Source organism: Ursus maritimus, unplaced genomic scaffold (assembly GCF_017311325.1).
Source record: "Ursus maritimus isolate PB19 unplaced genomic scaffold, ASM1731132v1 scaffold_19, whole genome shotgun sequence".
Lineage (NCBI taxonomy): Eukaryota > Metazoa > Chordata > Mammalia > Carnivora > Ursidae > Ursus > Ursus maritimus.
This window is the reverse complement of record NW_024424341.1, coordinates 29,894,150-29,966,238: the sequence shown is the minus strand read 5'-3', so window position 1 is coordinate 29,966,238 and position 72,089 is coordinate 29,894,150. Positions and strand designations below refer to the sequence as shown.

The 72,089-nt window shown below is 39.5% G+C and overlaps 1 long non-coding RNA gene across 1 annotated transcript; it reads left to right on the top strand.

Moving 5' to 3' along the window:
• The first annotated feature begins 21,825 nt into the window (after nt 1-21,825).
• On the top strand, nt 21,826-50,036 carry LOC103662072. The gene is made up of 6 exons (XR_568346.2): nt 21,826-23,305; nt 24,005-24,158; nt 25,281-25,369; nt 27,509-27,621; nt 28,033-28,127; nt 48,481-50,036. It is a non-coding gene; the product is annotated as an uncharacterized LOC103662072 (long non-coding RNA).
• Nucleotides 50,037-72,089: the final 22,053 nt, after the last annotated feature.

Below are 72,089 nucleotides of genomic sequence, written 5' to 3'. Positions count from 1 at the left end.
TGTTAAAGGAAAATAGAGGCAAACTACCATGCTAGACATCACACACCCACCACCGCCTGCCCATCCCTACCCTGTACAAGATGTTACATGCCATTTTTTGTTTCACTTACAATAAGGTAACGTTATTAAATTTTATGGTTTCTAGGAATGATCAGGGTTGGGGGTTTTTTGTTCATTTTTCTAATGGGATTCATTCTTTTTGCTTTCCAGCATGGTGCTATTACACTGAGCTTCTTTTATATCTGGGGGTGTACTGTTTCAAAAACTGAATTGACACAGATTTTACTAAATCTAATGAGTGTGTGTCAGTGTCATTCATTGAATGGTAAAGTTAACCTGATGCATCTCTCAATACAGAACAAGAATCTATACCAAAATTTGTTAATGCTAAATATTAAAACAGAACCATTAATACATTGCAGCATTGACCATAAAATGGTATGGAGTTCTATTTGGTTCTGATTTTTTCCTGTTTGGATCCATCTTATCTTTAAAGGTTCTTTGAATTTTAAGGTACATCCATATAATGAAATGCACACATCGTTTTCCATGCACCACTGAACATAGCAGTTGGAATTTTTAAAATGCATTTGTAAGGAGAAACTTAAAGAAGTATGTGTTCTGGTTTATTTTTATTAAAACTCTGCATGCACACCTAAATTACTCTCCTGAGCAGCACATGGCAACTATATAACAATTTAGGCTTTAAAGAAGTTTTGCAAGTGCAAATTAAATATCATCTCACGCAGGCTAATGGAGTTTTTATCAACATTCTCCAGTGCTGGTGGGAGGGGCAATAAAGTTTGTCTAAACTGGGCGAGAATAACTGATCGGAACTCGAAAGTCAGAACTGGCCCATTACTGGAAAACACTGAGTGATTTTTGTCAAATTTTATTAATTAAACCTGCACCATGTCCTGACCTCACCCAGCATGTCTTCCCTATAGCGGCTCCCCCCTAAAGACTCTGTCGGATTCCCCCAACATCTAGTCTCTGCATATATCCTGAGGGGAAAAAAGATGTCTAAAAAGGAAACTTTTCTCCAGAGGTCATTTCAGTAGGGCCATGACTTTCTTATATGTTCTCATCTGCTGATCTCATGAAAAATTAGAGCCATCCCTTAACTCTCTATGACCACGCACATTCTCCAGTCCAAATAATTACTCTTACAGTTGTGGTTCTCCTTAATACAACGGAATTCAAGTGATCCTTCAGGAGACTGTAGGTTCAACATCTCCTGTGCTCCAACCCATGCTTCCCAAGTTAGTGGTTCCTCCACAGTCCTCTCAGTTAGGCTGCCTGACGCACGACTAGCTGGGTAGTGAGCTGACCTGGGTTTAGATTCCAAATCTGTCACAATGACTTGTATGATGTGGGGCAAATGACTGTGTTTCTATGAACTTCAATACTCATAGCAAAGTATGTTTAATTAAGGAGGATGATTGTGAGGACTAAAATGGATATTGTGAATGAAGTTTATTTGTTGACGCGTTATAATAGAACCACGTGTAATTAGGGAGGATATAAAATAAACCCAAATTGGAAAGGACAGAAATGCGAAGTTGTGGTGTATAGGAGAAACGTTATATTGAGATAAAAATAAAATGACAAGGTAAAAGTGAAAAACAGGCCCACCCTGAGGCTGTCATAAACCATCATATTTTTAAAAACAGTATGTTAGAGTTTGCTTTCATTGCAGAATGACAGTTCAGGATGAGGACACGATGCTCTCTGAGCTTTGGCAACCTGGAATTGATATGTCTTTCACGTTCAAGTCAGTGATAATTTATTCTTAAGAGCAGTCTATAATTAACAGAAGTAAAATTATAGTCATACCTCCGGTGAAAACAGTAAAAAATGTAATAGCTGTAATGCTCATGAATAATGAAGCCTTACATGTATGGGCGGGAAGTACTGTTTGAGAAATTACTGTCTGTCAGACGTTCTGTTTTTACGTGCATCAGCTCATTTAATTATTATATCAACTTTATAATGTTAGTCGTGTCAATAGCTCCACCTTACAGATCACAAAACTGGAGCTCATTGAGTGTACAGAACTTGTCCGTAGTGACAAGACAAATAAGCAGCAAAACCAGGATTGAAACGTCCCTCCCTAACTGCAAAGTGTGTGTCAGCAGTCCCTAGAAGGACTCCCTCCCTCTGCCACTCCCGGCCGGTGGTGTGCTGGATGGAGCTGGCTCTAGTCGCTTGCACATCGGTTGTCAAATTGTGAGCAATTTTGTGAGAGCGTTGTTCAACACCGTTCCTTTTTTCTTTGTTATTGTGAAGTAGAGTTGACATACAATGTTATATTAGTTTCAGGTGTACAACAGAAGGATTCGACAATTCTGTATGTTACTCAGTGCTCACCGTAAGTGTAGTCACCATACAACATGTTGTCACAATATTACTGACTATATTCCCTACGCGGTACTTTCCATTTTTGTGACTTACTTATTTTATGACTGGAAGCTCTACTACTTAGTGCCCTTCACCTGTTTTATCCATGCCCCCACCCCCCGCCCCTCTGGCAACCACCAGTTGTCTGTATTTATGAGTCTTTCTCTGGTTTGTTTGCTCATCTGTATTGTGTTTTAGATTCTACATTTAAGTGAAATCATACAATATGTGTCTTTCTCTATCTGATTTATTTCACTTAGCAGGATACCCTCTAGGTCCATCCGTGTTGTTGCACATGGCAAGATCTCTTTGTTTAAGTCACAGGAATAAAAGGTACAGCATGGGGAATAAACTGACCCTTGTGGGAATATTTATGCCACAGATACTGGCCAGTATTACAAATCAGAGACACCCGTCCCTGCCATGAGAGCTGGATGTTAAACATTTCCCATCGTAGCACTAAATTAAAGTTGTAGATGTCCTTCTAGCTTCTCTCTGTGGCTAATTGTAAATGCCTTTTAAATTCCCTCAAAAGCAAGAGAGAAAACTAACCCAAGTGAACCATAAAAGACTTCCATCAGGAAAGTCAGATTTCCATTAGGCGGTTTGTGTGACACTGTGCTAATGTGTGATAACCTTCATAGAAATAGGACAGTTTTTAATGTCGAAAGTTTTAATATAGGCTTTCATCTTTGGGAATTTTTCTCTCAAGAGAGCTGATTACTTCCGATGAGTGGAACTATCCCTACTTTGCGCATAGAAAGAGACGTAGTGCTTTACCTTTATGACATTATAAAGAAAAATTTTCTCATGGGAGTTATCGTCATGCTATACGAGTGGGAAATACACTGATTGACTTCTCTCTCGTGCACAGTGAATATCTCATCCCTAGGTAATCCGCCCCAGGTAAATGCCAGCGTGTCCAAAACCAATTCAAAATGCCATCTGTTTTTCCTCTAAGTTTAATAAGTATTTAGAACTGCAAGTAGAGGGGCGCCTGGGTGGCGCAGCAGTTAAGCGTCTGCCTTCGGCTCAGGGCGTGATCCCGGCGTTATGGGGTCAAGCCCCACATCAGGCTCCTCCGCTATGAGCCTGCTCCTTCCTCTCCCACTCCCCCTGCTTGTGTTCCCTCTCTCGCTGGCTGTCTCTATCTCTGTCGAATAAATAAATAAAATCTTAAAAAAAATAAAAAAAAAATAAAAAAAAAAAAGAACTGCAAGTAGAATAATGATTCCACTTTCAGCTAAAATTATTCTATTTAGGGATTAGATTTGTCACAAATATAAGATGATTTATAACATTTAAATACATCTCAAATACAAATGCTATGTGTTTATTAATCTACATTCGTGATTTTAACCTTATTGATTTAATAAATTTTATGCAAATGGAATTATTCTGGAAGTATTTTGACTCAGGAGTATCAAAATATTCAGTCTAAAAAATTGCCTCTGCAATTATGGCATTTTAATCAAAATATCAATTTGGTTCCGAAACATTTGCCAAGAAAATTACGATTATACTTACGAATTAGTTTTTTGTTTTGTTGTTGTTGTTGTTGTTACCTCACTTAAGAACCATGCCTTAACACTGCATTGTTCATGGCTTTCGAACACCTCGAGGAACGTGGCCTGGTCATTGCTGACAAAGTGTATCACAAATGGACCATTTCTTCTCTGAGCATGTGCTTTTTTTCATTTCTCATCAGTATATGAAGAGGCTTATCATTTTTGTACCTTTCCCTAATGTCTAAACCCTTGCCTGAAAGAATCGTAATTATCATTTTACAAATCTCATCCATCCTGGAAATGTTAAATTAACAAATATCACCATTAATTTAAAGGTTGGTCCGAAGTGGTAAGAATTCTCTTGGGACTACGTCCATGTCTTTGTGGGAACTTCATATTATCATTCCTATTTCACTTGGGTGAGCCTTTCCATCTCTTGTTGGAGTGTAAGCCCCTGCATTATATAATGTATGATGTCTGTGACTGTTGAAGTGCTTAGGATGAACTGGTGACTGTTTACAGCATGATAGCATTTATTTATTTATTTATTTATTTATTTTTTAAGGTTTTATTTATTTATTCGACAGAGATAGAGAAAGCCAGCGAGAGAGGGAACACAAGCAGGGGGAGTGGGAGAGGAAGAAGCAGGCTCATAGCAGAGGAGCCTGATGTGGGGCTCGACCCCATAACGCCAGGATCACGCCCTGAGCCGAAGGCAGACGCTTAACCGCTGTGCCACCCAGGTGCCCCGATAGCATTTATTATCAAAGAGCAAGACTGGGGCATCTGAGTGGCTCACTCAGTTAAGTGGCTGACTTTTGGTTTCAGCTCTGGTCATGATCTCGGAGTCAGGAGGTCAAGCCCCACATTGGGCTCTGTGCTTAGTGCAGAATCTGCTTGGGACTCTCTCCCTCTGCCCCTCCTCCCTACTCTCTCTCTTTCTCTCAAATAAATAAATAAATAAATCTTGGGGGGGGAAGAGCAAGACTGATAATATATGTTTATTTGCTATTTTAAGATATTAGATGTTGATAAATATTATGTGAATAATGAGAACAGTAAATCGGAGTCAGTCATTTAGGGACTATGGGATGGGAGACTTGGAGTTGTATTAACCTATATAGTTTGGATATAGTAGGACTTAATGCAAAGGTGATAACTTTCTGGGACAGGGCCTTCCACACACTAGCTGGTAAAATCACTCTATTTTTAGAATCACTAAAATTATTTTTCTAAATAATTAGACATCTCGATTCCAATTTTCCCTTTTAAATGCCTTAAATATTTTAAAGCAGTTTCTAGGAAAAGCCAGTGCCTATCTTTGCACCTCTAGGTAAAGCCATTTTTATGTGAAGTCTTTTTATAGATCATAAATCCAGTATTTTCAAACCTATAGTTGTCTCTCAGTTGAATCTGCTGGACCATTCTCAACCCTGATTTACAAGCAGATTGACATATATTTTTACATTCTTCCTTATGTAGTAGAGATTATGGACACTTTGACATCGCATGGTATCACAGCGTTTCATCGGTAACATGACCCCACTCAAATGAGAGAATCTATGTTATTACATCTTTTCATTATAATATTAGTCATTAGTCATTAGTATTTATTTTTCTATGCTTGATATATAATCTATAAATAACTTATATATAAACATTGTAACTATATATGTTGTGTAAGTAATATATGAGGTAAATATAAATAAATTACATATAAATATATAAATGTCTATATTATGCATTGCACATACATGCATTGTACATATCTACATTTCTATATAATACATATACATATAAATTTATTTGCCTTATTGCTTTGTTTAAGCTCTTTGCAAGTCAAGGAAATAAATCTTTCTCATATGGGTTGCAAACTTTTCCCAGCTTATTATTTATGGTTTAAATTTTTGTAGTTTTTCATTTGACTGTTAATATATGTGTGTACAGATGGATTTGAAAGTATACATGGATTTGAATTTTCAAAATATTTTACATAAGCTTGATTTTCTTCTTAGTGCAGCTTTTAACAGATTCCCTAACATTTTAGAATTTTGAACAAGTCTGAATTTGTGAAGTAATTATGTAACAGCTTTTTTTTTTTCCCATGAAATTTCCTTTCTCTGAAATGATTCTAGACAGATATCCAAGAGGAGACAGAACAACCCTAGCTCCGTGAAGAGACTAATTTTTAAAATCATAAATGTTCATTTTTGGTGTTACATCACAAAGTCTCTTCCATAAAAATTAAATCCAAATCTAAAAAAGTAGGATAAACATCCCGAAAATAAAGGGAAATAGAAATAGCGAAATGCTGCCAGAATAGATATTAAGACGTGCTTTCTTCAGTGGCGAAGGAGGCCCGTGATGGTGACCTCAGAAGCTCATCTATTCACTACGCAGTGGTAAGTGAATCAAAGTGCCCTGGTCTTTGGTTTTCCCCCTAATAAAACAAGAGAGTAGGACCGTCTTACTGGTCTCCAAGCAATGTGTGGAGGACTCCTTGGAGCATGCAAAAACACGGAGGCAAAGAATATATTTTGTTTTCCACTGTATCTATCACTAGCACCTCGGGTTAGCTCTTTGACAACTGAGAAATAAAAAGAAACCTCAACGTATTACATCTCCTTGTTCCACCGAGTGTAAGCCAACTGTGCGTAAATATGCTGTGCAATGGGCTTCTGTGTATGCACGTGTAACTGGAGAGCGGTTTTCCGTGAACATCTAATGACTGTATTAAAAATGTCTGAAATCGCACACCTGTGAGAGAGTCGGAAAAGGCCTTTGATACTGATGTCATTATTTATATAAAGGAACAGATCGGTTTTGCTGAATTCACTGACTTCTAAACTCTGTCTCCACGTTTCTAGCACTTCAAGGCTGTCTTGATTAAGATGTAGGAAGGAATTAAATCGATTCAATTTGGATTAATAAAGCGCTGACTTGAATAGAGTGTTATCCCACAATATTTAGGCTTTCCTTGCTTTTCCTGCACTTTTTAAAAATTCTTCTTCCTTACTCCTTGAGTTTAATATATGATTATTTTACAGAAAGTGCCCATATAGAGTGTTTCAGCACCACACATGTGGCCATTTTATATCAGCTGCAGGATTCTGAAATTATAGTTTCATTATCTCCTGGCCTGTTTTTCAGAGAGAAAAATATATGTGTCCCCACCATTATAAGCTTTGGAGGCTTTGGAACACTATTGAGATTGAAGTGCTGTGCTTGCAAAAAAAAAAAAAAAAAAAAAAAATTTGATTCTAACAAATGGCGTACTTTGAATTTTCCTTTCTACTGCATTTTTATTCATTTTTTAATTCTCACATGGTGTTCTGAAGCAGTTACAATGAATCACGGGGCTGAATTCAGCTTTGCAAATATGTTAAAAGAAATTATCAGGCTCTTCACTTCATCTAGAAATATCACCCAAGGAAAAAATAATAAACCTTTGCCAGCTAGTGTTGTACAACAAGCAAAAAGAATGGAATCAGTATTACTGCTTTCCGTTTGACAAGCGCAACGTTGTGCTGTGAGAGAGGCACGACTTGTGAACTTCTCTGAACAGAGTTATGTTCGTATGCATTGCTTACTGAGATCCGTAGTTTGCTCGGTAATAGTACGTAAATACCCCTGTGCTTGAACAGCCGTGTGCGCCGTGTTTAAACTCTGCCACGTGACATGTGGATGGTGTTTCCGCACTTGCTCTGGGAAGTGGAGTGGCCTGCGAGTACCTGCACCAGATCCAAAGGCGGTAGAAATTGCTCCATACATTGAGGACCCACTGTCACTGTTGCAGGGAATGAAGTGTGTGGACCTTGTGAAATTTCTCCAGGGCAACTTCACGGATCGTGTGAACAGCATCCCAAATGGTGATTCATAACGCCTTCATCTATAGGTAGCAGTTGACAAATCACTGCCCACGTGTTGCTTCAAATTCTCAGTGTTACTAATCAACTCGTAACCAGCCTTCAGTAGCTGGTCTCTTCCTGACGACATGTTCTGCAGTAATTATGAAACCTATCGAGCTGGCTTTTAGCTATCCAGAGACTGGTTTTTCTCTGGTTTTTTTCATGCAGGATATTTGCTTACCCACAATTTCCCTATAAACTGTCACGCTGAACTTTGGTTTTCGAATCAAAGAACGATAAAGGGAAAATAAGGTAGAAGGTAGCTACGATCATTTGGAGTCTTGGGTTCATGTACGTACAAGTTTGTGAGATGGTAGGTCAGTCATTGGGTTTGTGCATTTCAGGACTTGTCCATTAGCCTAGCTGTATTTTCATTGCCATGGATAATGCAAAACCATATTGTATGCTACTCTGAAACAGTGGAAAACCTTTTTATTTATTTATTTTAGAGAGAGAGAGAGCACATGAGTTGGGGAGGGGAGTGGCAGAGGGAGAGAGAGACTCTTAAGCAGGCTCCACAGCCAGCACAGAGCTTGATCCTCAACCCTGAGATCATGACCGGAGTTGAAATCAAGTCAGATGTTTAACCAACTGAGCCACTCAGGCACCCCTGGAAAACCTTCTTTATCTGAGTTACCATAGAATCTGCCTACATCCTACATATTTACTCAGGTCCCTGCTGTTAAGACTTTTCAGTGTCTTCCTTTTACATAAATTATTAATAAATCCTGCATATTCAGAGGCAATAACGACGTAAGTAAATTTAAAGTTTTCTTCACCTCTTAATATCTTAACTATTCTGAAGGACACTTTTTGTATTCTATTTCCATTAAGAGGCCCACATTTCAAGTACAAAAAAAAATAATGCAGGAATTAGTTTCCTTTTATATCACAAAAAACCAATTTCTTAGAGATGGGCACAGACACAGCTATAGACGCAGATGGGCATCGTGTGTACCTTCAGGATAGTATGCTTAACAGTTTGAGTCCTATTTTAAAGCTGCAACTGTTGAGGCTTTCGTGGCCGGTAGGTCAGCTTTGAAAGCTACCTTCTTTGTGGTAGTCGTTGCTCTGACTCCTCTGTAGGGCTGCAAATGTCAAGACTTGAGAAGGACTCAGAATGTGCTCCTCTGTTCCCTTCAGGATGTTTTAATGATGACAGTGTGATTACAGATACTCTGTTTTCCTTTTCCTTTTTGAAAGAAGTGGGGGAGATTAAAGCAAACAGACAACCGACATGAAATTGCCAAGTGAAAGGTAAAATTTGGCTCTTCTTAAATAGTATTTTTTTAACATTAAATTCGAATCCTTTAAGAAAAAGCTGCTTTTAAAACAATGTGTCCTTAAATTGTGTGCTTTTGTGCCATTAAACATTTATTTGTTTCAAATACATCAAGCATGTCATTCATACAAAGCCTTATATTATCTTTAATCATAAAATACAGCTAGGCTTACTGAATATGAATACATTTTGTAGTTTGATACATTATAAAATGCTGTGCTTGGCTTTTTCAGGAAAAAAAAATCTCCCTTTCAGTATAAGTTTGGCTTATGAATATTGTAACTGTTCTCTTCTGTTCACATTCAGTGAACTGAGAAAACCTTCCTTCTAGTATTTGGAGTCTCTTTCCGTGATTTTGTCTTATGAGGATGCGTAGTCACCGGTTGAGAATCTCTGAAGAAAAACTATGGAAAGCTCGTAACCTTTATGGGTACTCTAGGTTTTGTTTTTATTTTTCAGGCTATATCAGGCAAAAATGTTCATTGGTTTACTTTCCAAAGAAAGAGTGAACAGATGTCACAGTCAGAGTAGGTAATGCTACCGTTTTTCTGGCCAGGACAGTTTTATTTTAGCGTATAACATACATAGTAATTATCTCCCTCAATTAACAGCCCATTCAGAATATCATCGCCACTGAGGTCATACACCAGTTTGCCTTCTGCATGCTTCATATACTTTTTTCTAGAACATACTCGAAGGCTGTCTTTCAAATCTCTGAATAAAAAATGTTATTTCGCTCAATTACACATCTGCATTTAGAGATTGTAAATCAGAATTCTCAAATGGTGGGCAGTACGGTTAAGTCTAGGGTCAGTGAAGGTAAGAACTTTTATTATACTTGAAGAAATCTTTTCCTACCTCTTTTTGTCACTTGATAGTAATGGTTTATATCTGCTGAGTATGTAGGCAGCAAAAAAGGAGCATATAGCCAATTAACAAGCTTTTACTGGGCCAAAATATTTCTGGTTTAGAAAAAACATGTAAAAAGTTAAAATGGCATCTGGGCTTAAGCCGGGAGAGATGGTCTCCCTCTCAAGGAATGCGCCGTGAGCTGCTGGCAGCCAGTATTCCCATCGGCTGGGCCCAGAAGTGGGTATCTGCTGGAGTCCCACCTTACCCACTGTAGGCTCCATGAAAGCTTCACCTCTGTGACTGGAGCCCTTGTAGCAAGACCAAATCAACAGGCTTCAGGAGCATTCAGCAATCCTCCCATGACCATCCACCATGACATGTGGATTCCTGCTCAGTGAGAACAGGAGTACATGGTAGCTTGTCTTCAATTCTGTGTGTCTCTTACAGGAAGAAGCTCCCATAAACCTTGGGCTGGAGGCCTTCCAGAAGTGTATCCACCTTGCTGAGCCATGACTCCACACTCCTCCACTCCCCTGGCCGGGCCCGTCATTCTGGGTATGATAACCTTAACATTTTTAGCTAAAGCCTCTTCTTTCAGCATCACAGGTGATTTATGGGGGTAGACTTTTTTTATACGGACGTATTGAAGAACTGTCAGATTGTGTTGATTAAGTACTCATACTCAAGAGGCAAATTGCCAAGGTTAAAAAGAAGGTGGTAAAGCATCCTACCGTGGAGTCTCTCGGCAGCTTCTCTAGGCTTCGGTTTAGTTTCCTAGTAAATCAATCAGGAATGATGGGGATAGTGATAGTAGTAATAACAGTTGTACCTACCCTATAGGGTTGTTTCCGATATTATATGAAATTAATCTGTGTAGCATATTCAGGAACATGGCAAACAGAACATTAGCTACTGGAATACTCTAAGTACATTGTAGTCAAATTATATCCTAAAAGTAACTTTTATTCACACACAGTAACCAATAGTCACACTCAGTGTATTTTTATAGCATCTCTGAACTAGAAGTACAGTCATCAGAGATGGAGGCCCCCAGACCAGCCTGGTAAGCGAGGGGTTATAGGGGAAGCAACTGGTAGCCTTGCTTTCTACGTTGGTATATTCACTTTCACTGTCAAATCATCACAAACTCAGTGGCTTAAAATGATATAAATGTCTTGTCCTAGATTTGTGGAGGTGAGAAATCTAAAACGGGTCTCCGTGAACAAAAATCACCATGCTGCCCGGGTTGTCTCCTTTTGGAGGCTCCAGGGGAGAATGCATTTCCTTGTCTTTTCCCAGTGAGACACCACCCACATTCCCGGGCTCATGGCCTCTTGCTTCATCCTCAATGCCAGCAACTGTAGGTAGACCCCTCTCGCATCCCAGTATATTTACTCTTACCTACTGTCAGCCTCCACCTTCCAACTGAAGGACCCTATTCTTACATTGTGCCCACCTGTGTATTCCAGAATAATCTCCACATTATAAAGTCAGCTGGCTAACAACCCAAATTCCCTCTGCAACTTAAATTTCCCTTTGACGCTAAAGGTAACATAGCACAGGATCTGGGAATGAGGACATGGTCGTCCATGGGAGGTCTTCATTCTGCTTACCACTGAAGGTTATCTATCACGCTAAGGAATAAAATGGCGGAGAAGAAATGCAACACTGAGGATTGAAAATGTTCAATATACGAGGATCCAGAAGGAACACATACCACACACACACTCAAACACACACAAAGGAACTCTACAGAGCAAGGCCTTCCAAGATCAGTTGCTTAAATTTTCTCCAGAAAGTCAATATTATCAAAATGCTGCCCTGTTTCTTTCTGTGGGAGAAACACACAGGGTATAATGAAAGCATCGATCATCAGATTGTTTGCAGAATGAATAGAAATTGAGGGATGATTTCATCTTTGCTCTGCACAGATTTGGTTCACATTTTATTAGCATTAATCTGCAAGCCTGTGTCCTCCTTTTACTGTCCGTCATTCTTATCAGGAAGAAAAAAAAATCCCTCAGCTTCCAGGTCATCAGTGAAGTCAATCTACACAGGAAAAAAAAAACAAGGGGAAAGAAAGGTATTATTTGGTTGTATTTGAGCTTATGCTACTTCTGGGTTTGCTTTAATATAAAATTGTAAGGTAAAAACAGTATACAATTATAGTTTTTAGATAAACCAAGCAGGACACGAAGCATGTTAAATCCTAGTTCACAGAATTCCTGGTTCTTGTCCCAATTCTTAAATTGTCATTGATATTCGGCACGCATCTTCTACGGACGCTTTTCATGCACGCACATGAACGCGCTTAACAGTGAGGAGGAAGATATATATCGTTCCGGGCATGGTGTGTGGGTGTGGACCCTGTGGCTGGCCTGAGGTGACATCGTTTGGGAAACACTTATGTCTTTATATTTAATGTGCCTTTCCAGGAGGAAGAGCTGTCTTTGTGTTTTACTTCAGAATCTCTGCTATGGACCTTATCTTAGTAGAGTTTTAAAGCTTTCTAGACAAGAACCAGACCTTCTTTTGAGACTCATTCTTAGCGTATTGTATTTTTCTTCTTCTCCCTCTTTTTTTTTTTTTTTTCCCTTACGGGCTCTTCTCAAAGAAGGTGAATTTTTGAACTACAGGCATTACCTGCCATCTTCCTTCCTTTTGGAAAGATCACATCCTTGAATACATTGTTTCCTCGATCTGCTCTCTGTTTCAAGGATGCCGGTCATCTACCCTGGTTTCTTAACCATCTTCTGTGGCTTCTCCAGTCCCGAGAGTGATGCTCTCAGCCCTGTTACTCCTGTGACCGCACAGGCAAGTCTGCTGCTGTTAGCTTTCGTGATCTGTGGGGGCGTCTGTTTTCTTACTGGTGTACCACAGAGCTAGCCCCAGTGGGGACACTGTATGAATTCTAACCCTGGCCCAGTGGCCACAGCCTCGTTTTATAACCTCAGATAGACCATTAACCTCTTCGGGCCACTATCGGTCAAGGGGGCCAGTAGAAGGGAGAGGTGGTTTTCGAACTATGTTATGAGCCCCGAGTGAAAGGAAGCTAGGGGCAGCCTTAGGATGGAGCTCGGGGTGGGGGAAGAGCAAAGAGGAAGCTTGCCTCCTTCAGCTCGTTCAGCTATCACAGACAAAAGTAGTACACTGTTTTGTCTTGAACATAATAGAGGATTGCATCCTTAAAAAAAATACTGAACGCTGAAACTCACTAGACTCCTCTCTACATCAGCATCTCTGAGAAGATACTGCAGAATCCTGTTTTGTGGACTAGATATAAAATATCTGTGGAATTGGCCTTAAATTAAGCCAAATCCTCATTAACTGTTTACTTCCATTACAAAAACATGGAAAAATGTAGATGATTCTCTGCATTTCGGTTGATTCAACTGCTTTTCATCTGATATGTGTATTATCAAAAAGCCAACACATTTGAAAACATTTTATAACTGAGCACATTTTCATCACCATAAAAATTTTTCTCTCTTTAGGAAACTCTGTGTTCTTTTTTTCTATCAACTATCTTCCAGCCCACTCTACTTTTCCAAACATGATTAATTTCTCCCAGTCATGGAAATCTGGCTCAAAACTCCCACATTTCTATATTTATTTTATAATTACTTTCAGTTGTACTAGACTAGGGATGGTAGAGAAAAAAACATAGGTTAATTACCAAGAGTACGAGTAGCTGTATCTTTTGGCTCTGTGTGTGTGTGTGTGCCTTGTCTTGCTGCTGTGGCTGTAGTTTGGGGAGTTAATTAATCTCCATGTATCTCTTTTTTTCAGAATCTCTAAAATGCTTCTATGAGAGTTAAATGTTACAGTTTATATGTTAATCACTTGTCACAGTGCCTAGCACGTAGTAAACTGCAATTGGCTGATAACATTGAATTATATGCTTTCTCTGTGTCTGCCCAAGAATGTCCCATCGAGTGCCAAATTAAAAAAAAAAAAATATATATATATACACACACACACATATATATATACACATATATATATATATGTATATATGTGTGTATGTTTTATTATTAAAAGAGAATAACTTGGAATTGCGGTATTTCTACTTCCTCTATTTTAAATGAATTTTTAAAAAATTCATTAAAGTGTATGATCTCATTGTTTAATCATAGAATGTATAACCTCCATATAAAGAATACCATGGAGCAGATAATGCACTGTTTTCCAGATACCAAAGCAGAGAAAACAAATACAGAGTAATATGAGCCAAAACACCTGTCTAGCACCCAGAGCAGATGTTGCTAAATTGATCTAGTCCTTCTTTTCGGGTAGGCGGAGTTATCTTATGATGGGGGCTGCCTGGAGTGTGCGCTGAGAGTAAGCTCTACCAGAAATGCCTAAGGGATGAGTCCTATTTATCAGCCCATTCTAATGTTATGAAGAGGGGCTCAAAAATACATAAAGAATGTCAATGAATTTTTTTCCTCTAAATAATAAAGCATAAAAGCAACAAGTAGGAAACTAAAAGATGTTCATACAATGAAAACATCTTTAGGAAAATATTCCTAAAATGAATAGTCAATCTGATGAAGGAAGAGAACTGGAAAATAAATGAGATATTGAGCTTATTTTTTAAATCTATGATTTAAAAGAATAATTTTTGCCACAATTATAAAGCAATGAAGACTCCGTAAGATACATATTAATCAAATACAGAATTTGAATGTGCATATAAATTTATAACCAGTGTGGAGTGAACTTATTTAATATTCAAAGATACAAAGTAAATTCCTAAATGGTGCAGTTTTATCTAATTTTCCTCAAGTCCTGAAAACAATTCTTGTAAAATATATTCTGATTTAAATAAATTCAGAATATAATTTCCTTTAAAGATGCATTTTTACAGCACATTTATCAAGTCACTGGATGTTGTACTGGAAAAGCATGAAAACAGAGGGCCGGCAGAACTCAAGTAAAATAAATCATACACTCATTTTCAAATATAGCATCCCAGAATATTAGAACTAAAAACATTTTTAACTGATCCAATCTTCCTCAGCCTTGCTTTTATTTTTTTTATTTTCATACTAACATTTTCCCTTTAACCATTTTTATCTTCTATGTGAGATACGTATTCTTACATACAAAAATATTTATTTCCAGTAATCCCCGGAGATTCGTTTTAAAACAGGTGAGATATAAATTACATTGATGTCTTCTGTCCCTCTTTTGCATATAAAAATTAGATCAACTCACTCAGCCAAGCAGTTAGACCATCAGAAATTAGGAGAAGTCCCAAAGGCCCCGGGATTTTTTTTTTTTTTTTTTTTTTTTTTAAAGATTTTATTTATTCATTTGACAGAGAGAGAGAGAGACAGCCAGCGAGAGAGGGAACACAAGCAGGGGGAATGGGAGAGGAAGAAGCAGGCTCCTAGCAGAGGAGCCTGATGCGGGGCTCGATCCCAGGACCCTGGGATCACGCCCTGAGCCGAAGGCAGACGCTTAACCACTGAGCCACCCAGGCGCCCCCCCGGGATCTTTTTACAGCTCGTCTCCTGTTGGTACATTTCTATCAACAGGAAAGTGCAGCCCATTAAATATATGTGGACTCTGTTCATATATAAAGTCAAAACATAATATTGTATATTATTTGTATTTACTTTGTTTGAAAAGATTTATTTGATAGCACGCATGTGTACATGCACAGGGGGAGGGGCAGAGGGAGAGAATCTTCAAACAGACTCCCTGCTGAGCCTGGGGCCCCACACACCTGGAACCCACAACCCATGAGGTCATGACCTGAGCCGAAACCAAGAGTCCCATGCTCAACCAACTGAACCCCCCAGGAGCCCTGATATTATGTTTTAATACAGGATGTGTTACATTATATGCATAAGCTCATGTGCATGCAAGGTGCAATTTTCAATGAAAAAGTACACGCAAAGATTATTATATTGGTATTCATTTTGACTAGACACAGGTAAGGCTGCCACAAACTAATAAGAATAGGGTAAACACCATAAGTATGGTCATTGCATTTAAATCAGTACTGAAATGAAGACTGTAACTTACATTGAAAAGTGAATGGAGCTTTCTATGATGGTTTTTCCCAAACTGTGTTCCTTGGACCATTAGAGAGGTTAATAGAGAGGTTAATAAGGTTTCAGTGGAAAGGGGTACTTTTGCTGCATATGTTTGTGAACTCTTTGGTGAGACAACAGTATCCACTTTCCACTGTTGTATATGAGTCCAGTTGCCTTAAGGTGCAGATGTGCTCAGTGCATCTCCCAGAGGGAAGGTGGACAACAGTTCCCTGTTCCATTTGACCATGGGACTCTTACGTAACAGGGGGGTGTCACAAGAGCTATGTTCCTTGGAAGATCTGTAGAAGCTGTCTTACATTCTATTGTCCATACCTGTTATTACATGTTTTGTGTGATCTCTGCATTTAATGCCATAAGACTTTAGTGAACATATTTCATATACATATAGAAGTATAAATAGATTGTGTGTGTATATATATATACACACACACACATATAATGAAATGTACATGTATATATAATTAAGTACAGTTTCTAGACAGAACTTTTACTTTCCTCTATAGTAATGAATCCTTTGAGTCCAGACTTACCCGAACAATAACAATTTAATTTCAGTTTGCTCTGTGTCTAGAATAGACATTCCATAAGGATGAATCAGATCCTAAATGACAGTAAAACATTGCAGATTATTCCAGGGACTCCTTTTTTATCTCTGTGTTTTCTACAAGGTGAAGATTTGTAGGTGTTTGAAAGGTAAGCCAATTGATGACTTGTACTTTGAGGTCTTGATTCACACATCACAAGAAAGAGTATTGTTTTTCAGTATTGTTTCTTACGCGAAGGTCTATCGAAAAGTTAGCGATCCCATTTAAGAATACTGGGCACATCTTAAAACACCGTAGAAAAGGAGGCAGATCTGTGGAGACAATATTTTAATGAGCAAACTTCTAGGAATGAGCCAATTCAGGCACACGGTCAGAAATCTGCCACTAAGCTCTCTGGGTGGTGGTCTCCAAATGCAAGTCATTTTATATTTTGCTTCTTTGAAAATAATTTAACACCATTGTTCTTGTTTACCTGCAGTGAGCATCACTGAAGAGGCTCCAGGTAGCGCTGCTTTGTTTCACAGGTTGTACGTGGTGAAATTGATCCAACCAGCAGATGTGTGTGATGACACATACAAGAGTCAGAAATCACACACATACCAATTAAACAGCTTATTTATAGTCAGTGTATTTGCTGTGTCTCCTTGCCGTTGCATTGTGTCTTCTGTAATTCACACTGTATGGCGGACTATTAACTCAAGTGGCATATAATGAAACGTTGAGATAAATAAAACTAAGAGGTGATTTTTTTAATTACTGGTATAGCTGTCGACTCCTAGAATAGTAGATTCAGGTGAAAAGGACTTTATTTGAAGGTAGCCCCTGGCGCATATGGCTGTTAGTTTAAATTAATTAAAATTAGGGGATGCCTGGGTGGCTCAGTCAGTTAAGCGCCCAACTCTTGATTTCAGCTCAGGTCATGATCACAGTGTCGTGAGATTGAGCCCCAAGTCCGGCTTCACACTGGACATGGAACCTGCTTCAGATTTTTCTGCCCCTCCCCCCCTAAAAATTTAATAAAAATAAAATTAAATGCTGCAAACTATTTGGTTTCCCAGCTCAAAAGTTCAGTAGTCCTCTTTCAACATGCAGTAACCACATGGAGCTTTGGACTATTGGACAGGGTAGGTACAGAACATTTACATCATCACAGAAAGTTCTGTCAACAGTTGCATGGATCCTGTTGTTCCTAGATGAGATCCCAAGGTGTGTAAAGATCAAATTCCTTGTCCAGACACATCAGTGATTTGTTCAAGTTCATATCACTTAAATTACTAAATTCAGAAGGAATCTGCCTGTGTTTATAATGGTATGAGTGTGTATATTCTTGAATGTGGTTGTAATATGATTGGGGATTATCACTAGTCTTAAAACTGGATTTAGACATGGGAATTAAAAAAATTTTTCTGAGGGGCTCTTGGCCCTCCCAGTAGAGCATGCAATCTTGATCTCAGTGTTACGAGTTTGAGCCCCATGTTAGGTATAGATACTATTAAAAAATATACTTTAAAAAAATAAGAATTTTCCAAAATGCATTGGGATATAATTCACATAATACACCCATGTTAAGTGTAGATTTCCATGAATTAAAAAAAATATGCATACTAGGGGTGACTGGCTGGCTCAGTCAGTAGAACATGCGACTCTTGATCTCAAGGTCGTGAGTTCAAGCCCCACATTGGGCATGGAACCTAGCTTAAAAAAATACAGTGAGTTTTTAAAAATGTACATACTAATATAAGCACCAACACCTCAAGATATAGAACAGTTCATCACTTCAAGAGGTTCTTTTGTGACCCTGCCCGATTAAAACCTATACCAACGTCCAGTCTCAGGCAGCCACTAACCATATGTATTTAACGTACTCTTTCCTGTTTGGTTTACATTCTGGATCCTTGCTAAACTCACTTTTTTAGTAATTTTTCATATAGATTCTTTAGAAATTTCTGCATAGGTGATCAGGCTATTCGTAAAGACGGTTAGATATCTTCATTTCCAACAGTGTGTCTTATATTTCTTTATCCAGCCATATTTCTTTGGCTAGACGCTCCAGCACAACACTGGAGAGAAGTGATAAGAGTAAACATTTTGTGTCGTTCCTAAAATTAGAGGGAAATATCCAGTCTTTCATCATTAAGCATGAAGTTACCTGTAGGTTGCCTGTTTGCCTATCTTAGGGATTTGACCTTATGCAATTATGGGAACTGGTAAAGCAGTCTCTAAGGCTGTTGTTCCTGATGCTTGAGGTTGTCAACATTACAGGCAGTTGAAGAAAAATGTAAAATGGGGTCATCACGGACAAGGTGGAACCCACAAACAAGAGCTGGAACCTATGAGGATGGACAGGAACCTGTGTAAGTCTGTGATGTCCTCAACCTCGATGATGTGTCTTCCCGGAGATGCTGGTGCCCTTGCGTGATGGAGCTAACCAGGCATCTGGCCTGAAAGTCAAAGAAACTAGGAGGATCCAGTTGGAGGAGGTCTGTCTGCTGCTCTGTGAAGAGGAAGATTCAAATTCTCCGGTAAGCACTGCTTTTCACAGCATCCTACAGATTTGGGTAAGTTGTGTTTTCACTTTCATTTAGTTCAAAATATTTTAAAATTTCGCTCTTGTGATTCTTCTTTGACTCATGTGTTAAAGTGTTTTGTTTTGTTTTTTTTACATCTCCAGGTACATTTGGGGATTTTTCTGCTATTTTTCTGGTAGTAATTTCTAGTTAAATTCTGTTGTGGTCAGAGTGCAGATCTTGTATGGTTTCTCTTCTTTCAAATTTGTTGAGGTGTCTTAGGGCCCAGAATGTTCTCTCTGAGCTGGAGAAGAATATGTAACTTCTATTGTTGGACGAAGTGGTCTATAGACAATATTCCATCCAACGTCTGGTATATTGACTTCAGTATGTCCTTGCTAATTTTTTGCCTGCTGGATCTTTCCATTTCCAATACAGGAATGTTGAAGTATTCAACTCTGACAGCAGATCCTTCTCTTTCTCCTTGCATTTCTATCAGTGTTTGCCTCATGCGGTTTGATGCTCTGTCATAGGCACTTCACATGTCCTGTGAGTACCTTATAATGACAAAAGAATCCCATTTTTTTCTCCTTGTCGCTTGTATAATTGCTGTCATTCGTTCTATTTGTACGTAAGTATCCATAAGTATATAAACATAATCAAATATGTTGTTGCTATTATTTTGGACAAAGAGTGATCAGATTTAGAATAAGAAAATTAAACCTCTTTATTTTGCCTTCTCTTATTCCTTCTCTGATGCTCTTCTGAGTTTCAGACCTAGATCAATTCACTTCTCCCTGAAGAACTTTTAACATTTTCCCCCATGCTGTGCATTACACTCCTGTGATTTATTTCTTTTATACCTGGAAGTCTGTACCTCTTAAGTCTGTAACCGCGTACTTCATCTGCTCCCAGCTCCTCCCCTCTGGCAACTTGCAGCTTCTTTATGTGTCTGTTTCTGTCTTGTTTGTTCATTTGTTTTTTTAGATTCCACATGTAACTGAAATCAAATGGTCTTTGTCTTTTTCTGACTTATTTCACCTAGATAATACCCTCTAGGTTCATCCGTGTTGTCACAAATGGTAAGATTTCATTCTTTTCTAGGGTTGAGTAATAGTCCATCGTGTGTGTGTGTGTACGTACACATCTTCTTTATCCATTTATCTTTGGACGCACACTTAGATTGCTTCCATATCTTCTTGGCTGTTCTAAATAAAGCTGCAATGAACGTAGGAGTGCATCTGTCTCTTTGAATTGGTATTTTCATTTTCTTCAGATAAACACCCAGCAGTGGAATTGTTGGCTCATGTGGTAGTTCTATTTTTAAGTTTTTGAGGAACCTCCATGTTTTCCATGGTGTTTTCCATGGAAACCGCACCAATTTACATTCCCACCAACAGTGTACAAGTGTTCCCTTTTCTCCACATCCTGGTCAACACTTATTTTTGTTCTTTTGATAATAGCTGATCTGACAAATAGGAGGTGATATCTTACTGCGGTTTTGATTTGCGTTTCCCTGATGATGAGTGATGTTGAGCATCTTTTCATGTGTCTCTTGGCCATCTGGATGTCTTTTGCGGAAAAAATGCCTTCAAGTCCTCTGCCCATTTTATAATTGTTTTTTTTTTTTTTCATACAAGTTCTTTATATACTTTGGATATATCCCTTTGTAGGATGTATGATTTGCAAATATCTTCCTCTGTTCAGTAGGTGGCCTTTTTATTTTGTTGATGGTTTCCTTCCCTGTGTAAAAGCTTTTTAGTTTGATCTAATCTCATTTGTTTATTTTAGCCTTTGTTGCCCTTGTTTGAGGGGAGTGGTTGGAAAAAAGAAAAAAAAAAAGCTAAGATTGATGTCAAAGAGCTTACTGCCTATGGTTTCTTCTACGAATTTTATGGTCTTAGGTCTTACATGCAAGTGTTTAATCCATTTTGAATTTATTTTTGTATATGGTATAAGATAGTGCTTCAGTTTTCTCAGCACCATTTATTGAAGAGATGGTCTTTTCCCCTTTGTATATTCTTGCCTCCTTTGTCATAGATTAATTGACCATAGAATTGTGTATTTATCTGTGGGCTCTGTTCTGTTCCACTGATCTGTGTGTCTGTTTTTGTGCCAGTACCGTACTGTTTTGATTACTACAGCTTTGTAGTATAGTTTGAAATCAGAGAGCATGGTACCTCCAGCTTTGTTCTTCTTTCTCAAGATTACTTTGGCTGTTTAGGGTCTTTTGTGACTCCATAAAAACCTTAGGATTCTCTGTTCTAGTCTTTGCTAGTGAAAAATGTCACTGATATTTTGACAGGGATTGATTGCATTGAATCTGTAGATTGTTTTGGGTAGCATGGCCATATTAAGAGCATTCTTCCAGTTCATGAGCATGGTATATCTTACTATTTGTGCCATGTTCAACTTCTTTTGTCAGTGTTTCAGAATTTTCAGAGTACAGGTCTTTTACCTCCTTGATTAAATTTATTCCTAGGTATTTTGTTCTGTTTGATGTAATTGTAAATGGGATTGTTTTCTTAATTTCTCATTCTTATAGCTTGTTTTTAGTAAACAGAAATGTAACCAATTTCTGTACCTTATTGTTGTATCCTGTGACTCTACTGAATTCATTTAATAGTTTTTTGGTGGAGTCTTAAGGGTGTTTTCTGTATGTAGTATCACGTCATCTGTGAATAGTGACAGTTTTACTTCTTTTCCAATTTCAGTGCCCTTTATTTTTCTTTCTTTAATTGCTGTTGCTGGCATTTCCAATACTATACTGATAAAAAGTGGTGAGAATGGGCATCCCTGCTTTGTTCCTGATCTTAGAGGAAAATCTTCGTTTTACACCATTATGATGTTAACTGTGCATTTGTCATATATGTTCTTTATTACATTGGGATACATTCCTTCTATACCCACTTTGCTGAGAATTTAACATTTCTTGCAAGACAAATCTACAGGCAACAAATTTGCTCAATTTTGCATGTGCGAGAAAGTATCTCTCCTTAACTATTGAAGGATAATTTCACAGGGTACAGAATTCTAGATTGGTGACTTTTTTTTTTACCCTCTCATCACTTTAAATGCTTGCATGGCTTCTGAAGGTGTTTCTTTATCTTTGATTTTCTGAAGTTTGGATAGGATTTACATTGTTGTGATTTTTTTTTTTTTTTTACATTTATTGTTCTTGGTGTTTTCTGAGCTTCGTCAGTCTGTGGTTTGGTTTCCAGCATTAATTGGTGGAAATTCTCAGGCCTTATTGGTTCAAATATTTCTTCTGTTCCTTCTTTTTCTGATATTTCCATTATGCATATATTATTATACCTTTTGTAATTGCCCCAGGTTTCTTGCATATTCTGTGAGGGGTGTGTGTGTGATTTTTTGTTTTGACTGTTTTTGCTTTTTAGTGTTGGAAGATTCCTCAAGTTCAGAGATTCCTTCCTCAGTTGTGTCATTTCTGTTCCAGTGCTATTGATCAGTCATATTTTTGATTCACTCTTAGAATTTCCATCTCTGTTCACAGGGTACATCTGTTCTTATATACTCTCTGCTTTATTCATAAATGCCCTTAGCATATCAATCAATCAGTTGTTTCGAATTCTGGTCTGCTAATCTTAACATCCCTGACATGGGAGTCTGGTTCTGATGCTTGCTTTATTTCTTCAAACCGTTTGAGCTTTTAGTACTGTTTGAGATTTTTTTCTTGGCTCTTGGGACATGATGTACTGGGTAAAAGGAACCCAGCTCCTGTTCCAACAAAAAGGATTCTGCTTGTGCGTTTCACTCTGATAAGTTGTGATTTTCTGTTTCCACCTATGTCTCCAAATTTGACGCAGCAGTTTGCCCAGTGACCTTACATCTCTGGCAGATTTGAGATGAATTTTTGATTTTTTTATTTGTTCCATCATTTCTACTTATTGTTAAGATAGAGTAATGGCTTCCAAGCTCCTTACAGGTAGGACTGGAATATAGAAGTCTATATTACAAGACATTAAAAAATAATTCAGAGCTCATGTGGTAACAGGGAAATATTTTTTTAAAATTCTCTGAAGTTAATAAGGAAAAAACTTCTTTTCCTATGAAATACCATTTTGTATTAACTTTGGATAACAATTTCTGTATTTTCCTCAAAACAAAATGCAAGGTCTTTTTTTTCTCATAAACAGAAGTTCAGTTAAGATGTTACCCTCCCACAAAGTTCTGTTAAAGTGGATATTGCTGCTGGTCTAAAGAAATGGATACAGGTAACCTCTTAAAAAATAACTGTTCTTTTCCACTAGGACCATAGATAAGAAAGAGAAAAGCTCACAACAGTCCTAACCATAAGTATCCTAAAAATGTAACTAGGAATCCAAGGTGTTGGGATAAATACTGACCTTGTCTTCTGATAAGAACATTTCTTGACTTATTAAACATTTTCATTGAAGAACTGTTGCATCTAGTCATAAAAATAGTGAAATTTAAACAGTATTTAAAATTTAATGGTATATAATGAAATATATGACCTCCATTTTTATGAGAGTACATTAGAATGCCTTTTTTTCTTAGCCCTAAAATGATAACAGTATGTAAAGCATAATTCTCAAAATTTTATTAAACTCATCAATGAGGGAACCATCAAGAATACAAGAGCTCACTTAAAGAACAATGGAGAAAGAAGGAGATTGGTTAGTCAAGAAAGAAATGTCTAAATATGTCTAAGATTGCTAAATTATGTATAAGATTGGCTGTCTAAAGGCCAATAAATTGTATTATCAATATTTTCTGGTTAACCTCTAACTTTATTGAGCTTGAAACTACTTGCACATTTATCAGTCGTGGGTTGTTAGTCAAATACACTGTGACCACAAAGTTACACCTCCAGGAGGATTAGATGAGAGTCCAGCAGGATTTCTGTGAAATGCTCTAATGTCAAAAGCAATCACCACTTTGTCTCTTTCTAGGTGCAGCTCCATAGTTCAGCTTGTTTTCTAGACCAAGCTGCCTTTTGGATTCAGAGGCATGAAGTGAAAACTCCCACCCTCTGTACATCCTCACTAGAGGGTTATGGACAATATACAACCCAGACAGACCAGGTGGAACATGCTGAAAAATAAGGTACGAAATCAGCATACAGGAGCCCCAGAAGACCTTCATTTATCTTCAGGTAGTAAATTCCATCAGTGTGTTTAAAGGACAAAACCTCCGGAGTTGTCCCTGAGGAGGAGGATGAAACAGAGTTGCAGACCCAGTGTTAACCCTTTCTTACCCACATGTAAATAACATTTGCACAAACTCTCTAGCATTTGGTTTTGGTGGTGGTAAAGGTTACTTTTTTTTTAAAGGGCAAAATCATAGTTTTCATGCAAATGTAAAAAGAACACATGCCATAGATCTTCCAGAACTCAATTAGCTAACCAACAAAATTTTCCACCGGTTCAAAGGACAGTTCAAACAATATACCTGTATAGGCAATCAGGAATGCGGGAAGTGAATTTACACATAAATGCTACATTTGTTAACATTTACAGGACAATAATCAGTTGCAGTCCACAAACTTGAACTCATTAGCGTTTCAATGGAAAACTAATTTACAGTACTATAAGAAACTACAGATTATAAAAAAGCGGGCACCTGGCTGGCTCAGTCGCTGAAGCATCTGCCTTCAGCTCAGGTCCTGATCCCAGGGTCTTGGGATCGAGTCCCACATCAGGCTCCTTGCTCAGCAGGGAGCCTGCTTCTCCCTCTGCCTGCAGCTTCCCCTGCTGTGCTCCCTCTCTCTGACAAATAAGTAAAATCTTTAAAATAAATAAATACAATAAAATAAGATAGCTCAAGAGCAATGAACTGGAAGCCTGGGAAGGGTGAATGAGACAGAAACCCAGTCGTCCTTTGTGTGGGTATGTGTGCATTTCAGATGTGTCCATTTCTCCTGACGGTGGACACTTTAAGCGAGTATTTACCCAGAAGTGGATTTGCTAAATCAGGGGTATTCATATGCTTAGGTTTAGTGGATATTGACAGGTTTTTGTTCTCAAATGATGGTGTCAGTTTACACACTCATCAGCCATGTAGAATTCTTTATATGCTCATGAAAACGAGGAAGTTCTGAATCTCAGTTCAGATCTACAGAGGGTGAATCTTTAAACAGTCTCCTTTGTGGATTTTATGCATGCTAAATTTTTAGAGCTATCATCTGTGGTATGATAAAGAATATATCTGTTTTTTGCCTCTGTTCAGGTAAAGAATTTCTAAAACCCTTGGAATTTGGGTGAAGCTATCCAGTTGGTGAACACACCATGGCTGCTATGTGAAGGCCCATATACGAAGTACGTGCACCTTATTTGTTGAATGAGTAAATACACTGATTCTTACATCTAGCTCTTGAGTAAATCATTCTAGAAGTATAAATTCTGTGAGCACAGGCCAGTCTAGGTAGGGCTTGACATTCCGTCCATGCAGACCGATTCCAGAAGGTTATGGCTAAACAGTGGGAACACCGTGTGTAGGAAGGTTATATATCATCATAGCAAAGGACACCCTCTAGAACAATAATTTTCAGTTCAAAGCAGGTCAAGACAAATTGACTGTCCGACGTGTGGTCCAGACAGCGGGCCCTGGCCTCTCCCATAGGATCAAGAGGAGGCCATCATGTCTCATATTCTCACAATATGGAGAGGATTCTAGTCTATAATTCATAAATGCTTAGTTTGTGAGGCTTAAACTCAACAGACAAAATATTTAAGTACCCATCTCTAGGCAAGCAGATTGGCCCAAGAAAGAAGAGGAAAAAAATCTAAAACTTGTATTAGGTATTCACCAATAAACATTCAGAAACAGCACAATATCCTGCAATGTCAGGATGACACTTTAGTCTTCATTTCCTAGGAGTATATAATTTTGGATAAAAAGAATTATGTTGGACTTTTGGTATCTGGCTTAGACTTTCTGATTTTAACCGCTGTTCACAGTGTGGAGTTAAGTTTTGGTCAGTGGAGCAAGAAGAAGTGAATGCCACGGGAAAAGGATCTAACACATACCCAGTGAACTGAGAAAGAGAAAATTGACAATCCCTATAGATGGCTACCAGACTTTGTCCAGATTCAAAGTTTTGCTGAAAACTTTATTTAACTCCTAGAGCTTACATTCACTATTTACTTCTCCCATGCAGAGTATACTTTAAAAAACATTTTTTTAAACAAGAAACTTCTTTTTCAGGCAGGTCCACAACTTTTGAAGGACCAAAGAGATCTGACTCTATCACAGAAACCCCGCTGTTGACTTCCAGCCAATTATGAGTAACTTCAGTACCAAATTCATGAAAGAATAGTCTCTCCATATCACAGAAGCAAAGACCGCAGGAAGCTGAACAGGAAAGGAAGACTCTATGCCAGGCTATTGCAGTAGGGAAGAGAGACCAGCACTCAGTCTGAGCCCAGCTTCACTGAAACGGAGGACAGGAGGGAGTTTTTAAGTGCTGGTGTGAGAGGCACAGCAAGTCATCTGTGTTTGCCAATTGGCTTTACCCAAAGAAAAATTACACTCTGTAAAACTACTTCCTGTCACAAAGCTACTAATCAGGAGCAAGGCACGCGTGCAAATTACACACATGTGGTCTCTCACAGATACCGGGGAGTGTCGGGTCCTATCTTCCTCCACGTTTCACATTAAGAAAGATGGGATGCAAAACCAGCGAGAGACTTTTAAAAGACTGATCATTTCAGAGAGTCAGGAAAAAGGAAACTGACAAACTTTCTAACATGAATGTTCTAGAAAAGGAAGATCAGGTGTGTGAAGTTTGATAAAGCTGAGGGTAGTGGGAAGACCATCTAGGTCAGTGTATTTACATGTTTTTAGAAGGACTGAAGCTGTGCTGTAGAGGGGCAGTCTCCTAGCCAGAGTTGTACAGAAAAACAGAACCGAAAGGATGTGTGTGTGTTCCACTATACACATAGACCGAGAAGAAGATGGATTTTAAGGGGCTGGCAAGTCTGAAATGGGCAGGGCAGTCTGGCCACCCAGGGAAGAGTTGTTGCTGCAGTTTGAGTGTCAAAAGCAGTCTGTTCTTTGGGAGACCACAGACTTTTCCTCTTACGGCCTTCAACTGATTGGGTGAGGCCCACCCACATAATGGAAACTACTCTGCTTTATTCAAATTCTCCTGAATCACATGTAAAAAAAAAAAAAAAAAAATACCTTCATAGCAGCATCTGGACTGTTATCTCCTAAAATTAATCCTCACAGGCAGTGATCCTGGTATACAGAAAAGCCCTCTAAAGGACTAGGTGGAATTTTGAGCATGTCTTTCTGAAAAATAAGTGAGAAAAGTTTCTGTACTGCTATTATTGAATAAATCAGCTACTTAAGGGGGAAATTTCAGGTGACTTGACATAGACTAGGTTCTTGTGAGTTTTTACAGTTTCAGAGAAGCAGAGACAATCATAATTTTTCTTTTCTGGATAATGAAGCTTGCTTTGAAATATATGAATATCAGAAGAATGCCCTCAGGCAAAGAAGATGCAGCTTTTTGAGAAAAGGATCCAATTTGGGAAGTAGGAACAGTGCTTCCCTGCCCACATAGGTAAGGGGATTCTGACCTTCTGATGATAAGCAAATATTATTCCTATAACTGCAGGGGACCCAGCACACAATCTGAGAAGTAAAGACATTTGCAATTTACATTTTCACTGTGATATGGGGGAAAAAAACAAACAAAAAATGAGATGTGGAAATACAGCTTTTCATAGAGTTCGTCTCCACACCTACCACCCAGGCTAAGAATTAGATGCAGTTAGCCTTAAAAATGATGACTTTAGATATTGTGCAGCACTTGGGACTTTGGGAGAGGAGCAGATAGAACAGGAGGATGCATTCAAGCACTAAATAGAGATGTTAAGAAAAGCTTGCAACAGCTGAAGTTACTATTCACCTGATACGGTGCTATCTCTCACATCACTGGATACACCTTAAAATGCAAATTGCTCTTTTCTAGATATTGGCGATTTTTTCCTCCGTACGGAGACCCGAAGATAATTTTGGCTTTCTAAACACCGCCTTGTTCTTCAACTTCCAAAATTGTGTATAGAGGTAAAGTTACCTTCATCATCCATAGTCCGTCCATGACAGCTTCTAACACTAAGGAAATTAAACCACTCTTGAAGACGTGGAGTTACGGAGATGTATTTGCTAGTATTTATTTCTCAAAAATCAGTCTGCAGAATATCATTCAATTGTTAGTCTAGTTTCCAGAGCCCATACTCTAGGTTCCTTTTCCTTATTCCTTTTTTTTTTTTTTTTTTTTTTTTTTTTTTTTTTTCAGAGAGGGGAAGAGAGGGTAAGGGTTGGGGGAGGGCCAGAGAGAGAGACAATCTCAAGCAGGTTCCAGTACAGGGCTCCATCTCACAACCCTGGGATCATGACCTGAGCCAAAATCAAGGGTCAGACGCTTAACCAACTGAACCACCCAGATGCCCTTATTAAATTCTTCTTACTTGACCCTGAAGAGTAGCAACTATACTACTTTGGCAGAAGGATTATTTTGAGCTAAAAGCAACTGAGAAGCAGAGATAAGCTCTCTGTCCTCCCATTTTCCTACAAGCAGGACATAAATTTGTACAGGTGTCCCCTCTTCCTTCTCTACCAGGAAGGACAGATGTTAAAATCACTGGAGACAACTCTAGACCCCAGTGAGCTCCGAGATGGCACAAGGGGGGCCTAACAAACATTACGAAGTAGCCCTTAGCTTCTCACCACTTACTGCCCTAGAAAAAGTCCTTTTCCTTTGTCTTGTCACATCTCTGAAAAGTTATGGTTCTTTTTGTCCTGATGCTACACAGGCCCGAGGACTGCCGTGTGTGGGCGACGCACCTGGTAATAAACTTCTGTTTTCCCTTCTTGATCTGTCTTTTGTACAGCCCCAGCCAAACAGCCTAGGAGCATAGAGGAAAAATTGCTCAGTTTGAATATTTGAGGGGAGGAGAAAAACCCTCTTCGTATAACTGTTACAGTCGTTTTACCCCTCCCCACCTTCGAATGCTAAATATTTCATTCTTTGAGTTCATAAGAATGCCTCGTTGACCTTATTTCCTGGATTCTAAAACCCTACCCATGGTACGGCACTTTTTAAATTTAATAACGTTGTGGGATCAAGCCTGATTTTAGGGTCTTAAAACTAAAACGCAGTATGATAAAATGGAAGTAAAACAAGTTAATGATCAGTGGAGAAAATGGGCTTCAAAGGAACCAGTACTGTGTGATTTCTTGGACTGAGTGGAGGTACCCAGGTTTTTCTTGTATTCATACTTTTATGTACGTAAAGTATACGTTATAAATGTATGCATACATATCACATACATTCATCTACATAATTTGTAAAGACATCCACTTGTGATGGCCAATCTCTGATTTAGATGGAGCTTGGACTAGTCCTGTCCCTTGAGATTACGTTTCTTTAGTCATTTTTAGTCATTGTTCATGTAATTCATGGACTGGATTGCTGTTGAAATAGACATTCTCCAACTTAACTTCTTTGTGAGTAAACACTTTCGACAATAGTCTATAACATTACTCTTCCCAGATCATGCACTAGAAACCCTTCTTTATAATTGCATAAAAGGAGAAATCTCCCCTTACAGCAGTATTTGCCTAAGAGATATGAAGATAAAAACGGTTTCTCAAAGAATTTGAGTCACCCCACCTATGCTAGGCTGGCCTTGGACCTGACTGAAGTCTTTCCTGATGAAGGAGCATTAGGATTTGTTTTAACCACTCACGAGCAGACAGAGGGATGCCTCCTGCCCGTCTGGAGGGAAAGCTCTCCGTCCCTAATGGGAATGCCCACCGTGAAATCCCCTTCCTAGCTACTCAGTGAGATTCTGCACAGGTCTCTTCTTATAATTACCAAATAAATACACCAGTTTTAAAAACTGCCTTGTTTTGTACTAGCTCTGGTTGGTTTTGCAGGTAGTTCTGAAACCTACATTCAGGATATTAATTGAATTAATGGTTCATAGAGATCTGAAAATATACTTACAAGAATGAATTCGAAGTTCTGTGTAGTCAGTGTTTTATCTTGTATTAAGTCTTGCTTGCGATTACAAAATTGTCTTTTTTTCATTGTTTCTTAGAACAACTATCCTTCCTCTGATAATTTTGTCAACGCAAATTCAGAAACTGAGTTTTTTTCCCCTTCCTTTTTTCCCCTCCTTTGATTTGCATGTGCGCTCGTGACTAGAACACCAGTGGTTTGCAGATGAAGGTTGTGTGTGTTTGTTGCTGTGCTTGGGGCTTTTTAAAAAATTCCGTGCCAAAACCTTTGTTTCATCCTCTGCCGCAGAGAGTACAGATCATGAATGTATCCAACTGAGCTTAATTATACCAAACAAAGCGACTAGGACTTGGGAAGTGCTTCTGCGCCTGCTTCCCCAAGAAAGGAAATAAATTGGAGTGGTCTTTTCGTGGACTCAGCGTGGCCGTGGCGGGGGCCGTGAGAGAATAGAAGGCAAGGATTGGAGTTACGTTTTCCTAACAAACGGGTAATCCGTCCTCAATCCGAATTGGTTGAACACTACAACCTTCATTGTTTCCATTTCATTAGTGCCCATAAAAATGAATTCACTTGAATTCAATGACTGCAGGCTCAGAACATTTGCCGTGTATTTGTGCTGGACTCTTAAGACTGATCTGTTCGTTTTTTTAATTCATTTTCTCTGAAAGAACATTAACCCAAGAATAAAGGAAGTAGAGAAGAATGCTCAGAATTCCATCACAAATTAAATTATTTTCAAATTTCTTTCCACTCCAAGCTCACATACTAATTTTGTACAGCTATCGTCAGTGCTTTTATGTGGTTATGTTAACCATGTATTTTGTAATCATATTTAGTGGGTACATAATATTACATCAGGTCGATTAAGCAGTTTCCTTAAGCATTCTGTCATTCCAGGGAGTGCAAAGTGAAGCTGTTTTTACTGAAACAAATGCTTAAAATTAACCTGTTAATAGGATTGCAAATGGATTTTTCTCCATTGCTTTTTTTTTTTTTTTGAGAGCGAGCGAGCATGCATGTGCAAGAGAGAGCAGAGGGCGAGGGAGAGTCTCGAGCAGACTCCCTGCTGAGCTCATAGCCCTGATGGGGGGCTTGATCCCACTACCCTGAGATCCTGACCTGAGCCTGAATCAAGAGTTGGATGCTTAACAGACCGAGCCACCCAGGCACCCCTGCCATTTCTTTTAGAATAAATTCCATATAGTGGTCAAATACTATGTACCTTTCCGATGACCCATGACGAATTTTCGAATATATACGTGTTTTTTCTCAATGACTTGAGCATCAATTACAAACATCACGTCTCTTTTTCCACAAGTCAAGTCCATGACTATTTCCTAAATATAGCTTTTCTCTTATGCAATCACAATATGTCAAAACCAGGATACTCAACTCTGATCCAAGACTCTCATGTAGTCCACAGGTCATATTCAGAGTTACCAATTGTTCTAATAATGTCCTTCAGAATCATTTTTTCTTGGACCAAGTCCAGTCCAGAATCACATTCACTTGTTAGGTACCTGTATTCGCCTTTAATATGAAACCATTTTCCGCCTTTGTCTTTCATGACCTTATTGAAGGACACAGGCCAGTTATTTTACAGAACGTCCTTCGGCTTGTATTTGCCTGTTTCCTTGTGACTAGATTCAGGTTATGCATTTTTAGCAGGAATACCACGGACCTGGTGCTGTGTCTTCCCACTGGGTTATTTTAGAAGTTGCAGGGTGTCAGTTTGTCTAAGTTGGTCGTTTCATTAGATGGTGTCGACCAGTTTTCTTCCCTGTAAAGTTATTATTTTTTCTTTTGTGATTAATAATTTGGGGGAGATACTTTGAGATTATGTAAATATTCTGTTCATTAAAATTGTGTCCACTGTATTTAGCATCTATTAGTGCTACTTGCCTGCATCAATCATTACTGTGATGGTTGCAAAAAAGTAACTTTATAATAAACCATTATTTCTATATTTATTAGGCTTCTGCTCACCATGACAGCGTTCTGTCACTACGGACTCCTGTTTGCTTATTTAATTCAGTGCGTGTTCTGTTACTATCGATCATTTTAGGCTCAGACTGTTCCAGATTTGCCTGCAGGGAACCCCTGCAAACTGGCTCCTGACATGTCCCCATAATATTCTAAACACTGACTTTTTGGCACGAGATGCTCTAGGCTTATCCTGAAGTTTCTCTGTCTCCTCCAAGAATCCTTGATTCCTTTCATGGGTATTGGCATATAGAAACCAAGGTCTGCGTGCTGGGACAAAAATAGAATTTATGGCATTTGACCCATGACCCACGTGCTCCCAGCTCCATGTGTCAAAAGCACGACTGTGTGTGGGGCACCTGAAAATATGGGGCCCCCTCTTCCTGTAGCTCACAGGCTAAGATTATAGTTCTTTACAAAAGGCGTAAGCATTGCTGATTTCCTTTAGCTCGGGATGGCAGAAGCTATTTTTCTGGAAGGCAGAGCTGAGAGGACCAGGCTCCCTTTTCCCCACAAAGGATGGAAGCCCTACTCCAAGTGTAACAACCCAAGCATGATTGGCCCTAATTGTCTTTGCCCCAGTGACTCTTAAGGTGGAATTTTCATGCCGGAGGAAGAAGCCAAGCTAAGTAGGTTATACTAGCCATCCAGCACCTGCTTTTAGAGCAAAGTATCACACAGGAGAGGGGGGCCACTGTCCTTATCTGCAGCTCCCGTACAATGTCATAGAAGTTCTTCCTACAGAAGCTCCAGGAGAATGTCCCAGAAAGGCAGGCTCTATAGACGAGAGACTCTGCTACTCTGCCAGAAGGGACTTTGGGAAAGAATATGGAGATATTCATACTTAGAGAGATTGACAAAACAACGGGGACCTTGGTGGAGTGTTTAATTGTTCCGTGATAGGGCACTGAGAAGCTGAACAGCATCAAGGAAAGCCAGCTATTAAGAGCCATGCTGGTTTCACATGCAACTTTGAGGGTTGAGAAGGCTGTGCATAAGTGCTAGGCTGCACCCACTCGGGAAATTAGAACTCGATGTGACACAGAGGTTAGTAAAAACAGTCCCCAAGTCACAAAGGACAGAAGCCTCAGTGTCACCAGAGGATCAAGCGCAGCTCTAACCAAACACTGGCTGAGCAGTAAGCAATCCAGGGGCAACCCTTAGGAAACTGGGCTTAATAACATCACAACCGTCCCTGGTGTCTTGGAGTAGTGCAGGCATGCCCGAGACTGTGACCTTCCGGGAGCAGTTGGAGAGAGCTTTCCAAACTGCTAATTCCTGTCTGAACGTGGGGCAGAGACCTAAATTTGTACTACAGTAGGAGACTGTAAGCCATACGCACATAAGATGGTAGAGGCTAACATCTGGCCAAGACAGGTTGAGCATAGGCGTTGAGCCAGACCGGGCTGCTTCTGGCCCAGCGGTAATGTCTAAGCAGCATCAGACAAATTCCAGTACTTTTCAGACTAAAACGTAATTTAAAACTCTGAGCACAGATATTAGACATCAAAGATGTTTAAAGGTCAAAAAATTTAAAGGAGATATGACAATGTCTCCAGAAAATAGAACTTATTGAAAAGAAATAAATGGAAACTCTGGAGTTGTAAAGTATAACACAACTTAAAAACTCACTGGACGGATGACATTGTCAAGAGAATGAGAAGACAAGCCCCGTGCAGGGAGAAAAGGTTTGCAAAAAGCACATCTGAGAAAGGACTGTTACCCAAAATATACAAAGAACTCGTACAACTCAACAATAACGAAGCGACCTGATTAAAAAGCAGGACAAAGACATCAACAGACATCTCACCAAAGAAGATAAGCAGATAGCAAATAAGCATATGGAGCAACGTTCCATATCCTGTGTCCTCAGGGAAATGCAAACGGACCTATTAGAATGCACCCAATCCAAGACACTGACCACACCAAATACTCATGAGGACATGCAGCAACAGGAACTCGCATTCATTGCTGACGAGAATGTAAAACAGTATAGACAATTCGGGAGAGAGTTCAGTAACTTCTTAGAAAACGAAACATATCCTTCTAATATGTTCCAACAATCCTACTCCTCGGTATTTCCCCCAAAGGAGTTGAAAACTACGTCCCAACAAAAACCTGCACGTGGATGTTTATAGCAGCTTTATCTGTAACTGCCACAACCTGGAAGCAACAAGAGGTCCTTCAGTAGGTGTGGATAAACTGTGTTCCATCCAGACAATGGAATGTCATTCAGTGCTAAAAAGAAATAAGCAGTCAAGTCATTAAAAGACATGGAAGAACCTAGGTGCATATTGCTCAGTGAAAGAGCCAGTCTGTGAGGGCATACTTCATGATTCCAACCATATGACACTCTCGAAAAGACGCAGCTATGGAGACATTAAAAAGATCAGTGGTTTCCAGGGATTGGGAGTGGCAGGGGTAAATAGAGCACCAGAGTACAGGGGATTTTTACGTCAATGCAAATCTATACTATAACAATGCATACATGGCATTATACATTTTCCCAAATCTATAGAATGTATGACACCAAGAATGAACTCCGACGTAAACGACGGACTTTGGGGGGTAATGATGTGTTACTCGAGGTTCCTCAGTTAAATCCACCTCTCTGATGGTGGATACTGATAACGGGGAGGCTACGCTCGTATAGGAGTCGGTATATGGGAAATTGCTGTACCTTCCTCCTCTTTTGTTCTGAACCTAAAACTGATCTAGAAGAAGATCTATTTGACCTTGTACTAGAGGACCTAGTTAGGGAAATTAGGCAACAAAAAGTAACAAAATTCTTACAGATTGAAAGAAAGCTCTATTCAAAGATGGCATGATCTTTTAAAGTTCTAAGGAATAACTAAAAACACTATTAAACTAATTCAACAAGGTAATGGGATACTAGAGTATTTTAAAAATCACTTTTAACTTCTATACACTAGCAATGAACAACCCAAAATGAAATTATTAAAAACAAAAATACATACACCCAAGGTACCATAGGAAGTCGCAATATCCAATACGAGTAACCCTTAGGCTTAGGATGTAGCAAAATATTTGCTTAAGTATGGATTTTGTTATTAAGATGATGGAAATGTCTCTGAAAAGTCAACGTCTCCTATGTAAGAAATTCTGGGTAACTGCTGGATGAAATCAATTTGTCGCCAGAAGGAATCTCACCAGTTTGGAAAGAAAATTAACAAATATTTACACCAACAAAGAAAAACAACTTGTTTAAGAGTGAGAAGACCCAATAAATTAAGCACGTAAAAAAAAAAATTGTTGGAGGTTTCTTTAGAATCCATTCAATGAGAGCAATTTTGCTAAAGGAATATGCTGTAGATATGGCCAAATCACTTCAGGATCTCTAAGAAATAACTAAAAAGCAAAAGCATGACCTTATCAAAAGAACCTGTCAAAAGATGCATTTGATTGTACACACATTCTGTCTCTCGGTCTAAAAAATAATCCATGTGTCTTTTCAATCCACTTAGAAGTTCTAACAATGCATAGAAGCCATACCCTTGATTTGATCCTCACTACATAAGCTCTATCATCCTGTCTGGAACAAAGACCTGAATTTTATCTTTCACCACTTGAGGATAAAAAGCAGTTGCCAATTTCAGCTCTTCGTGTCCTGAAAATGGGTTCTGTGCTCTCTTACCTCCCAAATTATTTCAGACCACACACAGTTTTATCAAAAATTTCATCATTAATACAGTATTTGTTATCAGTTGACCTCCAGTCTGCCTGTTACCTGTCTATTGGTGTTGATGCCACATGAAAGCAGCCCCTCCTCGTCAGGATGGGCCAGGTGTGGGAAGAAATAACCCCAGATCACAGTGGCTTGGGGATATTTTCCCCCAGTCCATGCAGCAGGTGGCTCTGCGCATCCGTCACCAGAGACGCAGGCCAGTGGGACAGCCATCTTTGCAACTATTACCAAAGGGGGAAAAAAGTCTCAGGAGGGTTTCACACCAACAATTAAACTCTCTGATCCAGAAGCAGAGGTCACTTCTGCCACGTGTCATCACAAGTCACTTGACTTCTGAAAGTCACATGGGTTTTTGGAAGTGGAATCCTTCCACATGACAACCAATATTAACGGAGGATTTATACATTTGTGGGGGGATTTATTTATCCCCATAAAAAGTCATCAGGATTTCAGAAATCATGGTTAAACTGGAAAACCATTCTTTTTGTACTAAAACAGAGTATCAGCAGTGTGTACAGAGGTGACGGCCTGAGAAAAATGTGATACTAAACATGCTGAAACTTGGGGGGGGGAGGGCAGGGGGTAACGTGAGTGACACGGTACAGTGGAAAAATATATTTCAATTTCGGCTTAAAGATACCGTTCTTCCCGGTTCCCCTGCTGGAGCGATCACAACATTATAATACCTATGTCATTTAGCAAAACTCCCTCTCACCTATCAAGATTAATCATAACACTTTCATTGAACTGAAATACTTACTATCTCAAGTCTGCAATGTCTGCCACACAGAAAAACGAGCCAATAATAGAGTCAAAAGAGATATTAAAGTCAATTAGCAGTATAACCGTAAACATTATTGCTTTTATTAACTTAGGTCCAGACTGTGTAAAGCGAAAATGAGTAGAATTGTAAGTCACTCAACGCCCAAGTGGTTGAGCTGGGGTTAAAAATCAGGCAGTCCAGCATCAGCATCACTGCCTTTGGCCAGATGCACCAGTCCCTTTGATATGCCAAAGTGAAAAACAATAATTAATTATTCATTAATCAAAATCAAAATATCAAACACCAAAGACTTCCATTCATCATAGCAAAACATGCTGTGAGAGAACTAGACACAATTTTTAAATACTACATTTTAAAGGACCACGGTATTCATAGAGAAAGAGACCAAACAAGGCCCTGCTGACCTCAGACACATACTCGAGTGTGTGTATAGACCTGGTTTCTGAAAGAGGCAGTGTTACAAATCACTGGAAATGATGACTTCTTATTAAATGCTAATGGGAAAACTCAACAGCCAGAGGAAAAAATATATATATTCCTTGCTCATGTTACGTACCGAAGTCAAGACCAAATATTCTAACCACCGGATGAGTAAAGCTAATCTAAAATGTCTAGGAAACATATAGATAATTATCCTGAGGATATTAGGATAAAGAAGATTTTCTTAAAGCAGCACAATCATAAAGGAAATCCAGCTGTATCTGCACAATAAGTTATAAACAGATTCAAAATCTGAGACACAAAGGGTGTCTTTACAGCTTATTCAAGCAGCCAGTAGAAAGAAATCCTAAAAATCGGTAATGCACAAAACGTGTATCAGCAGTTCACCTGAAAAGCAATAAACACGTGGCAAGAAAATGTTCAGCCTCACCGGTAATCAGGAAAAATGCAAATTGAAGCCGATATTTCAGTCTTACACAGGAGAAGCAGTAGTATATTTTGAGGAAATTGATCTTAGGAGAGAATCAACAGATTGTGTTATTAATGGCTAATATGACAGGAAGAGAGAGAAATTCATATTTTGCTTTGATATTATTTGTAGGCTCTTTTTTTTTTTTTTTTTGCCTTCCTTCACTACAACAGTTTTTACTATAAATAGTCCAGGGACAGACAGCAGAGGGGATATAATCAAAGCACGCCAGAAAGTAATGTGTGCACCGTCTTGAAGGAATTTAGAGGCTTGTAGCATCATCGCGTTGACAGCCCTGCAGAAAACATACACCTACACATGAAACGTAGCCCGAAGTAGACATGCTCTTGGCATATCATTTAACAGGGTGCTAATGAGATGAACAACAACACGAAACATGCCAAGAAGATATTTTGGAGATTTTTAAATGCTGAATGGATAGGATAAAATGCTAAAGATGTTTGGTTCCATATCCGCATAACCTACCACCCCCAAACGTAGGGATTTCACACAATACTTGATCGCTCGTCACAGTCACGTGCATTGACTGGGCTCAACAAGGCAGTTCACACTTGGGGTCTCACCGACAGCTGCCGTCAAACAGTGGCTGGAACTGGAAGCTTACGTGTCAGGCATCTCGGCTGAGGATGGGTGGAACATCTGAGAGGTGGCCAAGAATTCTTACATGGCCTGGTTTTCCCCAGAACAAGACGGAATCTGCCAGCTTCTTGTCACTAGCCTCCAAAATCCCAGAACATCGATTCCATGACACTCTCGTGGTCAAGGAAGTCACGAAGGACAACCTGAATTCAAGAGGGCTGGGGATGGGGTAAACTGTATGCCATTTCTTGATGTGAGAAGCAGTATGTGGAAACAGGAGGAAAGCAGTGGCAGGTGGCTATCTTTGGAGACTAACCACCACCCAAGAGAACTTCAACATCCCTTCACTCTTCGGAGATTTTTGCTAATAAAATGATGGTGAAGGATCAGCCTCTCCGTGTGTTAGCACTGTGTGTGAATGGACGAGTCTTCAAGCTTTTATCCCAGGCCTGCATGGGCAGAAGCCAGCACCAAGAGAAGTCAGAGTCATGAGTGCCATCATGAGAAAAGCGATCATGTTCTGTCTGTCTCCCTAAAATAACTCCTTCTGTGGCAGGTTAGTCACCTGGCTTGTCGGGATCATCTGAATCACTGTCAATCAAATCAGATCTAAGAAATCAAACTGATTAAATCATCTTCTAAAAATAGTTTGTGTCTGAAGAAATTTCTTCCTTGGTGTTATTGCATTCGTGTGTCCTTAGCTTTCTTTAAAGTGAGATAAAATGTTGGTTTATTTCACTGAAAAGCAATTAATAGGTCAGAGTATGTTTCCTTCTGATACTCATTTTCTTTTTCACCTTGTTTCCCAAGTGAATAGTTAAGTATCATGTCCAGCTAATAGCATGTGGCATTAACTCCTGTTTTCGATAATTCATTTTTAACGGACTCTTAGAGATATTGTATAATTTCTCATTCACTCAAAAAAAAAAACCCAAATTCTTCCTCGAAATCTATCTCAGAATTTGTTTGAATAAAAACTATTTTATAATTCGTCACTAGATCTATTTTATTTATTAAGTGCATGATTCAGTATTAACTATAGGCCTAATGTACTGATCTCTAGAACTTACTCATCTTGCATACTTGAGACTTTATGCCCATTGATTAGCAGCTCCCCATTTCTCCCTGCCCTCAGCCCCTGGCAACCAGCCTTCTACCATTTTTATGCTCCTATTTTAGATGCATCATATAAGTGGAATCATACAGTATTTTTGTCCTTCTGCATCTGGCTTATTTCACTCAGCATAATGTCCTCCAGGTTCATCCATGTTGTTGCATATGGCAGCGGTTCCTCCTTTTTAAGGCTATCATTCCATTGTAGGTCTATACCGCATTTTCCTTAGGCATTCATCTGCTCATGGACATTTAGGTTGTATCATATCTTGGCTATTGTGAATAATGCTAAAATTAATATGGGTGTGGAGGTAGTTCTTCAAGTCTAATTTTAATTATCTGGGGTATATATTCAGAAGTGGGCTCATAGGGTAGTTCTATTTTTTATTTTTGAGGAACTTCCATACGGTCTGTGTTCCATAATGGCTGCACCATTTCTCATTCCTACCAGCAGCGCACAAGGGTTCCCTTTTCTCCACATCCTAACCAACATTTATCTTTTCTTTTTTGATAATAATCATCCTACCTGGAGTGGGGTGATACTGATTTGCATTTTCTTGATGATGAGTGATGGTAAGCATCTTTTTATATTCCTCTTGGCCATTTGTATGTCTGCTTTGGAGAAATGTCTATTCTTTTGTCCATTTGTTAATCGGCGCATTTAGGATTATTTATTTTGCTCTTGAGTTGTGGAAGTACCTTGTATGTCTCGGAGCTTCACCCCTATCAGAGAGATGGTTTGCAAATATTTTCTCCTGTTCTGTAGCTTTTTCATGGTCGATCATTGCACAGAAGCTTTTTAGTTTAATGTAGTCCCACTTGTCTGTTCTTTTGTTGCCTGTGCTTTCCTTGTTCCGTCTAAGAAACCATTGCCAACACCAATGTCCTGGATCTTTTCCTCTGTTTTCTTTTAGGAGTTTCTTAGTTTCAAGTCCTTGTTTGAATCCTAAATCTGTTGAGTTGGTTTTCCTGTATGGTATAAAATAAGGGTCAAATATTTCATTCTTTTGCATATTGGTATCCAGTTTCCCCAGCACCATTTGCCAAAGAAACTTCAGGAAAGAAGTCATTCTCATTTCTTTTAAATCATAATTTCAGTTCATTCACATCTTTTTGCTCTCAGAAGCTTTCTTTTTCTCATGAAATTCAGGGATTAAAATAAAAGTTTAGCCACACAATTCAGCTTTTAGCCCTCTCAATCTTGCAGCTCGGACTTCTGATCTTGGGAAATTCTGAGCTCAAAATACTCTTCTCTTTTGCTTAATTTCTTTTTGCTGTCAATCAAGGATCTCTTTTCTACATTATAAATGACTATTCTTTACTGAGAATGGTTGATATTTAGCTCTTTTCTCTAATCCTTCCCTCTTTTATCTAAAGCTTTGTATCCCAAAGACTAAAGTAATATCCAAAATGTCAAAGTGCTACGGGACACTCGGCTGTAATCCTGGTATGAAGGACAATTCAAGTGATCGCATCTGTCTCTTTGTGTTTGTATAATTAAAGCTATTTCACAAATTAATGAACTGGAAAAAATCTTATTTCTTGATCTTTCAGCTATATTTCTTCAAGTATAATCTGAACAATTTTCTCTAATCTTAGTGTCAAACTTTTCTCCAAAATGGTTGTATGAATACAATGCTCCCATAAGCAGCGGGCAAGAGTTTCTGCTGCTTCGCGTCCTCACAAACACTTGATTTTGCCCAATTTTTGAAAGTGTAATTCTAGATCTGTGATAAACATATTCTTGACTCAAATGTAGTTGAACTTAATGATTTGCACTCCACAAATATTGGAAGAAATGTATCAAGAATTTTGGAGTGTTGATTTTCCAAGTGTTTTTAGAATTTCCTACACTCTAAAGAAATGCATATAAATACATGTGTGTACGTATATGTATAGCATGTTACCACTGTATTTCGTTATTCCTAACACAAGGGCTCATATCTGTAGATCATGCCAAATAACTGCAGCCACGTGACGACTGATGTCCTTCGTTTCAGAAAAGGCAAACCATAGGTCAATCAATTTATATATGAATTCTCTTCAAAAGTACGAAGGTAATTCTCCAACATCTCGGGGAAAAATACTTTGCCTTTGCATTACAGTACTTATAAATGTTTAGGTTGGTTTGTTTTCCATAAGCAAGTGCAGCAGGGGCGCCTGGCTGGCTCAGTCAGTAGAGCATGCAACTCTTGATTCCGGGGTTCCGAGTTCGAATCCCACATTGGGTGTGGATAGGACTTAAAATCTTGGGGGGGAAAAAGTGCAGCAGCTTTATTTTAAAAAGTTTGCATTTAGGGACTGTCTTGTTCTGAAGGGTGATGGAAGTTGTCACAGAAACAACCAGAAGTACAAGAAAATATTTATCCTAAAATCCTCTCTACTTTCTCCTTGTTGTTGAGGAAATGAGTTATTTTTTTAGGAGCAAGTTTTCTATTTCGTGAGTATGTAAAGGATTATTGACCTTCCAAGTTTTTCACTCCCAAGAGTCATTTTTTCAGGCATCTCGAGGCTTAATTTAAGTCAGTGTCCTGCATCCTAACCATTGCTGAAGACCATGCTGTCTCCTCACAAGATTGATTTTTAGAAATTGTGTGATGGAATAGAACAGGCTATTGTTTGTGTTTGAGGGGGAAAAACACCCATGATATTTCCCAAGGCAAGTAATTATCTTCAATAATATTTACCCTTGGTGTATTCAGAGTTAACAGAAAAGCAGAGGAGTAGAGAGACGTGTAAATACCGTATTTGTTTTCCTCTGTCTGGAAGTTTACCTGTTCTTCTTCTAATGAAATGATGCTTGGATTTTATTTAAACTATCAGCCTCTTCATATTCCTAACTCTTTATAATTTTGTGTCCATGACCACCTCATAAATATTTTAACAGTTGTGTCCAATGCTTAAAAATATGTATCCTAAATTTATGTGTATGTTTTAAATGTTTGTATTTATTTATATTTAATATAATGCATATTTATTTCTAAAATGAAATCTGTATTTATTTGTATTTTAAATGTTCATATATTAAAAAGCATTGGACACAATTTATTTACACATATATATTTTTCCTGATGTTTTAAATGTTAGTTATCCAGGGGCACCTGGGTGGCTCGGTCACTTAAGTGTTCAACTCTTGGGTTTGTCTCAGGTGATGGTCTCAGGGTCATGGTATCAAGCCCCACGTGGGGCTCCATGCTTAGCACAGAGTCTGCTTGAGATTCTCTCTCTCTCCCTCTGCCCTTCGCCCTGCTGGCAGGCACTGTCTGTCTCTCTCACTCTATCAAATAAGTAAAATCTTTAGAAAAAATAGGAGTTATCTTAGTTTCTTCAAAAAGTAGATTTATGGCAACTTTCAAAGTATATGAGGTACAATGAAATTAAAATAATAAGTGGGGGAAATCAGGTAAAGTTAAAGATACAGAATACAAGATGAAATCTAGTTTGCATAAAGTTGCTAGAAGGGACAGTAGAATTGACTTCTTTTTCTCCATCGGTCAGTACAGTGAGGGGAGCACATTTACCCTACCACTTGGCCACGTGCTAAAGATGCCATCAAAATCAATGCTCAAAGAAAACACAATTATCCTCCCTTCTCCTGAGAAAAACTTTCCCCAGGAGCATCACAGACCCTGTGAAAAGCACATCATGTTGTCAGCATTTTACACTAAATCACATAGGTTTCATCGTACATGTTAAAACATCCCTCAAAATTGTAATGACGGTGATGGAAAACTATGTCTTAGAAAAAGGGTCTCATGATGGTGTCAGAAGGCTGGGTTCCTGGTTCAGTCCTCCTCTGGATCAATATAACGAGCGAGTTTCGAGCACCCAGGGAAATGGACACATTAAACCAGTTCAGGTCTAAATGTGTCATTTCACTCAACTACAGTCTTTGTGAATTTCAAGGAACCAAGTTATATTTACTGATAGTAACTGGAGGGCAGGTGTTCTACTTTACCCTAAGTCTATTCTTCCAGCTAGCCATAAGTAGAAGCTCGTTCTTTGTCAGGAGGAGATGTTGACAAAGCCACAGGCCATGTATAAATTAGCCTTCTACCTGCCCATGGAGGACTCGTAGGCAGAGCCTGCTAGTGTTAACACACACACTTATATACGTGCACACACAGACACACACACACACACACTCGCTCAGTAGGCTGAAGCCTCAGAACTCTGTCATAAAGCACAGCCTTGGAAAAGTGTAGAGCAGACATACAAAAGCCATGAATCTCTGAATAAGGACCCAAACAATAACAAAGCCTGAAAATAAATATCCTCATATAACCAAGATTAATGTATGAAAAATCCATCCTATCCTAGGCCTGTAGCTCTTGGACTCCTGGATTGAAGAAATCATTACATAGTACACACACACACACACACACACACACACCCCTACCCCTTACTCTGGCTCCCACTGTCATTTAAAAATATGAAGGTTATTTTAGGGGCTCCTGGGTGGCTCAGTCTGTTGAGCATCGGACTCTTGATTTCAGCTCAGGTCGTGATCTCAGGGTCGTGAGATTGGGCCCTAACCCTCAGGGATTCTCTCTCTCCCTCTGCCCCTCCCCCCCTTTGCACTCTAACTCTCTCATTCTCTAAAACCATAAAAATAAAAATATGAAATTTATTTTAATGAATCAAAATAGTGCATTTACTACCAGAGGATAAGTCAGTCTTAGAGAATTTTGATTCGTGAAATTTCTTTTCTAAGGTGAATTTCATTTGTCATAGACTAACACAAGCGTTCGGACCAACGTTAAGCGAGTTCTGTCTTAGGAAGCTGAATGAGGGACTTCGCTGGATGGGGTTCAGTTAGTTATTTGCAAGCTCTGGCCGTGAAACAGATCCTAGACACAAAGCATAGTCTGATAAACAATAAACAGATAATCCCACAAATGACAAGGACACTTCACATCCATCAAGTTCTGTAAATGAGAAGTTCCTGGTACAATGAGAATTCATAACAGTGACTTCTCATCTGCTCGGCCACCTCCTGCAGCCTCGCTGGGGACAGCACAGTGGCAGGGAGACATCCTGCTATGTTTCTGCCATAGCTGTTTGATCCTAATCAGATGGGCATTCAGTGATTCAACATATTTCTTGAGGACCTACTGTTTTCCTGGGACTTTTCTAGGTGTTCCAAATGATTTGATATTCAATGACAAACAGGTTAGCAAATGGCATATTTATTACTTGGCTCGGCCTTCATAACCCCTAGGCCATGAATTTTTTTTTTTCTCATTAAACATCTTAGAGAACACTCTCCAGTTATATCCGAAAGAAATGACATGACATGGCTTCATCAGAAAAGAGAAAGTTACTAGGTTACCCTTACATTCTTAGTTTACAATGATTGTATCTCTATTATGTCTAGCAGAAAAGCCTCAACATTATCATTTTACTGCTTTTTAGCCTTGAGTTTACCTATATTCTTTACCATATTCTGAACCTCCTTTGGTAATGTCCCTCAGGATGCAGGACGCAGGAAAAAAGAAAAAGGGAGATGGGATTCCCATGCTAACTTGACATTCTCCCAAAAATTCCACAAAAGAATGTTAAAAAAATATTCATATATAAAACTGTAGCTAGGGCCAGATTTTAATGTCTTTAAAATTTTTAAAGTTCAGGGAACTTCATGAAAATTTAGATACAGACACACCCAGTGTCAAGAGGTGAAGTTAATGGTGTCTTTATCTTTATATATTTGATGATGATAATAGTAAGCTGAAAACTTGATGTTTGTTTCTGTTGGAATTATTTATGCATTTTCTAGGAAATTACCCTTGTGTTATTCCTTATAAAATTGATAAATGTGGAAGCATCCAGTATGTCATAACATAGTTAAGGTTTTCCCAGGTATCTTTGTCTCTTAAATATACATATATTTTTAAATTCACATTAAGCATATTTCTTTGCTCACTTCCTGGAAAAAATGGACGTTTTTTTGGCCTAAATTGATCACCTTCTGCTCACAATGCAACATCTGGTGTTTTTCAGTTGCCAAGTCTATGGAATCTATGCTTTTAATTATAAACTTTATATCATTTCAATGGGCCTAAGTTCCCATTAGGATTCAGGTTAAATTGTATTTATACCCAAGGCTACTCCTTCCCTTCGCTTCCCATATACCTTACACCACTGTGAAATGTGCTTGCCCATTTTTCTCATAGTAGGCCCTCTCCCCCGACTCCCATCCTAAAGCCACTGCTGAGAAGAGCCTGCTACACTTTGGTCACTACTGATCTGGAAGGTTTAATCTAATGGGCAGATCCAGATCATATTCAGTGACTTAGTTATTTGGGGCCAACATCAGTCATAATCTGCTCTCTGTGTTCTGGCACAATCTCTCCACTTTTAACTACTTCCTTCTTAACCTAGGAAGCAGCACCCTTTTCTTCTTGACCTAGGAAGCAGTTTTACTTTTCAAACTATTTGCCTCGGGTCCTGATCTTCTCAGTGAATGAGCTCATCTTCAAAGCTGAATGGAAAAGAACCATAAAATGAGCAGAGGGGAAAGTCAGAATGTATGTATTTTGCCTTTATACTTCTGAGATTGTGCCTGTATTCATTATTTATTTCTCTGTATCAACTTGCCACAGACTCAGTAGCCAAATCAACAAAGTTTATCATCTTACAGTTTTTGTAGTTCAGGAATTTGAACTCAGCTAGGTCCTCTGCTTTAGGTTTTCTCACAAACTTGACAACCCTATTGTCAGCCAGGGTTGTGGTCTCATCTGAAGTCTTGACTGGGAAAGAACTGGTTTCTGAGCTCATTTTTCTAGTCACTGCCAGGATTTTTTCACTTGGGCTGTTAGGTTGAAGGTCTCAGTTCCGAGCTGGCTGCTGGCTAGAAGTTGCCCTTGGCATGACAGCCTCCCCAGCATGGCACCTTGCTTCATACAAGTCAGAGAAAGCAAGCATCTACTAAGATGATGAAAGTTACATTGTTACGTAACTTCATCACAGAAGTGATAACCCCTCACCTTTGCTATATTCTGGGGGCTAGAAACAAATTTCTAGGCCAGTCCCCACACATACAGGGAAGGGACTACACAGACTTGTACCCAGGGGCAGGGATCATTGGGGGTCACCTTAGAAGCCACCTATTGCAGCATCAACAGAGGAAAAGAAATACTGACGATTTCCCTGTCCACCAGCAGCCCATGGGAGCTTTGTCCATGGGCAAGTCGTGGTTCTCACACAGAACAGCATCTGTTTCTATAGAGGTGGCAAGCACAGTCTGGACCTTACTCAAAACCACAAGCTTTTTTCTGTTTGGGCAGCATTAGCGAGCCGGCTGCTGGCAGTCCAGTCTTCCTAAATTGACCTGGCTGAGGCAAGAATTAGATTTCAGGGAGAATCTTTCCACATAATGGCCTTTTAGCTATTATGTGAAAGGGTAACCATGGGCCTGTAATTTATTCCTCCCTCCTTGGGGATCTCTGAAGAAGTTTGACCCTGACCAGAATTCTTTGCAAATATCGACTGATCGAATATGCTAGCTAAAAGATAAATGAGGGTCCTGAAAGGGTTTGCTATGCACTGATTACTAATTTAGAAATGATTTTAGCATTATACCCTGGTCCATCTCGAGTGTGTGTGTTAAATTATCTTGCAAATCACAGGCTGAAGCCGTGGTCAAGCATGGAAGTTATATTCCTGACAAACTCCAAAGCCAAGGTGTGTCTGGTGTGGGAAGGGACACTGAGGAAGCTTTGCAGGTTTGGAGCCTTCCAGAGGCTGTGCACATTGTTGCTTGTGTCTCACATCCATTGATAATTATGCATCATGCCCCGTGCTGGGCAAGCTGAAACCATCCCTCTGAAGCAGTAGGAATGGTAAAGGTAGATGCAACTTTCAATGAGTGCAATGACCATTGGAGCAATGTACCTACGAAACGGCTTTGAGATAGAATTGGCCCACAACACGTATTTAAAGTTTTGGTCACGATAAACACTCCGGAAACCATCACCGCCATCAAGAAAATGGGTACATCTAATTGGATACTGTTGACCCAAACCAGGGTAAATACTATGATTCGCGTTGCTCCCCAAATTGGGCTCCTCACGTTATAGTGCTATCTAGGGGTCAAGGAAAGACTCAAGAGACAGTAAAGCTCGGGTACTGTGCAGGAGATCCATTAGCAGCCAAAAGGTCCATGCTACCCAAAAGAAAGTTAAGACTAAGGGGAAAATTATAAAGAAGGAAGCAAGACGTACTAGCTGACGTAGTCTGCTGGAGTTGTTTTATTCCTGTTGAAAAGGCAGGACAAAAAGAGGAAGCACTGGAGAGGATCCCTAGTAGGGTGTCGGTGGCATCATCTTGTGGCCTGAGAGGAAAACCCAGCTTCAGCTCCAGCTGTGACACCCACAAACCTCAGAGCCCCTTCAGATTCACTGCCTGTCACCTAACGTGGATGAGCACAAATCCAATGAGAAAGATCGTGACTGGGAATGGAAAAAACTTGAGTATTTACTCCCTCAGTTAAAACCGTAACATTTTAAAAGCAAATTGCCGGTGTAGGGTTTGCTCACCCAACTCTCAGAGGGGGAATCCAAGGAACTAGGAAATGATGCAGGTGGAGTGGCTTCTGGCAAATAACTAAAATATTTAGAATGATTGCTCTTGGGACCCATAATCCCTGTGTGGGGGTGGTGGGGGTGGATGGGGCACCCAAGAGGCTTAAAGGTGAAGCTCAGCGTAACATGCGGTGATAGATAATATCAGATGGAGGTTAAACTCCAGTGTGGAAACCCTGACGAAAGGGTTTTCTCTGGTTGCGTCACCTTTGCTGAAATGCATAGTTGGGATGAATGCCATGCGTGAATGGAGGATGATAACGCCCCCCATCCTTAAATTGTATGGGTTCCATGCCCACCCTCAGCCTGGTTTCAACGGAAATGCTAAATGACAGTCTTTGCTATTCCCAAGCCCTCCTCTGTAGAAAATATTAAACAATATAGAATTCCAGGAGTGCAAGAGGAGATTAATGCTTTAGTTAGCATTAATGGTTGAAGCAGGCGTATTGATCTCCATTAATTCTCTTTTTAACAGCCCTTTCAAGCCAAAAGGCAAAGCAGATGATTTGCAGATCCTGATAGTGGACGATTGGGAATATTCATCTAGGTGGACCTACCAATTGCCTCAGATGCACTGTAGATAGGATTACTTACACACGCGCGCACACACACACACACACACACACACACACCCTGCACGGAAAGGCAATGGGCCAAAGGAGACTAGTATGCAATACGGATTTAGCTCAGGTTTTCTTTTCTATTCTTATTTCAGAAGCCAGTCAAGAACAGTTTGTGTTCATGTGTTCACCAGTGGACTGTCCCAGTCCAGCGCGGTTGCACTTGGTCTTAATCCCCATGGACAGTGAGTTGGTAACATCGACGACACACAATGGCCTCCTGCGAGGAAGCAGCACGGGACACTTGGAGATGGAGACCCGCCGTTTGCCAATAGAGCACGGCGGACAGACTCCGTTCCAATTCCAGACTCACCTCGGCCTCTGAAAAATAACATGAGCTAGAACCACGGAGAGCTTTCCTCATCGGGTGAGAAATAATTTATGATCTGATCTTGACCCTGCCCCTAGAGTCCCGAGAATGGAGAAACTGTTTGAGTTCTGGCAAAACCGTATCTCCCATTTGGGGATCTTGTTAGTCCTATTCACAGAGTCACCAGAAAGAAATCGGAGATTGAATTGTGCCCTGACGGAAGCAAACAAATTAAAGATTTATAAAGGGCTGCCAATCAGGCCCTGCCCCTTGAGCCTTACGACCCCCCCTGCACGAATGACTGCGGAAGTGTAAGCAACTAGGACACACACAGACTGGAGCTTTGGGCAGAAATCAATGCTACTTCGTGGAGAAAGCAGGGGTTTGAGACTTGAAAAAAGTTCGATGCAGCTGCTCGGTGCAGCCATTTAGAAGCATAACCGTGAGCTTGCTGGTGGCCATCGGTAGGAATTGCTCCTACCATGGGAAAGCTCCGGACAGTCCTGAAACCACAAACGCCCATCGTGACTTGGGTGACGGATATCAGATAAATGTTCAAATTGAGGAATCATCTCGGTGGAGCTCACGGACAAAGGGAAGTGGTCGCCGAGGGTCCAAAAGCACTTCACTGCATTAATGCACACATTTCTGCCCTGCATTCAAAGCCTTTCATAACTCACCCCCCGACCCCCTCCGAAGTCCTCTCTGCTGTGACTACTAGATTGTTTTGACCCAAAAATTCTCCCCTAGCTATGCGGAAGGGTTACTAAGTCTACTGATTGGATTTCCTCCACTGAAAGTCTTGAAACTGTTTGGAAATTAGTTCTTAGACGTTCTATAGATGGTGAATCCTTGGTGGAAGAAGGAAAAATGCTGACATGGCATTTAGAGCCGCTCTACGTTAGGCTGAAAACAAGTTGAGACGCTAGAGGGAGCTATCCTTCAGGAGACTGGACCGGGCTGGCGCTCAATCTGGACACAGGGTGAAGCAACCTGAGAATACAGTCTGTATTATTAGACTCAGCAAACATCGGTCTTGCCAGCGACTCTGGGGAAGAGCATCTGCCCTTACTCAGGGGACATCTTAATAGTAATGAAATCACATGTATGTAAGAGACAGTGGTGCTAGTGGAAAAATGTCACTCGGACGTGTAGCTGCAGGTTACATGTGACTATCGAGCACTCGAAACGTGGCTGGTCCAGGTAAGATGTGTCCTACGGTATTTCAAAGACGACACAGAAAAAGAATGTAAAACACCTCATTAATTCATTTGGATTACATGCTGAATTAGTTTGGATATGTTTGGAGAAACACATTAAATTAATTTCATTTTTTAAAACTTTAAAAAAAATATGCCTCCAGAAAATTTAAAATTATATATGTGGTGCGTTATTTTATTTTTCTGAACAATACTCTTCTAGGTTGCTTATTATACATAACCCTTTAGATTAGGGGCCTCTGCCAGGCTGAATAATGGACAGTATACTGCAGCTAGAAGAGGACTAGCAGGAGACCAAGATCCACCAACTGGTAGACCCCCATTCTTGGCTACTCCCTGTGCTAACTTGCTCCACACATGGCCAGCTCTCACCACTACAAAACCAGAGTATTTTCTCATCTGGAAAAAGAGACTTAGGATATCTCTCAGTCCAAGGTTTCCTGGACCCTTATGTGGAATATGCATCATGCCTGCCTGATGTCTTTTGTTAGTCATGATAAATCCTCACACTAGATAGGTCAGGCTTCCAGTGAATCCAACTGACAATTTGAACTTTCTGTTTGCACAAGGGTTGAGACATTTGTGGGTTTTGCCATTTTTTTTTTTCCAGCAAGGTTGGTTAGACCTTGCCAATACTTGGTCTTGGAAGACATCCATTTGTCTTATGGAGCATTTGAACTGTGAACGGAACCATGAAATGGGTCTATGAAACAAACAAACAAACTTGAATTCATGTGGTTTATCTGCAGTCACCTCCCAGGACATGACCCAAGATTGTCTATGTATCCTCTGACTATAGCTCTTGGATTTAGAAACCTAATTTTCCATATAAGGGAACCCTTTCCTATATAAAAGAAGGATTTTTTTATTAAATAAAAAGAAATGAGATCATTAAAATTTATTTAAATAATAGGAAATTCTCCTAAGTGGAATAGAAAGTTGATAAAATTATTTTAAAACTAAAGGATTTCTGGCTAGATTTTCTCAGGAAGGCAAGGAGGAAAGGACTGACCTGCTTAGAAAAACACAGGCTTAATCTCACTTTCATGATAGGAAAAGTAGACATTTTTTTAAAAGAAACTACAAATATATATGTGTGTGTGTTTTATATATTTCTATATAAATATTTATTGTAGTTATAAATATATCAGTATGTTTATATAATTTATAATTAATATATTAATATGTATCTACAAATATCTATATTTGTTACTATGAATATATACATTTAATTTAAACTACAAATATATATACATTTAAGAAGACAGGCGGAATAAACTAGATGAACGATAAATCTTAGAAGTTTTAGGTTTTAAAAAACCAAGACAGAAAGGGAAAAAGATGCAAATGGGTTCATATGCTCATAAAAATATATCATAAAACTGGAGCATGTTGCCTAGATTCTAAATCACAAGAGTTCTCCTGGACACAACTGAAATCTGACAGAGAAGGAGATGCTATCTCAAATAGAGTAGATCAAGACCTCCTCTTCTAAACGTCAGAACCCAGGAAGCCACTGGAAGGTGGTCTCTTGAGTAATGAGAGAATCTCAAAATATGGGGAGACTTTTACAAGTGTTTATAGAAATTTCAGACAGCTGTGAGAAAGATCCATGCTCTAATATTATTAGGGAACTTTAGAGCAAAGCGTTATTTTTAACTGGAGATCTATATAACACTTTTTCCTTGATATACTCAAGAATTTGTAAGTCGGGATTTTGAGAGAAAACGCAGCAAAGATGAGACATTTAAAGGGTATCAGCCCAGGCAACAGTGGATCCAGATAAGATTCGTGTTGATGCTGGTTTAATGGGACATCTCCTGGTTGGGATTATTTATACCAGTAGGATAAATGTGGTCAAGATTTATGGGACTTCATGGGAATTGGAAGTGTTTCTGCCACACTGGAATTTCTTGATTTCATACCCTTATCAAGACTACCTTTAAAGGAAAATGTCAGGGAAAACTCTGGCCCACACAGCAAAGAAAACAAAGGGAAGAAAGAGTCTCAGTTGCAGCAAACATGACTAGACCCTCATGGAATGGTTACTATTAACAGCAACACTCAACCACTTGAACTGTTTAGACTACAACTAAACATTCTAGAGAATTTTTTTTTTGAAAGATTTTATTTACTTTTTTGTCAGAGAGAGAAGAGAGAGCACACAAGGAGGGGGAGCTGCAGGCAGAGGGAGAAGCAGGCTTTCCGCTCAGCAAGGAGCCCGATGCGGAACTCGATCCCAGGACCCTGGGATCATGACCTGAGCTGAAGGCAGGTGCTTAATGGACTGAGCCACCCAGGCGTCCCTCTAGAGAATATTCTTGAAAGGGAGAAGGAAGGAAAGGAAAGAGAGACTGAGAAAAAGAGAGAGAGAGAAAACATTCCAGCCGGGGTGATATTCAAACTACTTAGCAACCGGTGAGAAGGAAACTAGTTTTGATTTCATATCCAGGGTAAGCACTGACGGAGGGAACAGGCAACGCGCCTTGACCATGAACAATCATCAAGGCTGTGCCTCTGCCATCAGCTAAGTAGAGGCATTCCCTTTAAGATACAAAAATAGACATGATGAAGTTAGAATTAACTAATAATATTTATTGAATGAGGACACACACACACACACACACAAACACTGATAATTAGGAAAGTTTACAGAATCAGTTTAAAAGAATGAGATGAAACACCAAGATTTGAAATTCATTCAAGTCACAAAGAGACAAAAGGAAGTTTTACAAGGGTCCAATCATGAAAACCAGGTTAAGTTCACTGAATGTAAATCAGAATAGCTTTGTTTTCTTCACTAAAACAGAACACTATGGAATTATATTGACAGAAACATCAGAGGCAAAGACATGGTAAAGTTATAGATGGATGTAATTTCAAGGTCAAATCAAAGAGCTAAAATGAATTATGAATTGATGTGTGACTGATTTTAACTCCTGTGTGTTACCTCCGACCAGTGGAACAAGGGGAATGGAAAAGAAGATTTTCAATGTTTACACTGGTTTTTTTTTTTTTACAATGGTCATGTCAGTTATTTAAATGTAATAAATACAAAGTTATTTTAAGAGACTCGAGGAAGCAGAAAGATACACGTCCACTTGTCTTAAGAGGCACCCACTGCCGTTACACAGAATTTAGGGCTTCTGAATCAAATCAAGGAATCCATTTGTGGTGAGAAAAATCAATAGGGTTTCCTAGTTAAAGGAAGAAATTCAGTTAATAAAAGGAAAAACCCAAGGTAAAGTGTTATCAAGTGAGATGGTTTCTTAAGGAAAAAACTGTTAAATACCAACTTTTAAAATGTCATTAGGTCAGTCTCTAGAGATGAGACCAAATTTCCTGTCTGATATACACACCCACAACCACACACGTGCGTGCGCACACACGAACTCTGGAAGAATTGACTTCTGGAAAATCGTATCAAGTGAAGTTTGAAGATAACTGGTCATTTTTTAAATTAACATAATTACCATAACAGCCCTTCATTTGATCATACAACACTTCTGAAATATCCATACGTATTTTCTCAGATAATATAATAACAACAAAACTCAAGGAATTATCCAACAGATAGGCAAATGGATCTTTCAGGTGGTCTGTTCTTAAATCACTTTTAATTTATAATAAGACCTTCATGGCAAGAGTCTAGGGTCTTATCACTATACAGGAAGATGGACAATAGGAGGTGTGACTGCCCAAATAATAAATCTGACTGGAAACGAAGCTGAGCACAAGTAAGTCATTTTCATCTTTCAAGTTGAGAGAAAGGTGGTGGGAATATTATGATTAAGAGGACTACAGCAAAGCTTATGTATTCTGGGGCTCGTCCTCAGAATCCCCTGGTTTAGAAAGCTTTCAGGGGCACCCGAGTGGCTGAGTCTGTGAAGCGTCTGCCTTCTGCTCAGGTCATGATCTCGGGCTCCTGGGATCGAGCCCTGCTCAGTAGGGAGCCTGCTTCTCCCTCTCCCTCTGCGCCTCCCCCACTGTTCATGCTCTTTGTCTCAAATGAATTTCTTAAAAAAAGAAAAAAAAAGCTTTCAGATAAACTCATTCTACAATAAGCACATTGATATTTTCAGCATTATTTGCAATTCTTGATTCAATTAAATATAACATCCCTAAATATCTATGATCAATATTTATCTGCGTCTGTTTTATTTCTATCATTATTTAGTGTTGTGTTTCACTAAACAAAGAAATCTGTTTTTCTGTATGATTAAAGTAAGTTTGGGGGAGCTGGGTGACTCAGTTAAGTGTCTGCCTTCAGCTCAGGTCATGATCCTGGCATCCTGGACTCAAGCCTGAGTTGTGCTCCCTGCTCAGTGGGGAGTCTGCTACTCCCTCTCCTTCTGCCCCTCCCCCATGCTTGTGCACTTGCGCGTGCTCGCTCTCTCTCTCTCTCACACACACACACACTCTCTCTCTCAAATAAATAAATAAAATCTTTAAAAAATAACTTTTGTGTTTTAACTTCCTCATACCCAGTGGCTTTCCATATTAAATGTATCCTACCCACTCAACACTAATTGGTCTACTTGTAACCATTTTTGTTGTGTGTTTTTCTCTACTTATAAACACATTATGTGATGGCAGCATTGTACTAGTTAAGAAAAGGTTACAACACTATCAGACTACAGACCAATTTCCCTCATGTACTTAGAAATGGAATTCCTTAACAGATTTTTTAGAAAAAAAGAATCTACAAGTCTATAAAATTATAATACATCATGACAACAGGATTCCCCTCCCCCCAGGAACATAAACTCTGTTAACACCAATGATAAAAATCTCAACCAACTAGGAATAACAGAGAATTCCCTCTGGTTGCCAAAGGGCATCTAAAAAAAAAAAATCTACAGATAACTTCATACTCAGCAGTGAAAGACTTAACTGAATTTCCTTAAGATCAGGAACAAGGAAAACATTTCTCTTTTATAACTTCTATTTAATATTGTACAGGAGGTCTTAGCCAATGCAATAAGGCAAGAAAGAATAGAACACAGAATGAAAATAAAAAGAAACTCAGATTATTGTTTATATTCAGATTGTGGCTTCTCATGAAATTTTAAATTTCTAATAATTTGATGGCAAAAGCAGCTTTGGTTTTTATAACTGGAAATTAAGACAGAAATAAAGACATGATTGTTTATAGAGAAAACCTTAAGGAAGCCATTTAAAATGCACTAGAACTAATTTATGGAGTTAAGAGATAACAGAAGGCAAAATAAACACACATATTTCTATATATAAGCAACCAAGAATTTGAGATTGAAATTGGAAGAATACAGTTTAGTATAGCGTCCAGAAATACAAAATAATTAGGAACAAATTTAAAATTGATAAAAGATCTGTACTTTAAAAAACAGAAAAAGAATACTGCATAGAGAAATTAAATTAGATGAAAGTAGATGGGGAGACAGAATGTTCTTGTGAGTCAGAAGGCTCCGTATGGCTAAAAACTCAGTTCTCTACAAACTGATCATCAGATTTAATGCAATCCCATGCAAACACCCAACAGGATTTTAGTAGAAATTGATGAGCAAATTCTAAAATTTATATGGATATTCAAAAGATCTCAAGAGACAAAAACTTTTCTAAAAAATAAGTACAAAGCCGAAGGACACTAATTTCAAGACTCATTATAAAGCTACACTAATTAAGATGCTTTGGTACTGGTATGAAGATAAAAAAGTAGATGAACAGAAGAAAATGGAGTGTCTAGAAATAGACGTATGTGTATAATAACTGATTTTCCACAAATTCGCCAAGATGAGTCAATGTGGAAAGGCTTTTTTTTCCCCCAACAAACATGAGAATACTTGGATATCCATATTTAAAAAAAAAACACCTTTGTTCCTTGATACAAAATTAAAATGGATATTCTTCAATGTTTACAAGGTAAAATTATGAAACTTCTAGAAGAAAGCAGAATATATCTTCACAGCCTTCATAAGCACAATGAATTTTTATATAGAACAGGAGCAAGCACACGTCATTAAAAATATATTTGAAAGACATGAATAGACAAATGAATCATGATACTTGGATTTCATAAAATGGTAAATTTTCAATAAGACAATAAAAAATTATATAATTAGGCTCGTATCAAGCATATATAAATAACGCTAAAACTACAAACCAAGGCAAACAATCTAACTTTGAAATGTGCGATATAATTGAAAAAAAAATCATTTGCAAAAGACTTACAAGTGGCTGATAAACCCATGAAAATGTATATCACTAGTCATCAGGAAAATGCACATTAATGCAATCTCTCTAGGACGGCTGAACTTTAGAAAGCTGTCTATAGTGTTTGCAAGTATGTAGGGCAACCAGAAATTGTGTGCATTTTTTTCTGGGGTTATAAAATTAGATAACTAGTCTGGCAAACTGTTCGATGGTTCCCTTTACATACACTAACTCTGTGCCTCAGCAGTCTTATCTCCAAAAATTTACCCAGTAGAAATGAAAACTGACGGCCACACACAGGCTTCTACCTCACTGTTCATGACAGCCTTATTCATAACAGACCCAGGCTGGAAATACTCCCAATGTCCTTCCACTGGTCAACGAAGGAAAAAATTACAGTTTATCCATTCAATGGAATAGTATTTAGTAATAAAAAGGAATGGGCACTGAGCCACAGAATAACATGAATCAATCTCAAAAGCATCACGTTGGAAAAAAGGCACATGCAAAAAAGTCCACATTTTAGGACTCTGTTTATAAAATGTAGAATAATAGGGGCGCCTGGGTGGTGCAGTCGTTAAGCATCTGCCTTCGGCTCAGGGCGTGATCCTGGTGATCTGGGATTGAGCCCCACATCAGGCTTCTCCGCTAAGAGCCTGCTTCTTCCTCTCCCACTCCCCTTGCTTGTGTTCCCTATCTCGCTAGCTCTCTCTCTCTGTCAAATAAATAAATAAATAAAATCTTTAAAAAATAAAAAATAAAAATAAAATGTAGAATAATAGAAGCAAACCTAAAGATCAGTGCTTGCCCAGGGCCGGGAGTTGAGGGAGATGACTTTTAAAGGGCATAAAAGTACATTTTAGGGTGATAGAAATGTTCTTTATTTTTATTGTGTTTATTTTATGGATGTTTATATTTGTTTAACCTTATTAGCTGTAAAAATATGGTTGGAAAGAGAAGTAGACAATATATCAGAGAGACGGGATAGAAAAAATAATTCCTTTTCTCTGTCCTGGGAATACCAAGAAGAAAAGAGACCATATCTTCAACGCATGAACTAGTTCATAACTATCAGTTGTTGACACTATTTGAGAAGAAGGTGAAGGGAAGCTTCAGCTTCCTAATAGTCTAGCAGGTGTATCTCTGTGCATAGAGATTTGGAAATTTGCTGTAAATCTAATACCAGATGGAACAGTTTCACCAAAATGTATCATATTAAGAATTTGTTAATGTCGTATTTTCTTTTTTCTTTTCTTATCAATAGTGTGTTTGTACACAGAAAAATAATGCTTTGTAAACTGGAAAGAAATAATGTTATTATTGCATTTCGACTTGTACCTGGTGTTTCTCAGGTTAAGTTAATTGGCATTCTGAGGTAAAGCCTCCTGTCTTTTCCCCAATTATGCCACGTTATTTCATGCCTCAGTTCTTCCAACTCATGTTGCTTTCTGGGCCTGAAATTTCGTTCCCTCATCTCTGCTTGCTTGGTTCCTACTCATTCTTCCAGTCTCAATTTAAAAAGCGTTTCTTCCAACTCATCGTTCTGTGGCACTGAGGGATTCTTTGTTAGACTTATGCATTACACCACATTCTACTCCTTTAAAACATTTAAAACATTTGGCTCTTACGTATTTACAAATAAGATTTTTTTGTTTGTTTACTATCTGTTCTCCCTCTAGGTCTGTATCTCATTCCTTTCTAATACATAGAAATGCTGTTGCTTATCGGAATTGTTCAGGGCTTTTGGGTTCTGGAGATGAGTAAGAGAAATTTTCATACGAAGAGAATATCCCATTGTTCATATATGCTTTATCTAAATAGCTTTTTAATGTGGCTTAATGTGGAAGTAAACCGGGAGGATTTTGAAAGCAGATGCTTTGTGTCCAGCTTTACAGGTCTAATTCCTAAAACAGTGCTGGGGGAAAAATAACAGCAATAAGCCTCCAACAAACAAAAATAAAACAATCAAAAACTAATTGATCATCTTCAGAGGATGATGGAAAACAAGTCATTTTCTTGAAAAGTGGTGAATAAAGACAAAGAAACAAGCATTCGTTCTGCTTTATCGATATGAACTGTACCACTGGGAGTCAAAGAATAAATCATAGGAAGTGCATCTTTATAAAAAGATCCCAGCAAATTTATATTTAAAAGAACTGACAGTTACAATGCCAGCATTTGCAAAACGTACTTGATGAATCTAATCTTTGAGCATCAATGACTGCCAACATAACCAAGAGTAAGACGCGTAAAAGTCACACGTCTCCTGAAAAAAGAACACACCACCACCTAGAGAGTCTTTCCAAAGGAATGGAAGTCGGGTCTGATGGAGCCTTAGATCCTGCATGAAACAGTCAGAGAGGACAGAAGAACATGGTGAACCACACCATGAGGAGATAAAAAATAAGGTCCATTCTGTGGAAAATCTTACAGGACAGTTGTCCCGAGTTCTTGTTCTTCAACAGATGAATAAATAAGCAGGAAGAGCTATGAAAGTCACAATCCTATCTTCTTAACCAGAAGTACTAAAACGACTCGTTCAGGCTCAAGTGAAAAATTGGCTACAGAGTCATTTGAATCCAAATAAAGAAATAAAAAGCAAGGAAATGATTTCTTAAGGTACATACTCCAACCTTTCCATGATTAAGGAAAAAAAATTATTAACAAACTTACGATGGAAAGGGGCCTGAGGAAGGACATCTATGAATAGCTTAAAGCCAAAATCATTCTTAATAATGAATGCTGAAAGCTTTTCCCATGAGATCAGGAGCAAGACGAGAATGTCTGCTCTCACTGCTTGTATTCAACATTATATTACAGGATTCGCTAGGGTGATCAGACAAGAAAAAGAAACAAAAAGCGATTGCATTGGAAAGGAAGAATGTAACTATCACTATTTGCAGATGACATGATCTGATGTATAGAAATTTCTAAGAAATCCATTTTGAAAAGAGAGCCAATAAACGAGTTCAGGATGTTTGGAGGTTACAAGATCAATATATAAAAATCAGTTATATTTCTATAGGCTGCAATAAATAAACTGAACAGGAATTTAAGAAATTGTTTCCATTTTCAGTAACACAAAAAGAATAACATACTTACGAATACATTTAACTAAAAAGTGGAAGATGTGTGGGGTGCCTGAGTGGCTCAGTAGGTTAAATATCTACCTTCAGCTCAGGTTTTGAACCCGGGGTCCTGGGAGTGAGCCCTAGTCAGGCTCCCTGCTCAGTGGGGAGTCTGCTTCTCCCTCTGCCCCTCCCCCTCCCCGTCCATATTCTTGCTCTCTTTCTCTCAAATAAAAATCTTCATTTTTGTTAAGATTTTATTTATTTGAGAGAGAGAGAGAGACAGCCAGCAAGAGAGGAAACACAAGCAGGGGGAGTGGAAGAGGAAGAGGCAGCCTCCCAGTGGAGCAGGGAGCCTGATGTGGGGCTTGATCCCAGGACCCTGGGATCATGCCCCAGGCCGAAGGCAGATGCTTAATGACTGAGCCACCCAGGCACCCCTCAAATAAAATCTTTGGAAAAAAAAAAAGAAAAAGTGGAAAATGTGTATACTGAAAAGTACAAAACATTGTAGAGAGAAATTAACAAATATGTAAATAATAAAAAACATCCCATGTTGATGGATTGAAAGACTTAATATTGTGATGGTGGCAATATTCCCAAAGTACTCTACATACTCAGTACCATCAGTACCAAAAATCTCAATTGCTCTTTGTGTGAAATAAAGTAATCCTAAAATTTAAATGGAAATGCAAGGGGCCAGCATTGCTAAAATAATCTTAAAATTAAGAATAAAGTTGGAGGACTGACACTTCCCTCTTTCAAGACTTATTACAAAGCTATAGTAATCACGACTGCCGGTGCTGGCGTACAAACAGACATATGACCAATGGAGTAGAATTGAGAGTCCTAAATAAACTCACACATTTTAACAAGGATGCGTAAGTAAGTGCTTCAGTTGGGAAAGAAGAACCTTTTCAACAGATGGTTACTGGGACAACTAGATATCACATACAAAAAAAAAAAAAAAAGATTTTTGGGGACACCTGGGTCGCTCAATCAGTTAAGCATCTGCCTTCAGCTCAGGTCATGATCCCCGGATCCTGGGATCCCTGCTCAGCAGGGAGCCTCCTTCTCCTTCTGCCTGCCCCTCTTCCTGCTTGTGCGTGCTGTCTCTCTCTCTGACAAATATATAAAATCTTAAAAAAAAAAAAAGATTAAAAAATGGGTTTTGGTCTCTACCACATACCATATACAAAAGTTAACTCAAAAACAACAAAACTAAACTTAAGTACAAAAGCTGTAAACTCTCCGAAGAAAACATAGTTGTACATACTGGTAATACTCGGCAGTGATTCCAGTAGATACAACAGCAAAAGCATGAATAGCCAAGGAACTGGATTTCAACATGAACATTCTTTGTGACCGAAAGGACATTATCAAGAAAGTGAAGACAACCCATGAAATGGGATAAAAGTAAAAAATAGGCAAAGGATTTCAATGGAAATTTCACCAAAGAAGACATACATGTGGCCAAAAAAACATGTGGAAAGATCCTTAAAGTCATTAGTTGTTAGTGAAATGCAAATTAAACCACAAGGACATAGTACTTTAAGATGGCTATAATAAGAAAGAAAGAAAATAATAAATGTTGGCAAAACCATGGAGAAATTAGAATATTGCTATATTGCTAGTGATGTAAAAGGGTGCATTTCTGCTTTGGAAAACAGTGTGGCAGTACTTTAGAAAGTGACACAGTTGCCATATGACTCAGCAATTCTATCTGTAGCTATACACCCAAGAGAATTGAAAATGTACACCAAAGTTCATATCAGTCTTGTTTGATATGATAAAGTAGAAAATCTCCAATGTCCACTTACTGATAACTGGATAAACAAAATTTGGCATAGCCATAAAATGAAGCATTATTCACACACACAAAAGAATAAAGTATCGATTCATATGACAACACAGATTAACCTTGAAAACGTTATGCCAAGTGAAAGAAGCCAGCCGCAAGAGGCTACATAAGTATGATTCCATTTATGTGAAATGCCCAAAATACACAAACCCATTGAGACAGAAAAGAGATTCGTGGTTACAGAAATCTGAAGGGAGAGGAATAAACAGGTGTGCTAACAGGTATGGGGTTTCTTTGGAGAATGACGAAAATGTTCTAGGATTAGTAGTGATGGTTGATGGATTTATACATCTACAGAACCACTAAATTCAATACTTTAAAGGTGACTTTTATGGTGTGTGAATTACATAGGTCAATAAAAAATAAAGGTGACTAACAACTGAGTCATAACAATGATAACATTTTTAAATTAAAACTCCTAAACAGATGTGTATTTATTCCTAATGTTTGTCAGGAGAAGGGGGTCTTTCCACGAATGCAGCCCAATGATTGTCTTGTGTGATTTTCTTATAATCCACATCCCTAGTCAGCTTTTAAAAGTCCTACTTTTAGGTTATTTCAAATTGAGCGAGAAAGACATTTTTGGATCATTCCAAGAGCAGAATCTGTCTAAATATTTCCCCAGTCTTTTATAGTTACCTCATCAACACCTAATTTGACAGTTTTTTTTTAATTTTTTGGGGGGTGTTTCTTTTTTAATTTGAATTCAATTAATTAACATATAGTGTATTAGTTTCAGAGGTAGAGGTCAGTGATTCATCAGCCTTATATAACACCCAGTGCTCATTCTGTCACATGCCTTCCTGAACACTCATCACCCAGTTACCCCTTCCCTTTACCCCCCTCCCCTCCAGCAACCCTCAGTTTGTTTCCTATGCTTAAGAGTCTCTTATGGTTTTTCTCCCTCTCTGGATTCTTGACAGCTATTTTAAAGCTACTCTTCCTTACCAAGACTTTCTAAAGCCTATAATTTAATTTCAATTGAACCACTGACTTCTTCTACTTTCAACTTCTATTTTAGCATTTTTTTTTGTATTTAATTACAACACGGAATGAGAGTAATAACTGAAGTGGGAAAAACAGTTTTGAAAGGAGCATAACTGATTCTTGACAAGCATGAGGTTCGGCTGGTATAAAGGGAAAGGTGAGGGCAGGCAAAAGAAGAGCTCCGGGGGTCCAAGTTAACACGTGGCGCAAAAACAACGGAGAATCCAGCTTGCTCGAGGACACTGGTAAGTGAAAGTTAGCTACAGTCGTGTCTACTGTACTTAAGCCTAAGAGTCCCAGGCAGCTGGGGCATAGGCCATTGCATGCACATAGAATACTAGCAAAGGCAAAAGAATAGACTTTTGGAAACCTAAGTTAAAAAAAAAAAGACTAGTATTTATACACCTGTGCATGGATCCGTGCCCTCCGTTGAGAGTATTATTCAGTTTAGAGCTGTAAAGAGATGGTGGTCACTAAAATGTGATGAATACAGTCCTCCTCTCCCTGTAGAGTTCCACCTGTATGCCTTTGCTCTGCTCAGTATGGATTTTTAAACTCTTTGGATTCTGAGCTAAATAATTATCAGAACGCTTGACAGAAGTTACTTCTACCCAACTAAAACCAAACTGAGGAAAAAAGGCATTAAAACTGAAGTCTACTTACCTATTGTAATGGAGTCTTAGGTAAGCAAGGACGTGGCCAATAATGAATGAGAAATGGATAACAGTCACAAGACTAAATGTGCTCTACTTTTACTAGCTGAGTTTTGACACGGTTGCTACAGGTGAATTTTATGAATGACCAAACGTGTGAAACCACACATATCTACATTCACTGCTGCTGCGACTGTGGTATTGGAAATATTAGGAGTTATTATTTCCCTCTCATCCTGCTCAATAAGACTTGGTAGAAAAGATGAACGACCAACAGTAAGCACAGCTCTGTGATCTCCTCTATAAATTTCTTGCCAGTCAGTACTCAAATTGTGCCAAATTGATGCCTGTTTGTGTTCCTGCACATACAGAATGCTCATCAGGGATTACACCAAAGGATATTAGAATAGAGAGAGGCTTCAAGAAGTTGAATTGAATTACTGGAAACCCTGTTACTAAGACACATTTTTTCCCCGTAAACTTCTATTTTCTTTGCTCCCAATGACATCCCCAGAGCTTCAGTGCCATAATTTTTGCTGCTTTGGAAGATAATGTTCTATTTTCTATGAGGCAACTGGTTTTGGATAATTACTTAGTTGAAGTTTGCAAACAAAACTTTTGATATATTGAAAATAAACAGATAAGACCGTCAAAGATGAGAAAGATCTGTTTGTAAGATACTGTTGGTTCACTTTAGGTACTACTTTACCTTAAATGCTTGAGGGTAACATAGGAATAACAACCTAGGGGCTTATGGGGATTGCATTCACCTGTGTTATCCCCATGATCCCCACCTCCCAGTACTGCTGAGTAATTTCCTCTCCTTGAGTGTGGGCCAGACCTGTGACTTCCTTCTAACCTATAGGACACAACAACAACAGGCTAGTTGTGATGACGTTACGTAAGATTGTAACAGTTGTCTTGCTGGGAGACATTTTCTCCTTTGCTGCCTTTGAAGAAGCCAGCTGCCATGTTGTGAGCTGGCCTATAGGGAGGACCATGTGACAAGCATCTGAGGGCACCTTCTGTCCACAAGCCAGGAAAAAAAAATTGCACTCCTCAACCCAATAACTTGCAAAGGGACTGAATTCTGCCAACAACCCCATGAGCAGAAAATGGGATCCTTCCCCAGTTGAACCTCGGATGAAACCGACACCCTGGCTGACAGATTGATTGCGCCTTTGTTAGCCACTGGCAGGAGGGTCCATACAGGTCATTCCTGGACTCATGACACAGAAAATGTGAGATAGTCCATGTATGTTATTTTAAGCAACAGCTAATACACCAGGTTGCAAAATCAACTTTTTACCTGGGAAGGCAGAGAAAAGTTTCTTACTATACCCTGCCGTCTCCTGTCACTTCATTAAATACCAAATCATAACACAATGACATCTGTCGACTCATTATGATGCTACCTATGTGAAATCCTCACTGACAAGCAGGAGCGTGCCTCCCTGGGAGGTTTCAAGACTGTATCTGAATAGTTATGTAGTGTGTGTGTGTGTGTGTGTGTGTGTGTGTAGTTATATAGTTATATAATTACATATAGTTACATAATTTAAGTCCACACATTATTTGATTTGCTGTGAAGAGATCTCATCTATTTCTTCTCTCTTACCTCAGCTATATCTAATCACCAGGTCAGGCCAATTCACATCCCAAATATTTCCAAAATCTTTCGGGTTCTTTTCCTTCATATTCCCAGGCCCTGGTTCAGGCACCCCCATCTACCACCTTTTGAACATATCAGCTTCTGCTCTCACCACCACTCACCCTCAACTGTTCTTTCCCTTCATTTTCACCTGTAGACTAATATTTCCTATATACACACACGTCATTACGCCAACTAGGTTCTTTAAATCCTTTCCAAAGCCTTTGAAGAAAGGCTAAACTGTGCAGTAGAATTCCTATTATGCCTCAGATTCTATGGATTTCAAATGCCTAGCTAATAAAGCACATTTTGCTTTCCTAAAGGTAGGGATTGTGTGAGTCTTATTTCCAGCATACAGCATGTTTGATTCAAACCTGAAACAAGTCTAGCAGTTAGTAGTTGTGGAAGGAATACATGCAGCAACAGACGCCGTATTAGGAAGAGGTTAGATTTAGGTTAAGTGTTCCTGACACACACACAGAAAAGAAGGCAAAGTGACACAAGAAATCTTTTGAAGGTGATGGATATGTTTCCTGCCTTGATTGTGGGGATGATATCACGGGTGTATACATACATCCACACTTGTCAAAACGTGCACGTGATATATGTGCATTTTTTGTTTATTAAGTATACCTCGATAGGACTGAAAAAAATTTTAAGATTTTGTATATATTTATTAGAGAGAGAGTCTGTGAGAAAGAGAGAGCATGAGCAGGGGGGGAGAGGGAGAAGTGGACTCTCCACTGAGCAGGGAGCCTGATGCGGGGCTTGATTCCCGGACCCGGGGATCATGACCTGAGCTGAAAGCAGACACTTCACCAACTGAGCCATGCAGGCGCCCTGAGTGCAAATGTTTTTCAAGGACGAAAACTTCTTTTAAAAACAAAAGGGGCTCCTTAAACTATGTATCTTGTATACATTTCTACATTTATTTCCCCAAATGGGTGTCTATTTATTAAACCTTACATGTTTTGTTTTGTTTTTTTTACAATATCTAATAGGCATGTGTTTACACCTGCTGAAACTCCTGTCTTTTTATCAGTGCACTTCTATCTCCCGACATCCACGCACCAATGAGAGGAAGAGGTGAGAAGCAGCAGAGTACAGACACAGCCATAGACCGAGGTAATGACGGGATCTGTCATTTACTCTGTAGTACTCGGTACTGTAGAGTTTGGACAAAAATCTATCTCCCTGGTGGTCACAGACAATTCAAAATGCACATATTTTACACATATATAACCAAGTAAATGCAAAGCTCCAAGAGTTATCTACACAGCTGTCATTTGTAACAGAAAGCCTTCTGCCAATGCAACCGAAATAGATTGGTGAGTGAAATTTCATTAGGTTTCTCTCCAATCATGAATCTGTTCATCCCCATGGTCTGCATGGTCTTCGGAGCTTTGGCCACAGAGAATACATTTATAGACATTGCATGAATACACATGTCTCTTCGGTCATTTCCATAGTGTGAATGATTAAATCATACCATAGAATTTTACCCAAACACTTCCACTCAGGCTTTCCCCATCTCTCCACCAGTACAAGCGGTAGGCGAAGAATAAAATGAAATTAACAAAAGTCATTGGTTTGCACGGGGGGAGAAGAATTTCCAGGACAGGTAAATGTGGCTCTTTTGTAGGCCATGGCTGGAACTGAGGCCGAGAATGTTGATAGAGTCACAAATCCACATTCCTCTGACCTGCAGGTGTTCTTTTTTTTTAAGATTTTATTTATTTATTTGACAGAGATAGAGACAGCCAGCAAGAGAGGGAACACAGCAGGGGGAGTGGGAGAGGAAGAAGTAGGCTCCCAGCGGAGGAGCCTGATGTGGGGCTCGATCCCAGGACCCCAGGACCACGCCCTGAGCCGAAGGCAGACACTTAACGACTTAGCCACCCAGGCGCTCCTGACCTGCAGGTGTTCATTCAAGTTTTTAAAAAAAGGCTTATTTACTTATTTGAGAGAGGGAGAGTGTGAATTGGAAGGGCAGAGGGAGAAAAGAGAATCTCAAGCAGACTCCACACTGAGCAAGGAGTCGGATACGGGGCTCAACCTCACGACCCTGAGATCAGGACCTGAGCTGAAACCAAGAGTTGGACGCTTACCGGACCGCGCCACCCAGGCGCCCCCACAGGTGTTCATTTAAAGTAACAGGATCTACACAACCTTTTCTGCACTGGTGGTCTGAGGAGCCTTGAAAATCCACTGAGTTATTTTTTTTCCCATTAGCTGAGTATCTATTCTTAAGGCATGAATATTAAGAGTATCTGCAAGAAGGCAGGGTTGTTATTCCCCTTGGAGGCTCTATGTCTCCTGTCTCACATGGTGGCCTATAGCTGCATGTTGATAATAAGGATATGAAGTGTGGCTGATCCAAATTAAGAGGTGCTATAAATGGAAAATACACACTGAATTTTGACCAAAATGATTTTTTTACAAATATTTTTTAAGTAGGCTTCACACTCAGCATGGAGCCCAACATGGGGCTTGAACTCATGACCCTGAGATCAAGACCTGAGCGGAGATCAAGAGTTAGACACTCAACTGACTGAGCCACCCAGGCACACCTAATATGGTTTTTTAAATGTAAAATATCAATATTTTTTAAAAGATTTATTCATTTGAGAGAGAGAGAGAGAGAGTGCAGAGGGAGGGGCAGAGGGAGAGAGAATCCTCAAGCAGACTTCCTGCTGAGCATGGAGCCCTGACACAGGGCTCAATCCCAGGACCCTGAGATCATTACCTGAGTCAAAACCAAGTGTTGGAATCTTAACTCACTGAGCCACCCAGGCGCCCCTCATCAATATTTTTAAAATATTTATTACATATCAAAATACTGTTTTGGATGTCTTGGAGTAGTTTACTACTACTAATTTGTTAAATTATTAAAGGCAATCCCACTTGTTTCTTTCCACCTGTATGTGGTTACTAGAAATGTTTAAATGACATATGTAGCTTCTATTTCTATTGGTCAAGACCACTCTGTGTCATTATATTATACTCTTCAAAAGGTAGACGTGAACGAAGTTGTTCTCGACCCTCATGTTTCTCGAAGGCAGAGAACCCATCTCCTCCATACTCCATAAACACTCGTACACCATACCCGAGGCTATGGAGTGGATGGAGGGCCTTTAAGTGCTTCCTAGTTCCTTTAAACATAAGTAGTGGTGTCCTTTTACATATAATTTTTAGCCCTTTTTGTTCTCAGACCCCACTTACCCTGCAAAACACAAGTGGTAGCCATATTGCTAAGGTCCATTTCCTGATCATCAGCCCACACCCACATCATCTATTTCACTCTAGTGTCTCAGCAGAATGTCATTTCACTGCTGAGGCTTGTTGGTTGCATGCAACAGAAAACTCTGGATAACGTCAGCATAAAAGGAATGCACTGGGAGGATGTCTAAAGCCTAGAGAAGCGTACAAAAGATTGGAGAATAAGGCTTAGTGAACTGGTGGGAACTGAGAGAGGGGACAGGCAGTGGCAGTGCAATGAAGACCACTTTCTGGATTCGGACACCCCCACCACTGAATGACTAACAACGTCCATGTTTCCACTCTCCCTGTAGCTGTCTCTCTCCCTCAGATCCTACATGGGAACATATGATCAATATGGCCAGTGACCCATGCCCATGTCCTCATGACCACAAGAGGCTTGCACCCTGGGAGACGGATCTCTGCCCACTGCCAGGACTCACACAATGGGGCTGCCACAAATTTGAGAAAGGTGTTCAGACTCTGGGTAATCCCTACAGATCCCTCTGGAAATAGCCCTTCTGGGTTATAGAACAGCAGACAGTAGGTTTGGCAGTAGGGTTGACATAGAAATTTGAAATTCATATTTTTAGTGGAAAAGATGCTGGTGTATTAAACACAGCATGGTTTTAAAAGCATCAGCTTATGAAAATAAACTGTGATTTAAATTTAACAAAAATTTCCGTTGCTTCCCCAAATTAAACTGGCCCTCTCTCAACGTGTTTCTAATGAGGATTAAATCTGAATTTCAGAACTTTTCGATGTTTTCAATCTACAGGCATTTATTGACCTATTAGTCTTCGTCCAGCCTCTAAGAATGAAAGATCAAGGAACAGCAGATAATTGCATATAGACATTTCCATTAAAGGGGACCATGTAGGTCTTTCTGCAGTTGTTAATGGTCTGCTAACACTCAGTAGGAGAGGATCCCATTATATTCCTGACTTTATAGGGAGCTATGCCTGTAAGTAGCTATGCATCGTTTAGGGTACTCATTTAATTGCAATTATCAAATTTTAAAAAGTCCCTTTTGCTTTACTTAAAAATAGAGACCATCCAGCAATCCATGCACATCCAAAGAATGGATCGTGCTGAGTCACGGAAAGCCAAACTCTTCTACCCAGTCATTTCCTGCCCTCACCTATTTTAACCATTTTTAAAAATTTCTAGGATTCTCGAGGTTACACACACAACTTTAAAGGATTCATATTGCAATTTTCAGAAAACCAGATCTATTCTCTAGACCCAAGGCACTAAATGCAGCATGCCCACTTTGTATTTCACAGTCTATCGATTCCAGATCATCACCAACAACGATAATCGGTGGATACAAAGTGAAATCACAATGGAGAGAAGAAAACAGGATGAATCAGAGGTTTTCCAGGGACCATCCTCTGGTCAGATCTGGTCTTCCCCCATCTCTCCATGGGAGATGGAAACATTTGGGGTGAACGGTCAGGATGCCTGGGCACGCATTCTGTGAGTCCTTAGAGGAGAACGGAGGGAACCACGCCCTTCCTCCCAGGCCTGAGCCTCGGCGGGGCCAGGGGCCCTTACAGCGACCCTGTCCCCATGGAACCAGCTGGAGCCACAGCTCCTCTCTCCTCGAACTTGGTCTCGTTCGTCTTCGGTCTGTTGGAGGCTTAGCAGCCCCAGGGCAGCTCTGTTGTTTGCCCTTGGAAAGCTCAAGCCAAGAGAAAAATGTGAAGGAAGCAGAATCTTTATTTTTGGCGCTTGGTCATCTCATCAGGTTTTAATGTCATAAATCGTAAGAACCTGAACGACAGGACATACTGCGCACCCTGGTGCGGATGTCCAAACTCAGAGCAGGGGGGAGTCCTCTATCACGGGAGACAGAGCTAGAACTTCTCTGCTTTGGCTGCTGCGGGGTGCGCGTGTGGGCTTCACGGTGCCCGCCGCCCCGAGGTTGGCAGACATCGTCTTCTCCTGAAACAGGCTTTTGAAAAATGCACACGTGAAATGAAACCAACAGATGAAACTACCTACTTACATATCTAGGCGATAGCGCTCAGATAAAGGTAAAACTTCCGCCCTCTTCACACAAAACCCAGTTTCTGGCACTAGTTGCCCCTTTCAATAAATGGCCATTGCCATCGTTTGATTGCTCTGGTCAGAAACGTGGCATTACCCCAGTTCTTCTTTGTTTTTGTCACAGATTAGAACCGATCCATCAATAAAACTGCTCAGCGGCACCACCACAGTATGTCCCGAACCCACAACCGCTTGTCCTGCGGCGAGCGTCTCGGCCGCCACCGTCGGTCACCGCGGTCCGCACCAGCTCTTCGCCCTGCCCTCATTCAGTTGTGTGAAATTCCCAGCCCCACCATCGCAACATCCTTGCCATGTCTGCGCCCCACGCTGGCTTGATGTCTTCAAATTCTGCACCTTGCCTTTGGGGCATGTCTTGTCCCGTGTCACAGGCAGCCGCGATGCACTGGGTAAATAGGTTCTGAGCGGCGTGGCCCTGAGCTGTACCTCTGGCCTGTGGGACCCTCGCACGTTGTTTTCTCTCCCTGCCCTGGTGGAACAGAGCGGCCAGAGAGGGCTGGACTTGGCGATTCCCCTTCTCCCACGTGGACGCTAGTGTCCCACATGGCCACCTCCCTTCCACAGGTCAGGGAGGCTCTGGTTAAGTACTTTCTCCTGTAGGCAGGCCTCGTTAAGAACTAAGGGCTCTGGTGTGATATGTTGCCTTTTTTTTTTTTTAAGTTTTTATTTAAAATCCTGTTAGTTAACATACAGTGTTGTGTTAGTTTCAGGTGTACAATACAGTGATTCAACACTTCCATAGTCATCCGGGTGCTCGGGACGACAAGCGCACCCCTTCATCCCCTCCCTTGTTTCATCCTCCCCCCCCCCCATCTCCCCTCTGGTAACCATCAGTTTGCGCTCTATAGTTAAGACTGTTCCTTGGTTTGCCGCTTTTTTTCCTTTGCTTGTTTCTTAAATTCCACGTGAGTGACATCATACGGCACTTGTCTTTGTCTGACTTATTTCTCTCAGCACTACACTCTCTAGCTCCATCCATGTTGTTGCAAATGGCGAGAGTTCATTCTTTAATGGCTGAGTAATACTCCATTGCATGTATACACCCCAGCTTCTGTATCCATTCAGCAGGCGGTGGACACTTGGGCTGTTTCCATCATTTCCTCTTGTAGGTAATACTGCTTGGTGTATTTTTTAAGCAGTTCCTTTTCCCCTCCTCGTGCTGGAAGCAAGAGGCGATGTGGATCACCTGGTTGAGCTCCTGAAAGTACAATCTCACAATACTGGGGGGATGCCCTCACGACTGGGCCTCCCCGGAATTTGTAACTCTGACTTGTGGGGCGAGTGGTCTCAGGCCAGTCCCCTGCCCTGGCTCCTGTTCCTGCTAGGATTTCACTCCTGATCCCTGCTCGGGGAAGCTGCATCTCCCTGTGTTTCCCTGCCGGCCTCTTCAGTCTTGCCCTGGGCCCTCCGCTCTCTTGGGAATCCAAGAAGACATGTTGATTTTCATGCTGTTCAATGTTTTACTTGCTGTTAGGACACAGTGGTGACTTCCAAGCTCCTTACATGCTGAGCCGGAAACCGGAAGTCCTACTGGCCAGGGATTTACATGCAAATTCCCTACTGTCTCTTTCTATGGAACACCTGTTATAAGCACACATGGTAACAGGTTTTGGTGATCATTCTGGGCCAAGTTGTTGCTTCACCATTCAACCGATTGCTCATGTACTGATGCTGGAAGAATTTAATAGACTTCTTTTTTCAGTTAATGAAAACATTGTGCTTTTCCTCAAAGCCAGATGCTACTCTTAATTCCGGGTAGAAAGCATCAATTCAACATGGTTTCTGTTCTCAAACCACACATGATCTGAGATGATGTTCAGGGGAAAATGTCTCACAGTGTAACCAACCCTACCACTGGCTTGGACTTTCTTCTGAGATTGGACATGGGGGGACAGGCTGGGGTGGGGTGTGTGTGTGTGGTAGTTTCACTTAAGGAAAAAAGAGGATATTGGTAAATCTCGTACAGCTCCAATATATTTGCTTACATTGCTTATAAAATAAACGTGATACTCCAGACATCTACCTTTGGAGTTTTTGGTTAGATGCCATTATACCCTAATGCCAGAAAATAGGAAATATATTCTCTAAGGTTCTTAATTGGAGAATTCGGGGACCATCTGGAAAGGTGTCTACACCCACAACAGCAGTTAAGTTCTTGAGCGATTCTGGTTGGACCTTTGGTTAGGGCATTAGAAGTTTCTCCGTTCTAGCCCATGCTGGGTGGAAGCCTTAGTTGGTCCCTGAAATTTTCTTTTTAATGGTTATTAGAAAATGAAACATCTCATAGAATTGTTCTTACATGCTGCTTATGTTGGCATTATCATGTGAGCTTGGGGAAAATTACCTTGCTGCATAAAGCAATGCATTTAAATGCTTGAAATATTTCTAAATAAATAAAAGATGATGTTTTAAACATTCGTTTAATCCCCTTAGA